We start from the raw sequence: 72,089 nt of genomic DNA, 5'->3' as shown, positions 1-72,089 counted from the left end.
TGAAACGAACTTGTGAACTGTTCAGTTTTGAGTAATTCTTGGATAGGAGAGAAAAAAAGCTACAAACACAACAGCAGTCCTCTAACTTTTCATGAATAGCTTTCCATCTCCATTGACCTCAGTGAGAGTGTGAAAAAGTTAGTGACCAAGTTGGTTCATTTTCTTTATTGTACTGATGAGGCAGTTGAGACTCTAGAGAATATTTGGGCTTCCAGCCTCCAGTCTGTACTAAAGAAGCTTGGAAGTTAGCACCCTGTTCTAACAAGTAAAAACCTGAGCAAACTGAAGAATCAACCACTCTTCTCAGATCCTTAAGAGAAGTGAGGTCACAGGGCAAACACTGTCCCCAAAATTGGAGTGAATGCAGAGAATCATAGCTTATGGGAGCAGAGACTCACAAACTGCCATCTTGGTGGGAACCACTGCTGGAGTGGGGAGACCTGAACCACAACTGAATGGAAGGAGTCTCAATGTGGACAAGTCCAAGAGCTAAAAATTCCTACATGACCCAGTTATAGTGTTTTACCTCCATGAGCTTAACAGAGTCTTTGTTTCTGGCAGGTGGAGGGGAAAAAGAACCATTTAGAAATAACACCATAGCACATTGTTCTAACAAAGGCTGCCATCAGGAGAAGCTAATTAACCACAACCTATCTGCTGGGGTTTTATCAGAACCTGACCCATGTAAAGAAAGGGAAATACCCAACTCTAGCTGGATCTAGCCATCTACAAGGCCATCTGATCCTACCTAAAGGAGTAGGGGGAGGAACAGAGAAGAACTGTGATGTTCACAATCCAAGGCACAGACTCACTAAAAGAACGACACCTACTCTTAGGACTACAGAATGTGTCCCTTCCCCATACCTCACTTCCGTGTTACCAAAGATCTATTTGTAGCAGTTCCTTTTACCAGTAATCATGTTCAGCTATAAAGAAAAAAATATTACAAGACATGCTAAAAGGCAAAAAACACAGTTGGAAGGGACACAGCAAGCATCAGGAGCAGACTCGGATATGGCAGGGATGTTGGACTTAACCACACCAGGAATTTAAAATAACTATGATTAACAAATATGTGAAGTGCTCTAATGGATAAACCACATTGCATAAAAGACAAGATGAGTAATGTGAGCAGAGAGATGAAAATTCTAAGAAAGAACCAAAAATAAATGGTAGAGGAAATAAAAAATACTGCAACAGAAGAGACTGTCTTTGATGGCTTATTAGTAGGTTGCACATGGCTAAGGAGGAATTCTCTGAGGGGCATCTGGGTGGCTCAGTAGGTTAGGCAACTGACTCTTGATTTCAGCTCAGGTCATGACCTCATAGTCATGAGACTGAGTCCCATGTTGGCTCCGTACTGCACATGGAGACTGCTTAAGACTTGCTGTCTCCCTCTCCCTCTCCCTGCACATGCACATTCTCTCTTTCTCTGTCTCTTGAAAGAAAGAAAGAAAGAAAGAAAGAAAGAAAGAAAGAACTCTCGGAGCTTGATGATAAATCAGTAGAAGCCTCCCAAAACTAAAAGTAGTCAGAAAAAATGACTGAAAAAAAAAAAAGTAGAAATCTAAGAACTGTGGCACTGCTACCCAAAGTGTAATATAAGAGTAATGGGAATACTAGGAAACTTAGGCCTCTTAACTCCAGTTCTGGTTTTTAATTCTGCGCCATGCTCCTGCAACACAGAGATCTACTTCCCAATTGCCTAGTTGGTTCAAATTGCTGGCTGCTCATAAACCGCTCTTGGATTGATTGTCTCCTTACAAATGCCTTTGTTCTCACTTCACTAATACACATCTATCCACAATCAAAAGAACATGACACTAATAAAACTTTGCAGAGTACCAAATAACTACATTAAAAGACAGTTAATAGGTTAGCAAACTCCACCCCTTCTCTCTGTGTATGTGGTAATTTTTTTCTAAAGACACAAGTAGAAACCAATCTGTGTGTTCTATTAGTTATATATTAAAAAAGGCAATCAAAACAAGGAGAAGATTTCGGTTAATGTACTCAGGATTTTCTTGCTAACATTCTACTAGAAATTAAAATAATGGCTTACTTTCTGTTAGTAGAGATTGGAAAATAAAATGTCTATTACTTATACTTCATGGAAAGCAATATTTGCACTACTGCAAAGTAATTCAGTCATTCCAAGAGATGAATTTTGATTGTGTCAACATTATAATGTCAGTGAAAATAAAACAAAACTTGCCAAATTTAAGTTATAGAATGGCTTCTGGTTCCTATCATATCCAGGAAGACAGAGTAAAATATTCACTGACATCATTTTTGGCTTCGGAATGAATGGATTACTCGAAAGGTATTTTACCTGAACTTTGGGAAACATATGTTAGAGAAACATATTATGAGGTTAGAGAAAAGGGATGGTAATGATTAATGTTTCTTCTTATTTCCAAAGTATTGTTTACTCTTGCGCTGGTGAAGGTAGTTTTAAGCATAGTTTTCTGAAAGGGACATGAATTTTGGAAGTTAGCTTCTAATACATATACTTTCTTAACTTATATTTCTCCTAAGTCATACCTGCCTAAACATTTGTAAAAATACTTCCATATCACTGCCTCCTCAAGTCTCAACAAAATGTTTTCTTAATTGGAAGGCCATGGATCTTGGCCAAAGTGGCAGTCTTGAAGTCAATGGGTATCTTGACTTCTGTCCATGAGCTTCCTATCCAATGCATGTGTTTTTAGTTCACGAGGAGAATTTTGAACTCCAAAGGAAAGGATATTTAATGTGCCCATCCCTGTTACTTTCCTATAATAATTAATACTCTTTCCTGATAGCCTTGCACTAGGTCTCTGACATATAATGTATTCAGGTCTTATAATAGCTCTGCTAGATATGTAACATTAAATCCACTTGTGTATATGGAAATTCAAACCTGAATATATTAACTAACTTGATCAATCACAAGCTCTGAGCATTTTATTAAGGTCGTTAGAACAGAATCAAGGAAGACCACTTCTAAATAGGAGCAGAATCAGCTCCTTATGGTGAACGAAAGGATAAATTATGATTTTTTCCCCATGGCACTTGATCTACTCTTTTAGGCTAAGGTGTTAGAAACCTTTTTTCAAGTAGTGCATAGGTAGGGAGAAGCCATTAACCCTTGGGTTTAAATATATATTTTTAGATATCCCAGGAGAAATGGGAGATAGATGGATCTTTTGTAGAACAAACAAAAAGAATCTTAACAGTTCTGGAGTGGCCTGTTCAGTCTATGGTGCCCTGGTGATGTCCCAGAGGTACCTGAAAGCAGGGAAGCAGAGAAATCAGTGGGACTATGAGCTGGCTGTTCCTCACAATAAATTCACAATTCATATTAAATATTTTGAAGAAATATTTATGCAGGAAAAAATACTTTGAAAACCATTAATTCAGAGAATGAGATGTGAACAGAATGTGAATCATCAGGCAATCAGTGGACTCAGGCAGGAACCAAGAGGGGCAGGGGAATAGTTTGCCTGACTCAAAATTTTCCTGGACCGAGGCTGATAGGAAACCCATTATCTTATTCAAAGGAGGGAACTAAAATAAAAAATAAGGCTTTACCAAAGCTGAGTGTAGAGTGACAACTCTGCCATCGCGACTCATTCTGTCACCACCTGTATCCATAGTTTGTACATTCCATCCACTAAATTGCTAGTTAGCACAGTGGTGAAACTCTTTTATGTCATTACCAAAATAAAACTGGGTTATAATCCCTGATCTAGGGCCACAAAGCTGTTGTACTTTGTATCTATTGTACTGATACCCTAACCAAGGGGACAGATAGGATTGAAATCCAGTTGTCACTCAACTCATCAGCCTTACTGTATGGCTTGGGAATGTATCTGGATGCCCTTTCCTCACTTACTCAAAGACACCACATGGGCTAGTGACAACCTGACTTGTGTAATGGTCCACTCTACACCCACCTCCACCGCATGTAACCTCCATTTACCTGTCTCATGGCATTTTTGTGTAACATTTTAATGTAACCCCCAGTAAATTTGGGCCATTATTCCTTGCCATGTAATAACATAAGCATGATTTGTTATTATATCTCCTACATCTTAGTACTGTCCCTGACACATAAGATATTTCATGCATGTTCCAATGAGGTAAAATTAATACATATAAGTCACATTAGAGAACTTCAAAAAAGTATGTACTTATATAACTTTTTTATGTTAATTACAATGAGATATTTGATGTACTATATGAATTAGATGAATCATAAAATATATTTAGTTCACTCAAATCCCAGGATAGAATTAGACTGTTTTCTATTATACAGTACTTGTCTTGCTTCTTTAGATACTCTCCATTGGCATAGACAGCAAAATTTAAAATCCATAGCAATATCACATGATTTAATCAATCATATGTCTGACTAAGAGGTCTTGGCCTGAAAGAGGTAAAAAGGAGTTTCTACTACATGATAGATTCTGTGTTCACTTGAAATCATTATTTTTTACTTTAAACATACAGCCACTCTTTGAATTAGACATTTTATTTTTAAAATGAGGTAACTGAATTTCAGAGAACATAAGTGGCTTAGTAAAAGTCACTTATCTTGTAAGTGCCAGAATTGGAAAGTCCAGTGTTGATATGAGAGACTAATTTGTCCAGTTGATATTTTACTTACACTGATGATGCCTTCACAATGATGGAGTATTTTGTTTACTTGAGAATTTTGGCTAATTATCTCAATACTTTTCTTACACAATGAAAAATGACCAATTTGAGTGATGTTATTTTTTCTCAGTAAGGTGACTTTTTTTCCATTTAACTGAATGTATTGATGTCATTATTGCATAGTCAGGGTCAACCTCTAACTTCCCACTGAATCCTGGTACATGAAGTGAAATACAAAGACACATTCAAACATAGGCCAAGGATATTTTCATTATCATTCTCCACCAACCATGTATATTCTTCCTTTAATGAAAATGATTACCTTTTTCCTAGCTTTGTTCATTGATGAAAAATGTTCCTTGTTTTTCATTGCTTAAAAATGTCTCCCTGCTTCAAATTCTTTTCACCTATTGCTGTTTCTCTTGGATGAGTGTTTTGTTGTTGTTGTTTTGTTTTGTTTTGTTTTAATTCTGGGTGATTTTCAGCAATCTTACACAATATGCACTTTCTCAAAAAATCAATTAATATAAAATCATGCCCAGGATATATATCTTTAAAAATCAAAGATATTTAAACATCCCAGATGATAAAATATAGCAATCAGTTATATATACAGATTTATCCATAGTTTGTAATCTACACAAAGAAAGATAATACAAAATTTAGATTGTCTCCAGAAATGTTTATGAAAAGTTTTATGTAAATATATTATATAAATGTATATAATGTAATATATACATTTATACATGTATGAAATGTATATATATTATATAAATGTAAATATAAATATAAATGTAAATATATAAAATAAGTATTAAATGTAAGTATATAGGATAAATACAGACTCACATACACACACACTCATATATATAGTAAATGCCTATAAGGGCAAATTCGCAAACTGTTGTCCTCCTGGGTGTTTGTTAGAAATCATTTAAAGTTGAGCCATTTCCCATAAACATCCAAATTTAGAAGACCAAGCCTTTAAAAGACTAAGGCTATGTGGGGGGACCTGTATGGCTATCCATTAGATAAGATTGTCATGGGGCATATCACCCTCATACACATGGGGTTGGCTTTACCTGAATTAGATACTTCTTTACCCATGTATCCTGGTTTAGGACTATTGAAAAGGAAAGAAGATTGACAATAAAGGCTTCTAAGGAAAGAAGTAGGAACCAACGTGATTTAGTCTTGGATTGGGCTGGCAAGAGAAATTTACCCACGAAATGAGACCAAAGAGCATTAAGGAAATGCAATAAAAGCAGGCACTTTAGGTGATTTCAAACCTGAACATTATTAAATGAACAAAATAGATGGAGTGCATAATCTGCCATATACTCTCTTCGATAACAACATGATTACTATTGTTCAGATATCTTGTATAAACTCAATTCAGTAAATATTTTTCAGCATCTACTTTATGTCTATCATCAGGCTGAGCTCTGAGGATGCCAAAATTGGGAAGGTAGCTCTGCCCTAAGGAATTCACAAACCAAAGGAAGAAACTATCATATTATAAGTGCATAAAAATAAATGAATTTGCAACTCATTAATAAAAAGACAAATAACCCAATTAAAAGATAGACAAAAACCTTACCTTATACCACATAAAAAATTAACTCAAGTGTATTGAATACATAAACATAAGAGCTAAAACTATAAAGGTCTAAAAAAAACATAAGAGAAAATTTTCAAGATTTTGGGTTTGGCAATGGTTTATTTGATATGATACCAGAAGCACAGCCAACAAAAGAAAGAATAGATAAAATAACCAATTCAAATTTAAATTTTTTTGTGCATCAAAGAACACTATCAACAGAGTAAAAGGAGGTAATCCACAGAATGGGAGAAAATATTTCAAATCACAAACCTGATAAAGGATTCATATGCAGAATATATAAAGAACTTCTACAACTCAACAACAATAACAACAAAAATAGCAAAATAAACAACCGAATTAGTAAATGCAGAAAGGATTTGGATTCATGTCCAGGAATACATGAAAAGATGTTCATCATTAGCTATCATGGAAGTTCAAATTAAAATCACCATGAGATACCACTTTACACCATTAGAATGGCTATAGTAAAAAGATAGTTAATAACAGGTGTTGGCAAAGATGTGGAGAAATTAGAACCTTCATAAACTGTTGGTGAGATTGTACAATGATACAGCTGCTGTGAATGACAGTCTGGCAGTTCCTCAAACAGCTGCACATAGAGTTACTGTAGACCCAGCGTTCCATTCGTAGGTGCGTACCCAAGAGAAATGAAAACGTATGTCTACAACAACTTGTACAAAAATACTCTAGCAGCCAAAAAGTAGAAACAACCCAAATGTCCATCAGTTGGTGAATGGATGAACAATATGTGGGATATCCTTAGAATATTATCCAGACATAAAAAGGAATGAAGTCTGGACACATGCTACAACATGAATAAACCCTGAAAACATTATTCTAGATAAAAGAATTCAGTCACAAAGACCACATATTATATGATTTCATTTATATGAAATGCCCAGAAGAGACAAATCTATGTCCAGAGAGTAAAGATTACAGGCTGCCTAGGGCTGGGGTGAGTGGGGGGTTTGAGGAGTGATGGCTAACAGATGTGGGGTTTCTCTTTGAGATAATAAAAACAAAAATCAGCCAATCAACCAGTTATGCCCAGTATATATATTTAAGAAAATCAAAACTAAGCATGCAAGATGATAAAGTGTAGCAATCAGTTACATATAGATATTTTTATATGTTTTATAATATATGCAAAGGAAGATAATAGAAAATTTAGATCGCTCCCCAGAAATATGTATGGAAGATTATGTATACGTGTGTGTGTGTGTGTGTGTGTGTGCGTGCGTGCATGTATATGTGTGTTTGGTCTTGTTTCAATAAAGTCAGAGTTAAATTGCAACTTTGCTTAGAAGTAAGAACTTTTTCTTCTTTAAAGACAAACAGAATGTTAGACATCTGAGCAACATTCACAAGTCAAAGGTGGCCTAAGAAGGTAGTTTAACAATGAGCAAATTCTGATTTCATGCAGAACTGGTAAAATATGTTTAACTAATATTTCAATTAAATATCAAACCTTTTCGATAATTTGTGTCATGTTTTTCAAACTTAAAAGTTAAATTAGTTCTGCAACTACATATGAGTGTAGGAAGTCATTCTTAGCCATGCACTTCAATGGATTTTAAAATGTTTGTGGAGGGGTGCCTGGGTGGCTCAGTTGGTTAAGCATCTGACTTCAGCTCAGGTTATGATCGAACGCGAGTTCAAACCATGCATCGGGCTCTGTGCTGACAGCTCAGATCCTGGAGCCTGCTTTAGATTCTGTGTCTCCCTCTCTCTCTGCTCCTCCCCCACTCATGCTCTGTCTCTCTCTCTCTCTCTCTCTCTCTCTCTCTCTCAAAAATTAATAAACATTAAAAAAATTAAAATGTTTGTGGAAAAGGGTGTACTATGTTCTATTATTTTTATGAGATGACTATTTGTACATATAGGCATACATATAGATAGATATAGATACAGCTACAGCTATGTGTAGCTGTAGATATAGATACGGATATAACTATGGCTATAGATAAAGGTAGATACAGACATAGGTATCACCCGTAAGTCCATGAGTATTTCAATTAACTGAAGTCTTTGGTTATGACTTTATGACCCAAAGATACTTTCATACATATTTTCCCCATTTTAAAGAGCAATAAAAAGGGTAAATGAGTCATATTCTCTGCAAATAAGGAGATAATCTATTGGAAGAAAACTATAAATATATAAAATAGTTCAAAGGAGACTAGAATAATCACAATAATAAAGGTAGGAAGTATACAGTGCAGCTAAATGAAACAAATCACCATACAATGTCATAAAATTTCTCCATATTTTGAGGTAGGCTATCTATTGTAGCCCCAGGTTTGCCTTCAAGTAAAAATGACTTTGTTAGATCATCGAGCAAGTGGATATTCAGTTTTCTTGTATCAAAAAATTAGTGAGTTGGTTCTAGGTTTTCCTCAGCTTTTACTTTTGATGACAAAATCACTATGGCAACTTTATAGTACTTTCATGAATACACTGTCCTTTGATTAGACAGGAAAAAAAAAAATCCCAAAGAAAGAAAAGCATGTAGCATATGCATGGAATTTCTACAGATAAAGATAGCTTGATAGGTGATTGATAGATAGATAGATAGATAGATAGATAGACAGATAAATAAAATAATAATGCAAATCAAACTAATACAACCAAACAGCATCAAGCAAATAATAAGTTCCACTCCCCCCCAAAAAAACCCCACAAAAGATGTTTTTTAAGAAAAGTATATTGTTCAGTTCAGGTGGAGCAGAGTTGTATGTTGTTTGGTGGTAAGCAATAGAACTAGAGTTGGAGATAGTTGTTGGAATCATGAATGCTAGAATTTTATTATGTTTACAGTTAATTTGATAGGTAGAGGGGTCAGGAGTGAATTTGATTATGAATGGGGCTGTTCTGGCAGATTTGAGAAAAGGATGATTTGAAGAGGAAGAACCTTTGAAAAATTTGAAACCAATGCCAGGAATTAGGATCAAGTTATTGTGTATCCAAACTGACGTGAGAAAAATGAGAAGAGAATGGAGAAGAAAACAAACAAGAAGAACAAAATGTATGAGTTTCTTTTGTGAAGGAATAAGGATAAAGCAAAAGATACACTTTGAAGGGCACCTGGATGACTCAGTCCCTTAAGGGTCCAACTCTTGATTTTGGCTCAGGTCATGATCTCACAGTTTGTGGGTTCCAGCCCCAAGTCCAGACTTCCATCAGCTCAGAGCCTACTTGGGATTCTCTCTCCCTCTTTCTCTGTCCCTTTCCCACACGTGTGTGTGTGAGCATGCTCACACACTTTCTGTCTCTCAAAATAAATAAACTTTAAAAAAAGAAAAGGAAAATTTCTTTTTTTCTTTTATTTGAAAATTTAAATGTGATCACCTGGATAAATGGTGGTGTCATTTCAAAGAAGAAACTCACAATGAGGAGCTTGTCTTTGGGGAGACCAGACACACAAAAAAACATTATATAGTTTAAGGGCTGGGAGAAAGATTAGAAATCAGGTAGGATAATTTGTCTATTTCACACATTAAGAAATCAAGATTCAGAGAAGTATGACGAATGGAGAATGAAATTTTGAAACATGCTCAGTTGAAAGGACCAAGGAGCAAGTGAAGATACCCAATAAGGCAGTAGAGTACAGCTGATGACAGCAATGAAAATACAGTTTATTGTCAGAGTAAAATGATCACCTCTCTATAATAATAACTTTGAAACATGCAGAAGAGCAACTTTCTACAAAAATTCCAGGTGTTGCAACAGTATTTATTATAATTTTAGGAAAACTAATTTTCTCATGGCATGTCCAGATTCTATATTGTAAGAAAAATTGGGAAAAGAAAACATTCTTAAACCTCAGAAATATTTCCTGCTGTTCTGTTACACTGAGATTAATTGCAAGTCACACAAGTTGAACAGTATAAAATGTTTTACAGAGCACATGGAGAGTTTCACATGCCCTAAAATAAAGGGCTATAAACGTGACATACTACACTCTACTGGAAGAATGTCTGAATATTTCTATTATAAAGTAGTTTTCTCCTACTGCAGCTTCCTGAAGAAAGTGACAAGATAAAATTGATTTCTTAAGCCATCATTTCAAAGGATGATACAATTATCTCATTTTAAAATTGAAAAAAAAAAAAAAATAGAGGCGCTTGGGTGGCTCCGTCGGTTAAGCATCGGCTTCGGCTCAGGTCATGATCTCACAGTTCCTGGGTTCAAGCCCAGCGTTGGGCTCTGTGCTGACAGCTCAGAGCCTTGAGCCTACCTCAGATTCGGGGTTGTTCTGTCTCTCTCTGTCCCTCCCCGGCTCACACTCTCAAGTGTATAATATATACATATTAAATATACATATATAATATGAATATATATAATATATATAAACATTAAAAATAATAAAAATAAAATTGAAAAAATATATAAACATTAAAGAATAATAATAAATAAAGTTGAAAAAAAATAAAGCAGTGATGCTGCCAGTAGCTTTCATGTTTCAGAGAAGTTTCACATATGCATACTACAATGAATTTAAAATTTACTAAAAAGGGTCAAGGAAATGAATTTATAAATAGTACAGTTGCCTCCATTTGCAGCTTTAATCTTCAGTTATATTTTTAATCTTCACAGTTATATATTTTTCAGTTATTTGTGTCATTTCTTATAAACATATAAATAATGGCTTTAATAATTACTACCATTATGTAAATAAGTAAATGTCACTTAATTTCCACCCATTTGTAACATACTTCATATAAGTTAATTCCCTAATATATATTAAAAATATTTATTTAACCAAAATTTTGACATACTTAGAATCTGCAGTATAGTATCTAAATTTTAAATAAATGGAATTTATGTCACTTATACTAATGGAAACAAAGAAGAAAAAACCCTAAATATTTTACTTCTAAAATATTTGGAAAAATGTGCGCTACACAGTTAATAACCTTTCATAAACTACAGCATCTCAAGCAAATGATCCTACGTGGAGGTATACAGATATATATATCTGTTGAATAGAAAGAGTAACTTGGGCATCTAGACATCTTTGAAAACTGATGAATCATCTGAAAAGAAGAAAAGAAAAGAGGAGGAGGTGGAGGAGAAGGAGAAATCAGAGAAGAAAGACAAAAGAAAGAGGAGAGAAAGAGAGGAGAAAAGAAAGAAGGAAGGTACTAAGTCACAAATCTGCTTACTTCATCTGCTGGTAGACAAAGTGAAGATAAAGGTCAGTCAGTACTCAACTTATACTCTCAAATATACTAAAAATGTCACTTTTGCCATATTCTGTGCCTAGAATTAGAAACATGACTTTTTTTTTATAATTTTTTTAATGTTTATTTATTTTTGACAGAGAGAGAGACAGAACATGAGTGGGGGAGGGGCAGAGAGAGAGGGAGACAGAATCTGAAACAGGCTCCAGGCTCCGAGCTGTCAGCAGTGGGCTGGAAGCAGGGCTCAAACTCACAGACCGCGAGATCATGACCTGAGCAGAAGTCAGACACTCAACCGACTGAGCCACCCAGGCGCCCCTAGAAACATAACTCTTAAACAGGTTTTCCCTACTATCCAATATAGTGTTTCCATAAAACCGTTGGTAAGCAGAAATGGTGTAAAGCAAAGACACAATTAACATTAACTGATATCGAAAAACTTTGAGCATTTTCAGACCCCCAAAATAACCTCTCTTAGGCTTTTCTGGTACCTTAGAACACATCTTGCCAACGGATGCACAAAATAAATCGAGATAACGCACAGATGCTCACAGACAGCTCCCAGATGGCAGCTTGATGCCAAGATGCTGAGAATAGTTGCCAGGGAAGGAGCTTGGCGGTGCCACTTTTGCTGCTTGGGGTGTGTGCTACCACTACAGTGTCTTGCTGCAAAACAAATGTTGAATGCTATTTTTGCTTTTCACCTTCTTCCATAAAAGCCAAAACCTCTTCAGATTTCTTTCAGTGAGTGGAAACAGGTACTAATGTAGGTTTTTCTTAAAAGCAAAGTGGTAAACCTGAACTTTTGAAAAGCAGGGGATCCCTGTAATGGGCATTGGAGGAGGAAAACCGGTTTGGGAAATGAATACATGCATTGTCTCTGTTGTAGATCCCTCTTCATTCTCCAGATTACTACTTCTTACTGTAGCCTTTGGATACTGCCTTCCTCTTCCATGTAGTCATCTATGTCTACCTTTCTTGGGCTTTGATCATGGCTAGCTGTCAAGAAAATCTGCTGTAAAATTACCTGTTGAATAGATCGTCTCCAGAATATTTACTTTTTATTAGACAAGCAAAAAAATTCTTATTTAAATAATAATATATATGGGATGATATATAATGGGATTCATTGAACTCATTTGCATATTATTAAATTGACACCCAACCTTTGTCCTCTGACAAGGTCAGTTAAGCTATCAAACAGTGTATTAGGTGGCTGTTTACTCAAAGAGTATGAAAATACTAATTCGAAGGGATGTATGCACCCGTATGATTATTGAAGCATTATTTTCATTAGCCGAATTATGGAAGCAGCTCAACTGTACATCAATAGATGAACGGATAAAGAAGATATGGCACACACACACACACACACACACACACACAATGAGATAATTATTCAGCCATAAAAAGGAATGACATCTTGCCATTTGCAACCACATGGTTGGATCTAGAGAGTACAGTGCTAAGCAAAGTAAGCCAGTCAGAGAAAGACAAATACCATTTAATTTCACTCATATGTGGAATTTAAGAAACAAAACAAATGAACAAAGAAAAAAGAGAGAATGAAAGAGAACGAGAGAGAGAGAAACCAAAAGCAGACTCTTAACTAACAGATGGTTACCAAGGGGTGTGGTTGGGGGGATGGGTTAAGTAGGTGAAGGGCTCATGATGAGCACTGAGTAATGTATAGAATTGTTGAATCACTATAGTGTACACCTGAAACTGATATAACACTGTATGTTAACTACACTGGAATTACAAAACAAGAGACCAAAATAAGCCCCACAAAAAACAAAAACTGTGTTAGATAATTGCTCCAAAGTACTCATAAAAAGAATAAAACATACATGCATAGAATCATAATATAAGGCAAATAAAAATAATTAATCGTATTGTACTGTGTTTAATAGTTTTTACTTAAAAAACATCATAGATAAGCACTTCAATTCTTCCTTTTAATTTTTCAGAATGGTTTACAGTTCTGTTAAGTTTTAGCTTGATGTTAATTTATTTACCTAAATTGTGAACTCATTTTCCCTAAAATTACTTCTCATTGTTAATTGTTGATAGCTCTTTTCTATTCTTCATAATTTATATTTAGCTAGATAAAATCATAAAACTGGCACAATTTTATGAATTTTTTAGTGCAAATATCAGAGACATCAAAGACTACTCTTGGGGAGTTTGCTGGCTCAGTCAGTTAAGTGTCCAACTCTTGATTTCAGCTCAGGTCATGATCTCATGGTTCATGAGATCGAGCTGACAGCACGGAGCCTGCTTGGGATTCTCTCTCTCTCCCTGTATCTGCCCATCCCCTGTTTGCTCTCTCTCACTCTTTCTCTCAAGGTAAATAAAATAAACATTAAAAAAAGATTGCTATCAAAATAGATTTTTCTGAAGGTAAGCCCTCTTAGGAAATATTTTAAATCAAAATCCTCTTGGAAAATTAAATATAATTTTTAAATTACAGTAAAATCATAATTAAAATATTATGACCAGTGATACTACTTTGTATCATACACAAGTAACCCTATTTAATTCTTTTTTTTTTTTTAGTTTATTTTTATTTATTCAAATCTGACACGGGGCTCAAACCCACTAACCATGAGATCATAACCTGAGTCTAAATCAAGATCCAGACGCTTAACCGACTGAGGCACCCAGGCACTCCAACCCTCATTAATTCTTATGAGAAGGTTTATATACTTCAAAATTTCACACTTCAAATATATGTCATACCATACAAGGTAAAATATAATACTCGATATCTGTGTTCTCATAGACAAATGATAGTATTCTTTTGTGCTGTCTGGTTGCCTTACTCAAAGTTTAAAAGTAATATTAATATTAATAATGGTAGATTCTTCCCCATTTCCTGGGGCTAAATATGATATTATGTTATAATCCTTGCTTTATTTTTAAATTTTTTGGTCTCTGGAACATAATATTAACCAAAGAATACTCAACCATTAAAAATAGTACTCATGGTCTAAAGAAAATAGGGATATTTTCTTCAATCCTTGCATGAGATTTGTTTGATACTATAGTAAGACTGCATTCTGTGAGCATTTTTTTAGTCATATGCCCAGATTTTACATTTAATCAAATCAAACCCTTTGGTTTTTGTACAAAAAGAAATTATATGTATTATGTAGATTGAGGTATTCATCTGCATTTAATGTCAACACCTCATTAAAATTTAAGATTCTCTCCAATATTACATTCATAAATACTATGTGCTATTGAAAATCTGTGACATAGATATGAGCTTCTCATTTAAAAGTTTTGCTACTTGCTAATACTACACCTTCTAGAGCCTGTATACTGTCATGGTGATCTGCAGAATCTACTTTGTAAAAAAATATTTACTTAGCAGTACATGTCATCTCTGAATACAGATGGCCCTTTGAAAAGACAGTCTCACAGTCCTTAGTTAAAATTATTTTTTATTATTTTTATTTATTTATCATTATATTCAACATGGATTGAATCATTGTAATATACCAAACATTCTTTTATTCTTATGAGATAAGAAATGATAAAAATGACCTTGTGCCATTTCTCACACTGCTCACTGCCTAGAAAAGGAAACAATATACTATGTATATAATAATGGCAATTTCATAATAACTGTATGTTATATAAACATAAGATTGCTGTGTAGTAATATAAGTGAATGTACATATAAAACTCATAGGTGAAATAGAGATTGATTAACTCTCTTTGAGAAAGGTCACAAAAGGTTTCAGAAAAGATAAAACTCAGCAGGGTGTTGTGGTGTGAATACAAACTATCTAGTCTCACAGATAACAGGATATCTTAAACAGAGAAAGAAGCATTTCAGCATTTCCAAAGTATCTCATCAATTGTGGATAGTAGTTAAGAAGGCTCTAGAATATGAACAGTGAAACAAAATAATGAAGCATCATTTATGTCATGCCAATTTGAGAACAGAAGAAGGGTTCTGAGCAAACAATTGGTGTAGACAGATTTCATTTCAGAAAGTTCTCTTACTTGAATGCAGAAGATGAATTGTAGGGAAGAGATATAGTTATACTTCTATTTGTAATAATGCATTAAATTCCATTTATCCTAATCCACTTCTAAATTTCCTTTCTCTTTAACAATTATCACTTTGTTACATACGTTGTAATTATTTGTTATTATTTCTGTTGATTCCAAGCTCTCAAATTTAAATTGCAAGGAGTCTGGAATCTTTGTATATTTTGTTTACTGATGTTTTGCAAGTACCTGGAATAGTACCTGGCCTAGTATGGACTATTGCTTAATATATTCTCTATAAATAAAATGTATGAGTTGTGCTAGTTTGGAAGGTAGGTTATTGATTTTTTTATATTTAGTTTGATTGCTGTCCTTGACAAATTCTCTTAATAATCATTGAATTTTTTTACTGCTTGCCAGGTTTTCTAGGAATGCAAGCATATGATCATCAAAAGGAGAAAAAAAATTTTTTGATATGCCAATATTTGTACAAATTATTTCTTGATTTGGCTGATTGGATTCACTAGAATATCTTAAACAGAGATAAACAAAAATAACAATAGTCAATATCCTGTAATTTTCTTGGCATTAAAGATAAAAGTAGTTAGCTTTCAGAAATTATAATTTATGATGAGGAATCTGGTGATCTTCAAAGAAAGGTAGGAAGTGAGTATGGGATAAAATATGAGTGTGGAGTAGTTATTTTTGAATGATCCATATTTGATTCTCATGTACTCTCCTGTATTTTCCATTTTTCTATTTGGTTTGGTTTGACTATCTTTCATTTACCTTATATTTTTATTTGCATCCCCTTATGTCTCTAATTTTGTCTCTTCATTTTACATGACATTCATAATATCTGATTGTTTCCCTGACTCCCAGAAACCACCCTATGCAATGGCTTTTTGCTCATACCAGAAGTTGGTAATTGCTTCCCTTAGAGAAGTGGATACAACTTACTGACATGAGTACTTCACTTCTATGGAATGTTAGACTATCTAGTGTTCCTTACTTCAAGATATTTTTGATGTTTCTAAGTGACTTTTTTTGTTGTTATTTTACCCATTTTTCTAGTTGAGGAAATAGTGCATTAGTCTGCTCTCAAATATTATAGCTAGTAGGAAGTGAGAATTCTGATACATCCGATTTATCTTATCAGTTTGTCTGCTTTATCATTAGCCAGCAAAAATAGAAGCAAGACACCGTGTTAAAAGGCCATTGCAATATCCCGAAACATTGATATCAACACATACTATTTGCAAAAATGGAGATATTGGAGAGTCATTTGATTTTGAAGAGAGGACCACCAAGATTTGCTGATAGATTTGATGAGGTGAAAAAAAAAAAAAAAGGAATGATGGATGATTCTGAAATTTTGGTGCAGTCAAAAGCCAACAAATAGATAGCAATGCCATTTGCTGGCCTTGGGAACATCGGTGAAGAAGAATGTTTGGAAAAAAATGTAAAGTAACGTATTAGAAATCCAAGAGGAGTTATTGGTTAGGCAGTTGTATGTACAAGTATGTACAAGTATGTACATCTCTCTTCAGAGAGATTTAGATCTGGAGTAGTCCTGTATGGACAATATTTAAAACTGTGAGACTGGATGAAATTATCCAAAGAATAAATATAGATAGAAAAGATAGCAGGACACCGAATTCCAAAGAAAAGCACTGCAAAGTAGTTAAACGAAGAATTAGACATAGAAGAATAAGTTGGAATATCCAGTGACGATAAGAAAAATCAGGAAAGAATGGAAATCCAAAACCCAAATGAAGAGTGTTTAACATTGAAGGAGTTATCCACCACATCAAATGCTGCTGAGAATTTAACTAAAATGAAGACTGAAATTTGGTTGTCAGATTAAGCAATGCTGAGATCCTAGGTGACCCACTAGCCTAAAGGTTGACGCTGGAGCTTGACCAGGTTGGTTCAAGAGTCAAGTGAGGAAGTGCAGACCAATTTAGGGGAGTTTTTCTCTAAAGGAGAAGGGAGAAATTTAACTAAAAGCAATTGGGGTAAAGAGAAGATTTATTTTGTTAGCAGAAAAATGAAAACACTATGCTTCCTTGCCATTGGCACTGATCCTATAGAGAAATAAAGTGTAATGATATAGGATAATAAGATTATCATGGAAAGAACCAAGTCCTCAAGGTAGGTAAAGTTGCTGCCCTTAGGTAGGAATATGATCAGTTCATATACTGTAATGACAAAAGAGTGTAGCCCATATCGTACAGTTGCACATAGTTGAGGGATGGCTGGCAAAGGATGAGAAAGTTTCCTTCTCCTGTATTTTCTCCATGAGATAAAGACTCAGTTTATTGATATTTGAAATGAAAGAAGAGTGTTGGAGGTTTTTGAAGGTAGTACAAACTACAAAATATTTATCTAAGATAGCAGAGAGTAGATGGTTTAGTAAAAAAAGATTGCTTTTGGCACTAAGGACCCATATGAGATGCTTGGTGATGAAATCAACATGGCTTAAGTGTTCCCTAGTCTCTTTGAGGGTGCAATGAATTATTTTAATGTATTTTAAAACTCCTTCGCATTTTTAGAATAAAGTTTACTCACTTTTCACGACAAAATGAGTTTCACGGTATTTAGTATCTACTTCGTTTTTTTGGTAATAGAATCCATAGTTGAAGTGGCACAATTAGCTATTGGTCAAACACTACAGTTTTTTTATGCCTCCCTCAACTAATTGTGTTTTTATGGCAGAATTCAGGGTAATGAACTATGAAAAAATGACGTGTTTAGCTTTTAGGTGATTTTATTAAAAAAAACCAAGATTCTTGTCCTTGAAGTTCTCTTTGTTCCACTGCCTGCAAATAGCAATCGATGGTAAATCCTGAAATGCATGTATTATGGAGGGCATAACTGTCCTGTTAGCCTGTGTCACTAGAGGACCCATTTGTACTGCACCATTTAGTACAAGAGAAATAAACATTTATTTGGGGTTTTGTCTTAGAAACTTATCCTAATAAAATAATAGAATATTGTTTTGTAAATTATTTGCTAATGTTTAATGAAAATATTTACATTCATAGTCATAAACAAAATATAATCATTTTTCCTTGTTTAGTAGTATTAGGTGTGCCATTAAAGTTTTGTATTGGTTTTCTAATATTGAATGGAGAGCTTTGCCTATGTTTCTGTTCTGGATCTTTGAAATAATGTTGAATTATCTATTCTCTACCAGAGAGTTGGAAGTCAGTTTTAGAAATATCTGTTCCAAATGCTTATTATGAAAGATTAGTCTTGAATGTTTTTATTTTCAGATATATTAGCCAATTTGAGTGTACTAGTATGTCTTGTGTCATATTTCTTTGTGTATATTTTGCTAAGATATCAACAGTGTCCTTTAGGTTTTCTAATTTGTTTAGCATAATATTTGATCTCTTTCTTATAGCTTACCCAATTCATATTTCTAATATACATGTATATACATTTTATATATGTATATTGCTCCTTTTTGCTCTTTAAGTTCATTGATTTATTCAAAGAATCAGATTTTAAATTTAAGGTTTTTATTTCCCATTTTATTAATGTCAGATATTTGCTTCATGTTTCCTTAAAAATGTATTACACATTTTTTCTAAAAGTAAATAATTTTAATCTCATATTTTTCTAAATTTTAAGCAAAATAACTTGTTTGGGAATTTACCATGTGACCCGTAAAATACTACCTCTTTTTCATGTTGTCTCTCCCTAAGAACTTTTAAGTATTCTGTTTTTAATATTACATATGTTAGTAATAACCAACAATGATCATTTAGCTATTTAGCTCCTCCACTCGACTGTCAGTAAAAACAACCAATATTTGATGGAACTCATCTCTACACGTTAATCTCATTTTTCTGTATGTCCAGAATGTTTACAAGTTTAGTTTACTCCACATTCCACAACATTTGTTCTGATCTCCAACTGATTAGTTTTCTTCCAATTTTTTATTTAAATTCCAGTTAATTAACATTCAATGTTATATTATTTTCAGATGTAAAATTTAGTAATTAGTTTCTTATCATTTGTTTTTTTATATATTTTTATTTTATTTTTGAGAGAGAGAGAGACAGAGTGTGAGTGGGGAGGGGCAGAGAGCGGGAGACACAGAATCCGAAGCAGGCTTCAGGCTCTGAACTCTCAGCACAGAGCCCGATGTGGGACTCGAACTCAAGAACTGTGAGATCATGACCTGTGCTGAAGTCGGCACTCAACCAACTGAGCCACCCAGGCACCCAGGTTTCTTATCATTTGTAAGAGAGAATACATTCCTGGACTAAATTTCATTGTTGAGATGCAGCAGCACCACTGACACTGTAGCAGCTTTTGACTTTACAGAGGTTGAATAGTTGGATTAGGCTTTGGGGGCAAAAAAAAAAAAAAAAAAAAAAAAAAAAAAAGCAAGAATGCATGGGTACATGGATAAATGGACTGGTGAGCAGCCCCCAAAACTAACCTACTATCTGTCACTAGGTGTGTTACTATCCCAAATCACCAAAGTGGTTATAGCATACAACATAAAGACCTGATAAAGATGTTCAGATCTCCTCTGTGAATTACTGCTTTTTAAAAATATATTTTAAATCAATTTAAAGGCCAGATTTAATCTAGTTGTAAGGCCATAACAGCTAATGCTTTTGAAATTGGCAATCTAGATCTATTTTTTGTAAGTGGATTTGGATAACACTAGATAGATCATATTCAAATATTTCTATTATTCAATCAGACAGTGTTTCCATTAAGAAGCAAGAAAAATAAAATTCAAATTATGTATTGATGATACATGTAAATTTATGGATAAGAAGCATGTAAATATTACATCAGAAAGCTAAAGGCTTAGAACAGAGTAGCATAAAATTCATTCAAATAATTGTAAAAATATGTCTGAAAACGTATTTTAAACATTTAAATTTAAATTAAAATGTAAATACTACTAAAACTTTTATGTAAGTAAAAGATAATTTTAAAAGCCTTTTCCCCTCAAAAAAAAAAGCCTATTCTCTCCCTAAAGTGAACTACTAAAGTGATTTTTTTCTAACTTCAAAATATATATTTAATCATATACAACATTGTCTTAAAAATCTTCAGCAAGCATACAACAGCACTGATAGTTATAAACTCAAGGGCTTCTAGCAAAATCTTGAAGGCTTTCTTCTAATTTGCAGTCTTTCCATGTTTTGAGTATTTTATGTATGCAGAGAAGCACATTTATAGACATGTTTATTTTTTAAAAAACACATTTTCTATAGATCTATTGTATTCATAAAGCTATAGATAGATGTATTGATAAATGTATTCGTTGCCTAAATAAGGGCTTTTAATTTTTTCTTACAAGATTGGCAAAAAAAATTTTAAGTAAATTAAAAAAGATATTTTATGATCACTGGTTTTCCAGGAGTTAATATTACTAATCTATCTGTACTAATATTAGGATACAATGTTTCTTTTCCTATTTTGTTCATTGAAGAGTAAATCCAAAATATTTCCTTTGGGGTTCTCTTTAGAGGTTTGTCTTCAAGATTATTTAGTAAAATCATTCATCTGGGAGCATAATATATTCTACAAATGCTTAATAAGATTTTACAATAAGTCTTTCCTAAAGTGTTAAAAACAAAAATTATAATACTCCTTGGATGTGATAAGAAACTGAGAATTTTTTTTTTTTGGATTGATGTGGGAATAACACAGCCATATTACGCATTTAGGAGATAATGTCTCGAATATTTTTTATCACTGTTGCTGCTTAGGAAATAAAGCTTAAATATACATATGTGTCTGTAAATTATTTTAAACTGGCATATTCCACCTAATTTCCTGAAACCTGACTAAGTTTAATTTCCTGAAACCTGACTAAGTTTAAAGTAACAAAACAGACTGTACTAATTTAACATTTTTTTCTCCATTTTCAATGTTCAAATTCCAAATTGTATTTTAAAGTAGATAGCATACGGGAATAGGGTCACTAGTGAAGTATAACTTTTCTGATCAAGCACACACATTTATAAACACACTTGTAATAATGTAAAAATGTATTCGTGGAGGACTGAAAAAATTCATAGATCTCTAAAAACCATAGTCAAGTCTTGTAGATAGATACAGAAGAAGATGATTTGGGAAAGGTCATGATAAAATATATTTGAAATAACCTCAAAAAATCAATTAATGATAAAAGTTAAACTATTAATTAGATCTATATATGCATGTAATGAAACTAGGTCTTCTAATCAGTATGAAAATTGACTTCTATGAAGTATGCCAGAATATTCTTCTCTTGATTTATTTGTAGGTCAATATCATTTCTATAGATTTTTGTTTAACAGCTGACTTCTTCCCTCATTTCCAATAGATCCTGTGTCCCATGAATGTCTAGAAACTGGGTACTAAATTTAATTATCATAGGTCCTTGTGGAAATCATCTTTGAGGTGACCCCAATGATTCTTGCTTCCTAGTGTTTGTGCCCTTGTATAATACTGTCTTCTTGTGTGTGGGCCAGACCTAGTGACCTGCTTTTAAAAATAAAATATGCCAAATGTGTCACTTGTGAGATACTTCTGAGATACAACTATAAAACATTGTGACACTATTTTACAATTGCCTACATTTCAGTACTGTTGATAGATTCAGTGTTATGTTATGAATCTCTTCCCTTTTTAAGGTCCTGTTTTTCCCCTCTGGGAGCTTGTAGTATATCTCCTTTGTTCCTGGAGTTTAGCAACTTCACCAGAGTTTGACGCATGGTATCTTTTTCATATCTATTTCATACTCAAGAGAATTCGCTTCCTCCTCCAAGGACCACTTTCAGTAATTGTTTCCTTGGAGCTTCTTTTGAAGGCATCCAGTGATATCTACCTGCTCCCTGCTTCAAGGAGAGAAAGCCAAACCATATATTTTGAGTGGCCACTTATTCTAGCTGCTGCCAAAGGCCACAAAGCAAACCCTCCTCTCAAAAGGGTACCTCAGAAAAATCACTGTTTTAGTCATGTAATTGTGGTTTCAATATGCTGACATTTATTTTCTCCAAAGAGGAAATTGGAGAGATAACATTACATGCTAAATTCACAAGTTTTGCTTTGAGTTTTTTGCTCATTCATAGAATTTCATTCATTGATGACTTTATTTGATATAGCGTTATCAAAAGTCCACTGGCAGTTCGTGGGTTCAAGCCCCGCGTATGACTCTGTGCTGGTAGCTGGGAGTCTGGAGCCTGCTTTGGATTCTATGTCTCTCTCTCTCTCTCTCTCTCTCTGTGTGTGTGTGTGTGTGTGTGTGTCTCTCTCTGTCCCTCCCCTACTCACACTCTGTCTCTTTCTCTCTCTCAAAAATAAATAAACTTTAAAGAAAATTAAAAAGGAAGCACTCACATTAAAAAAAAAAAAAAAAAAAAAAAACACAGGGGCACCCGGGTGGCTCAGTCAGTTGAGCATCCGACTTCGGCTCAGGTCATGATCTCACAGCTCATGAGTTTGAGCCCCGCGTCAGGCTCTGTGCTGACAGCTCAGAGCCTGGAGCTTGCTTCTGCTTCTGTGTCTCCCTTTCTCTCTGCCCTCAACCCACTCACATTCTGTCTCTGTCTCTCTCAAAAATAAATAAAAACATTAAAACAATTTTTAAAAAACCCAAATAATTTGAGACACTAGAGTTGAAAGGCAATAACATACTGTGTGGAATAAGGAATACATTTGAAATGTTATCTTTTGAGCTCAGAAATATATTCTAATTTCTGCTTTTGCTCTTCTTGACATTTGTTAATTATTGTGTGTGTGTGTGTGTGTGTGTGTGTACATGCACACATTTTTCAAGAAGCTTTCATCAGAAGACGTTAAATTCTGACCTATATTACTGATTTATTGTTTCTTAGAGCCTACCCCCAAGTAGTTGATTCTCTACTAAATTATTTATTTCCCACACATTTATGGTATTTTATAATATGCATGCATATAACCTACCAAGAATCCAAGATTAAAATCCAATGTTTTAAAATACTGTTGTTCAAAATATATAGATACATGCATTGTGTTCCTGGAGAAGGCTTGCTAGTTTCTCTGCCTGTAGGACAATTATATTTCCTGTTGCTCTTGAAGCTAGGAGTATGCCCAGGTAACTTTTTTTTTTTTTTTTTTTTTTTTGCCATTTCAGAGCTGATGCTTTAAGAAGCAGTGATTGGTTTGCCATGTGTCTTTTCCACAAGTCCTACAATGTTGCAGATAGGGGGTGCTTTGCTCATAGCAAATATGGAATGAAAGTGCTGTAAAATAGAGCAAAAGCTGACCCACAATTGACATTTAATATAAATGATGAACATTATTGTTTTAAAACTGATGAGAATTGGAAGCAGTTTATTGCTATAGCAAAATGTAGCTTGTTTTGATCAACACACCACTTGAAAAAAATAATTTTCTCAGACTTCGTGTTTAAAATGCCAAATAAAAATTAGCAAGGAAATATTCTATTATATTCTCTTGCAAAACTAATATAAAAGAAAGTAGATACAGTAAAGAAAACAATCTACCTGTCTTATGTATATTTAAATATTCCACCAATGTGTTACTCATGTTTTTTGTTTGTTTGTTTTTGTTTTTTTCAGTTCTCATGAACTGCATTCTCAGGAAAATCACAGAACATCCACTAAGGATTTTATTTGTGTCTGCCTATTTCGTAGACCTGTCATTGCTCAGCTTTAATGAGACCTAGTCAGGTACATAGCCCTCCTAATTTTTGTAGGTATAAGGAAATCCAAAACCCAAGATGCGGGACTTAATTACAAATTATGAAATCCAGACAATAAAGGCATAATGAGAATTGGTTGAGGAATGAGCAAAACAGAAAGAAAAGAAAGGGGAGGGGAGGGGAGGGGAGGGGAGGGGAGGGAAGGGAAGGGAAGGGAAGGGAAGGGAAGGGAAGGGAAGGGAAGGGAAGGGAAGGAAAAGAAAAAGAGAGGGAAAGAGAGAAATATTAATCAATCTGGGAGCTGCCAAGTAAATTATTTGCCCAAGAATTGCTCTAGATCAGCGATCTGCAAAGAGCCAGATAGAAAATATTTTAAGCTTTGAGAGCCGTATGATATCTGCTACTGTAGTGTGAAATAAGCTCTAGACAATACAGTTGATTGTAAATAAATGAGTGAGACTGTGTTCCAATAAAACTTTACTTACGCAAATAAGCCACTGGTCAGGTTTTTTTTTTTTCCCATGGGTTTTACTCTGCTGAACTCTGCACTGGATAGGGATCCCCTGTAATTGGCTCAAAAGCATTGGATATTTAAGGAACTTTATTTCTACATTAATCTGTGTATCACAGATTGCACTTCTCATTCTACGTAGTTACTATAGTGTTTTTCTTGAATTTAATAGTATCATTCTATTTCTTGAGGTGCAACCTAATCTATTTTATATCACTTCAATACCTATATGTTGGTTGATGTGAACAAGGCTTATATATATATATATAATGTGATCCATTTAGTTTGAAGAATTTCCTTGACGATTATTCACAAAAAATGTGAGCATATATAAATTGTTTTGTTTATTCAAAATTGCATTAGCAATTTTCTGATAGGCAATTTGAGTTGAAAGATAAAATTTAAACCAAAGTCAGAAAATAACTATCACTGCTAAAGAGACACTATTTATCGGTGCAGTTGCTCTTGTTTTAATATTATAAATAGGTGTAGAGCTTTTGGAAATCTAAATAGTACCTAAAATGTTTCTCATCATGGAATATGTTATCAGCTATTAGCACTAATGGCATTTGTTGCATATAATAGCATTATCTTCATTACAACCATAATCAAATTAAAGTTGTAATAAAGGTATAGCGGCATAAAATAAACACAGTGTTAAGCATTAATTTTATTTAAGTGATTAATCACTTCAGTTGCATATTTTATGCTTATTACTATAAATTATATTATAGGTAATTTATTTATATTGAGCATACAAGTGATTACTTTCAGTATCTACAGAAAATCTTTATATTAGGTTCTTATTTGTTTTGTCTCCAAATGTTTTATTAGCAATTGAATAAAAAAACAATAGTAATTCAGAAATAGTAATAGTTGTAAGAAATTTTCTGTTAAACTTGGAATTAATATTAAGTTTTTAAGCTAATTTTCTTTTAAATGCTTAAAGTTACATTTACCTATCATACATTCAAAGTGGTTAGCATATAATAATCTTATCATTTTTGGCAACTGGTCTAGCATTTTCCCTAAATACTCTATTGACATATATAATATAACATTCCTGTTTAATCAGATAGAGAAGGTTAATTAGCTATGTATTTCCATGTCATTCTCTTCTCATAGAATTAGTTTGGAAGTTTTCCTTCCATTTCTATGTTTTGGAACAGTTTGAGAAGAATAGGTATTAACTCTTCTTTAAATGATTGGTAGATTTCCCCTGGGAAGGCATCTGGCCCTAGACTTGTTTCTTGGGAGAATTTTGATTACTGATTCAATTCCTTTGCTGGTTTACTGGTAATGGGTCTGTTAAAATTTTCTCTTTCTTCCCATTTCAGCTTTGGTAGTTTATATGTTTTTAGGAGTTGATCCATTTCTTCCAGATTGCTCTATTTGTTGGGATATATCTTTTCATAATATTCTCTTATAATTGTATTTCTGTGGTATTGGTTGTGATCTCTCCTCTCAGAGATTTGTGATTTTATTTTTTGAGTTTTTCTCTCTTCTTTTTGGTAAGCCGGCCTAGAGGTTTATCAATTTTGTTAATTCTTTCAAAGAACCAGCTCCTGGTTTCATTGATCTGTTCTACTGGGTTTTGTTTGTTTTTTTGTTTCTATATCATTTATTTCTGCTCTAATCTTTAGCATTTCCTTTCTTCTGTTGGCTAGGCTTCATTTGCTGTTCTTTTTCTAGCTCCTTTAGGTATAAGGTTAGGTTGTATATTGAGATTTTTCTGCTTCTTTAGGTAGACCTGTATTGCTATATACTTCCTCTTATGACCACTTTTGCTGCATCCCAAAGGTTTTTGACCATCATGTTTTCATTCTCACTTGTTTCCAAATCCATGTATTTATTTTTTTTTCATTTCTTTAATTTCCTGGTTAACCCATTAATTTTTAAGTAGGATGTTCTTTAACCTCCATGTATTTGTGGTCTTTCAAAATTTTGTCTTGTGATTGACTTCAAATTTCATAGTGTTCTGATCTGAAAATATGCATGATATAAAGTCAGTTTTGTTTTGTTTTTCATTTGTTGTGGACTAATTTGTGAGTCAGTATGTGATCTATTCTGGATAATGTCCCATGTGCACTCAAAAAGAATGTGTAATATGCTGCTTTAGGAAGAAATGTTCTGTATATAGGGGTTAAATCCATCTGGTCCAGGGTGTCATTCAAAGCCATTGTTTCCTTGTTGATTTTCTGCTTAGGTGATCCGCCCATTACTATAAATGGGGTGTTACAGTACCCTACTATTATTGTTTTATTATCAATGAGTTTCTTCGTGTTTGTTGCTAATTGGTTTATATATTTGAGGGCTTCCAAACTGGGAGCATAAATATTTGCAATTGTTTGATCTTGTTGGATAGACCCCTTTATTATGATATAGTGTTCATCTTCATCTCTTCTTACAGTCTTTGGTTTAAAATCTAGTTTGCCTGATATAAGTATGGCTACTCTAGCTTTCTTTTGATGTCCATTAACATGATAAATATTTCTCCATGCCCTCACTTTCAATCTGCAGTTGTTTTCAGATCTTAAATGAGTCTCTTGTAGGCAGTGGAAGGGTCTTGTTTTTGTTTTTAATCTATTCTGATGCCCCATTCTTTTGATTGGAGCATATAGTCCATTTATATTCAGCGTGATTTTTGATAGATATGAATTTAGTGCCATTCTGTTAAGTTGTTTCTGCAGGTTTTCTCTGAGGAACAACTAACTTAAAATTTTTTTTAATGTTTTGTTTTGTTTTTGTTTTTGTTTTATGTTTTTTGAGAGAGAGAGAGAGACAGTGAGAACAGAGGAGGGGCACAGAATCCAAAGCAGACTCCTGGCTCTGGGCTGGCAGCACAGAGCCCGACTTGGGGCTCAAACCCATTAACTCTGAGATCATGACCTGAGCTGAAGTTGGACTCTTAACCCATTGAGCCACCCAGGCTCTGGGGAACAACTAACTTTAAATCAGTGCAGAAAACAACAAGATTGAAAAAAAAAATAAAAGGAAAAAAATCAATGGCTCTTTGTGAAAATCAACAAAATTCAAAGTTGATTACATTCTAAAGAGACCGATAATGAAAATAAAGAAAAAACACAAATTCACCAATATCAGGAATGGGATAGGTGACACCATTACAATTGCTACACATACACTAAGAATAATAAGGAAGTACTGAACAATGTTTGCTAATACATAAGACAATTTAGATGAAATAGAAAAAAAGTCCTTGAAAGGCACAAACTACCGAAGCTCATTCAAGAAGAAATAGATAATATGAATGGTTTTATATCTATAAAAAACATTGAATTTATAGTTAAAAGTTATATGACACAAATAACGTCAAACCAAAAAATTTTTATTGGTGAATTTTGCTGAACATTTAAAGAAGAAATAATACCAATTCTACACAAACTCTTCAGAAAATTGAAGTAAATTGTACTTTCTAATGTATTTCATGAGATCAACATTACACCTATAACATTACACTGATACCATTGCTAAAGATACTATAAATAAAACTTCATGCCAATATCTTACCTGAACATGGATGCAAAATTTGCAATATAAAATTAGCAAATTGAATCCAACAATACTTAAAAGAATAGTGTATCATGACCATAGGGGGTTAATACCAAGAATGCCAGGTCAGTTTACCATTACCAAATCCATCAATGTATTTTGTCATATGTATAAATCTTTGACTTATCCAGAGAGAGAGAGCCGCACAGTGGTTTGAACGGAATCATATAAAGAATGATAAACTACAATAGGAGTTGGATTGATATGTGATAAATTGGCTAGTAAGAAGTAAACATAACTCAGGTGCGCCTGGGAGGCTCACTTGGTTAAGTGACCGACTTCCTCTCAGGTCATGATCTCGCAGTTTGTGAGTTTGAGCCCCCCATAGGGCTCTGTGCTGACAGCTTGGAGCCTGGAGCCTGCTTCCGATTCTGTGTCTCCCCCTCTCTCTACCCCTCCCCTGCTCACGCTCTGTGTCTCTCTGTCTCTCAATAATAAATAAACTTTTTAAAAATTAAAAAAAAGAAGTAAACATAACTCTGAAGAATTTTCTAACAGATATAGAAGCAGTCATTTCCAATAGGGTTGAAATAGGGAACTGCATACATTTCAAAGAGCCAGAATGTGTTGGGAGTTTGCAAAACTGTGCCTTGCAGAATGGCAGCGTTGTCACTGTTTGGCTGTATGACTGGAATTCCCTGGAAACCCATCCTTTGGAGCTTGCCAGAAACCTGCCCTTTAACATATTGGAGAAAGCTCTTCATAGGGAGGTTTCTAATGGAGAACTGAAGAAAGCAAACACAATGGCTAATATATACAAATAAATACATGTAGGAAATTTGAAAATATGCAAAGCTCGTATAGTTTTCATTTCTGTAATTACTCATGAGGTCCTAATTGACAACTATGTCTCTTTTCTTCAACTACTCGTTCAGTATTTCCTCTGTCTTCTGGAAGAATATTTGCTGTTTGGCGTTCTATATCTGTGAAAGGCCCAAGCCCTCAATGTTCTGATTTTTTTTGATTGCTATAGTTTTCCATAAACCTTTACCATTGGACGTGGACGTATTGGGAAGTACCATAGAGAATCCCCTGGAATACAGATGCAGGCTGCCTTGTGTTTATTGTGTAGAACATATTTTCACTTAGCAGACAGGGTCAATTGTGCAGGCCAGCAAATTAATACCCCCTTTTCTTGTTAGCTTAGTTGCAGAAAGATCCTTACATGTCCAGGAGGTGATCTCATCTTTCAGTTTAGTGGAACCATTGTTGTGTGCCTTTTGTTGGAATCATCCCATCTTGATAATTAATGTCTCCAAAGAAACAGCTCAAAGTTACCAGGTAAGAAAAAAATATTCCGTAAGTGAGTTCTAGGTATAATATGACAGACTCCACTCACACTTCCACATCTTACAGAATTCTGATTAAAAGCATATGCTGAGTCCTGTAAATAGAATTTTGTTCTTTTAAGTGGTTGTCTCCCAACTGGTAACAAAATGAGTCTTCAATATATCATTGTGCCTTTCAATTAGGCTAGCTTCTTCAATTGATTGGGTATATGGTAAAATCAATTAAATGCACAAATATGAGCCCATTGCTGTACTTCCTTTGATCTGAAATGAGTTGCTTGGTCATACTCAATGCTGTGTGAAATGACATGAGTCTTAGATGTCTTGGTCACTTGAGGTTCCACGGTTAGGCTTTCAATCTCTAACAAGACTAGTAGAAAGTCTGTATCTATTTCTCAAAAGGAAACTAGTTATCTTTCAATGAAAAGAATAGGTTTTCTTCCAAAATCCTAAAGGTCTTCCCTGCAATTTTCCTACTTTTGGTTTGCTGGAGGCCCATACAACATACTTATATGCAAGTATTATTAAATCTATTACATTATGAAGCCCAAGAGGTAGAATGGCTTATACTGATGCCTGAATGTGATAAGGAGTCTTCTCTTGTTCTGGTACCTACTTATAACTGGAAACCTTATGGGTAACTCTAGATGAGTCAGATTAACACAGTATATGTTACACAAAAATCCAAAATGGCCTGCCAAGTATTGTGCCTCTTTTCTCTTGGTACACAGTGAAAGTTGCAGCAACTTGTTCTCTTTGGAGGGGATTTCTTGACATGCTCTAGACTGTTGATACAAGAAACTACCCTACAGAGACAGGTTCATGAAATCTGTGAGTCTATCTTCTATCCTCTTCTTTGCATAATGCACCTGCTACTTCCTGGTCATCAGATCCAATCAGCATAATGTCATTAGGATAGTGGACCACTTAGGTGTTTGTGGATTGTCAAGATGATCAAAATCTATAGACTGCATTATGGCAAGTAGAATTAACACAATCCTGAATCAATCTTCTAGAACTATACCAGTGGCCCTGCAGGTAAATGCAAACTGCTCCTGGCAATCCCTGCAACTTGGTAAAGAGAAAAAAGGGATTAGCTGGGTCAATAGTTGCATACCAAGTGTCAGAAATTGTGGTAAAGTAAATAATAGTACCTCAGGGATGCCCAAATCTTAATCCTGAAGCTTATGAAAATGTTACTTTACAAAAGGGGCATAGTAAATGTGATTAAGTTAGGTATCTTGAGATGAGAAAATTATCCTCAATTATTCACATGGGCTTAATGTAGTCACAGGGTTTTTATAAGAGGGTGAAAGAAGGATCAGAATCAGAGAGAGATGTGATACCAGAAGCCAAAGTCAGTTAGGAAGCCAAATCAGTCAGCTTTGATGATAGAGGAAGTGGCCACAAGCCAAGGAATACAGATGGCCTCTAGAAGCTGGAAAAGAAAAGGAAAAGACTGTTGCCTGGAGCCTCTAGAAAGAATGTAGACTTGCAGACACTTGATTTTAGCCCATTGAGACTGATTTTGGATGTCTGATCCCAGGAACTGTAAGATGATACATTTTTGTTGTTTTTATTCGTTAAGTTTTTGGTAATTTGTTAAAGCAGAATGAAGAAACTAAAACAATGGCTGAGTTGATTTGCTCCAAAAACTACATCACATCCATAATTGAATATTAGATGTTAAATTCAGTTCAGCTTTCCTACATCCCTAAGTCTTTGCACTTCATTCTCCACAGTATGCTAGGACTGCTCTGACAATTCAGTCTCATTAACTACTCCTGAGTCCAAATTTCAATCAGCCAACCAAGTTAGCTGAAAGAGTGACATCTAGCTACACAAGCAAACATATTTACTCCAGAAACTCTAGTAAGTTCACTGACTATAGGAATAACAAATAATAGAACAGGTATCCTGCCTCGGGCTGAGACAGAGCACTCAAGAAATAGCACTCTCCTCTCAAAACACACACATGGGTCTTATATCAAGACCTGTGGAGAGGCAGAATTGTGGCTCACTAAAAGAGAAGTCACTGCAGTAAACTTGCCAGAAATTTGCTCTCTAGAGTGCTAATGAAAGCTTTTCTTGGGGGAGTGTCTCACAAGGGGCACTTTGCTACAGAAATGTTTGGAAAAGGTGTCAAAGAAACTGCTGGTCTCTAGAAGCTGTTGCCCTCCACACATAGCCGAAGCCAGGCAGTGGAGAATCCGTGAGCACTACAGGAGCCTGGTGTTCGCGAAAGCCGAGCACACTGCAGGAGCGTGCCAGAGGAGCACAACAGTAACAAGAAACAGACTCCACTCTGTAGTTTCTCTCCACTTTCTTCTACTGATAAAGCTTCAGTGTCAGGTGCTAACAGGAAAATATTTAGGGGCATCAGATTCATTTTCACGGAGCAGGCAAAAAGGATGAATTTATAGCTGAGGGACAATAAATCAATGACTGTCACACTGTATTAAAAAATTAAAAATAAAAATCTGTCGGATCATCTCAATGTATGCAATTTATTCAGCCTCAGTTTCCAATATTTTTCAATATAAACTCTTGTGTGCTCAGTTGAACAACGTTTGGAATGACATATTCCAGATATATTTCAGTTTTTACTTAATAAACACATTCTGTCCACTCTTAGTGTGATATTAAAATACAATATCGCCAAAGTATTGCCATTCATTTTCTAACCATGCTATTGAATTCACAGCATTTACAAATTCATAATGATATTTTTTACATTTGTTCTGCTACTTCTAGCTGTAAGCTCAATTTCAAATTGGAAAAAATATGCTTATAAGTGTTACAAAATTGCTCTTGCAGATCTTCTGGCACATCTTTCATAAATAAAAATAAGCATTTTCAGGCAGAATTCCAAAACATAGAAAAATGATTGAATTTGATCATGGGGGAAGTCTCCTTTGGCTAGAAAGGAACTAATCACACATTCAGAGAAGAAATTTACATATTTTAGATATTTATAAAAAACATGGTACATCCTAAAATAATACAGAAGACAACAGCTATAGAAGACATGATTTATTCAGCATATACACTGGCCTACAAAATGTACATAATTTCTGGCAATAAGTTTTTATTTGGGAAACCACTGAAGGTGGAACAGTGCAGAGACAAATTTTTCCTAGTGATAGATTTTTACAACAAATAATCTGATGACTATCATTTGATTACTTTTAATTTGAACTCAAAAATCTTGCTGAGATATATATATTCATGCCCCATCGTATACACAGTTGTTAGTATATGAGTAATGAACAGGCTAAAATAAAGGACTTTAAGATGGCTAGTTGGGAAGATGGTAGGCTGTTTAAACAGACACTATTTTATTATATTGTTGTGTGTATAACACTGGGTCAATAAATAAGTAATCTTCATTCTTTTCAAAACCAGTGACTCAGATTATTAACATTATTGACTCAAAATTATAATCTGTTAATAATTTAGACAAATGATTTTTTGGCAAGTGCAATGATTTTTAAATAAAACCTGGAGAATATTATTGCACAGAGTAGATTCATATATATTGTTTGTTATACATGTTCTAAGCATCAAAAATTAGAGTTTGCAAGTTTTTTTCTTAAATGTCTTTCAGGTTGGAAAAGAAATAAAAACTGTAAATACATTATTTGGAGAGAAATATTATCTGTTTAATCTGCAAAAGAAAGTAACAGGAAGTGAGATAACAAGTGGATAAACTGTTTACATCAAAAAAGTTGTTTTTTATGTAGTTAATGGGACTTTCAACTCTACAGTCTTATTTGCAAAGCACTATAAAGGAACAGGATAAGGACATCCTTTTCTATTTTAATTTCATTAGCTGCCATTATGTATTTTTCCTAAATCAGCCTCTTTATGAATACACCTGTCTACATTTCTATTATTTTCTTTGTAAATAGTATGGAGGCCTGATTTTTCATACTAATAAGGAACCAAGCAAATACTATGAATGCTGATGGAATTAGAGATAACAGGAACTGTGAGTACAACTGCCTTTATTTTACTCTTACAAAAAGATGTTGTGAGACAGAGCACTAGATAGCCCACAGTGTGATGAAAAAAGTACCCAAGCTGAATGCCTCCTTCGTATTACTAGTCAAGGCTGAGTCACACCACCACCCGGCTACACTAAGTTTTACTTGGTATTTGCTGTTCCATAATTAGAACAATAGAAAGAAGACGTGGGCATCCATGAAAACTACAGAGCCTCTATTCGCTTTTTATTTGAATCTGTTAGTTTCTAATTGCTGCCTCAGAGGTAAACTGTAATTCAGCATCTACATCATCTTTATTTAGATGGTAGCAATAGTATCATAATTCCGCCTAGTTTCTCAATTTGGAAATAAATTTAACCCCATGAGAAGAAGTGTCATTATCTTCCCAATAGTCACTGCCTAAGATAGATAAGTTTGTAACTATGAGGAAACCAATTTTAAGTTTCTGCTAAAAGAAAAAAACTTGATTAAATATGATTTTATATTCCCCCTCTTTTTTAAAAAGGGAATACAAGCCTTTCATAGAAGAGTTTCTGAAAGTTTTCATTTCCAAAGCAGTTTGAAATGACATGTTTTAAATCTTAGACAAATATTAAGTCTTAGATAAGACACTTTTAAGTGTTACATATTTTGTGATAAAATGTGTAGAGTCAAAGTTCACAGTAATTGGGAGTACAAATATTTTTAAAAAGTCTGGAAAGTTAAGTCAAAATATTTACTGGTTTAAATAAAGTTATGCATAATTATTATTGTATTTTTTCATGTATATTTCCTCTTGTTTATTTTCTTCTACATTTAGAGTCAAAACAAACTATAGACTCTTGAATAAGAAATGTGAGTGAATAAAGCATGTTGTCTCTGTAATAGCCTCATACTACTTTAAGAAGTTATGTGAAACATTTGGCCAAAGAAAAAGAATGGACATAATTTGGGGCGCCTGGGTGGCTCAGTTGGTTAAGCCTCCAACTTTTGGTTTTAGCTCAGGTTATGATCTCACAGTTTCATGGGCTCAAGCCCTGCATAGGTCTCTGCACTGACAGCACGGAGCCTGCTTGGGATTCTCCCTCTCTTGTCTCTCTGACCCTCCCCTGCTTGTGCTGTCTCTGTCTCTCTCAAAATAAATAAACTTAAAAAAAATGGACATAATTTAAGCCAACAGCTCTATCTCTGCCTCAGTTCCAATGTAAATTTTAGCTACTGAAAAAACCTAGTGCTTCAGAAAACTAAAAATGTCTGAGTTTTCGACTCAAAACTAGGGATGAATTATTAAAGGACAATTAATAAGAATATAATTTAAATACATCCGTTAAATTCTTTCCAAGATGTCAGTATTATAATCCACAGACTCTTTCACTTATCCTAATTATTTTTAAATTTGCTATATGAGAAAAACGTGCTTTATATTTATATTTAATTAAAATGATTTTATAAAACTCTTTTCTAACTTAGTTAAATCTTAAAAAAAAAATTTATGTTTATTATATTCGAGAGAGAGACAGACAGACAGAGCTTGAGTTGGGGAGGGGCAGAGAGACAGAGACAGAATCTGAAGCAGGCTCTCGGCTGCCAGCTGAGAGCTGTCAGCACAGAGCCCGACACGGGGCTTGAACTCAGGAGCAGTGAGAGCATGACCTGAGCTGAAATCAGACGCTTAACCGACACAGCCACCCAGGGGTCTCTAACTTAATTAAATCTTAATAAAAGTTAGAGAATTATTGTTCAGATCAATTGGCCACATCACACTTACTAACTATATATGTTATATAATAATTATTATATATTAACATACATAATTTATGTAAATGCACACATATAGAATTATAACATATGCAGCTATATATTATATACATTGATTATGCATGGGTATCTGAGAGGACAGTATTCCAGCAAATGTTTGAATGAGTTTAGTGAGCCTCCGAATAATTGGGAAAAGAGAATTCCATATAGAGCAATTAGCAAGGACCCAGAGTCAGAAGTCAGTCTGCTAGTGGTCAAGGAAAAGGAAGAAGGCCAGTGTGACTAAAGCTAAATTCATGAAACTAAAGAATTAGGACATCAGGACATAAAGATAGTCGTATTTTAGATGTTTAGAGCCTTATAGGCCATAATAAGGACTTTGGATTTTATATTACATGTGATGGAAGTCTTTATAGGATTTTAAGAATAGAAATGATGAAATGACATTGGACTCATATATTTAAAAGATCACAGTGATTATAAAATATTCTACAAGTATTTAATACTGTAAGCAGGGAGAATATTAAGAAAGCTATGTCAGTGGTAACTTTGGCTAGAATGGTAATAGTAGAAAACTTAGTAAGTGGTCAGAGTCAGCATTTTTTCTTTTGGGTACTTCATTCAGACAGTATAATCAACATAATTTAATGTGATAGAGGTTGAAGAGTCAAAGATAACACCAAGTTCATTTTTTGTTGTTGTTTATTGTTTATTTGTTTTGTTTTACTGACTTAGAAGGAGAACTCGAGGAGGAACAGATTTTAGTTTTGGATCTACTAAGCTTAAAAAACCAGTTAGATATCTGAATAAAGATATTAGTGAAAACGACATCATGAAAAAGACTCCTTGACCAAACTTCAGTCAGGCTCCTCTGAACTCCATTCTGAGCTAGATCTTGTCCTTGCCAGACCTGCGTAGCCCAGTTTCAGGCAAAACCTTGTTAAGGGAGAACCCTCATTCTGGGTATTGGAGAACCCTTGATATCTGATGTATGTCTTCACCCACCATGTGGTATCAGATCATCCTGGTCTGCTTTCAGCAAGAATCTTGTCAAGTTAGTTTAGCCAGAATCCCTCCTTACCCCTGAGGTTTCCTCTTGGTAATTTTCCATTCACTGACCCTCACTGAGTTCTTGGCTATAAATCCTCACTTGTCCAAGCTGTATTTGGAACTGAGCCCAGTTTTATATAAAGGTCTCCTTTCCCTACTGTAATAGGTCATGAATGAAACCTGTTTGTACTACTTTAACTACTGTCTAGCTCTGGTTTTTCTTTATCATCACATGTATTATTAGCCTCTCAACATTGGCTTCTACCCTTTTCACCTTGATCTGTGCCCTGAGCTCCCTTTCTCTCTATTTGTCTTTGGTTTAGCCAGTGGGGAGACTCAGCATGAGAAGAGAGGGAGAAAGTAGAGCAATTATGGGTATTTATTATTTCTGCTCCTACTCATTGAGATGATATCAGGCTTTCACTGCTTTTAGTGCTTCTTGTATGAATGTCACTGCTTTTATCAGGATGTTCCTCTACATCACTTCCTTCTTTCTGCATTTAGATACTCTCCCTAGTCCTAAATTCTTTGGGTATAGGGATTTTTTGCAGCTGTACAGGTTCTAGCCTTCATGTGCTATATTTTTCTCTGTGATTTCCCTATTTACTGTTCATATTTTAGCAAATCCTAGAATCTTTTAAATTTCAGGGAGCACTATCTGACTTATGATTCGACTCATTTGATATAGTTACTGATACTGAATGTGGGCCCAGGAAGGAAACCCTCCAAATAGAATTTTTGGATTAGGATGGTCGTATATTAAAGGAGTTCAGAGATAACTACCTGGCTGAGGAAATGTAACATATTGGTTAGAGTGGTAATAGTAGACATAGACTGTCTATGATTTGCAATATAATCATGATCAATCAAATGATCAACACCGGTAGCAATGTAGCAAGTTGAGGTCAAGGTATTATTATGAGAGCAAGTAACTATGGTACTTAGTTTTTATGTTAAAAATATTGTTTATTAAGTTTATAGTGTCACCTAGCTACTTAGGAAGGTACTAAAGTGTATCCCAAGGGAAAAATGAAATTAAAAGTTATGGATATACAATTAGGAGCCTCCATGAAATTTTTAAAGGAGTTCTTGGTCTCCTATAATAGCTGGGAATGTCAGGATTAATCTGAGAGTAAGAGATAGAGTTGATTGCCAATTAAATGCCCCACACTCCCCACTCCAATCTCCTATGCTAAAGTAAGGACACTGTAGCAAAGGGATAGCACCCTAGAACATGGGATGAGGAAATTTGGGTAGATATAGATAAAGCTAAGAATATTGAACTTACAAATTTCCCTAAACCTCTTACCAATGGAGGCAAACATCCATCCACTTCTGCTTTAAAAGCCTTTCTGTAACTTCATCTGGAGAAATTACTCTAAAAGTCCAAGTTTATTTTCCTCTGAATCTACCAACACCGTTCTTATTGCCTGTAAGCCTGTGATATTCATCCTGGCACAACCAGTATGAGAGGTAAAAACCTATAGGTGAAGACAGCCCCTTTGCCCCACAAATCTATTGCTGCAGCAGTCTGAGGTACTTAAGTGGAGTGTATAATAAGGGTAATAGAGCAAGCTGGGCAAAACACAGGACTCAATGGGCCATATTTCTTGCCATGGACCTATCTTATCCAGGATTTTGAATTTAATGGGTTGTCTTAAACACCTGGGATAGAAGGAATTAGTCTACTTTGTTAGTTAATTAAGGTCTGGCTGGACTGGATATGACTTGTAGTTAAGGTAACAATTTGGAAATTTCCTGGCACACTGTAGTAGAGAGCCCTAAGGCTCAGGATATAGGCTCTACCACGACCCCTTAGCCATTATCCTGCCCCCAAATCTCAGGTTAGGGAGGGACTATTTACAAAACTATTCTTAAGGTGGAGGAAAACTAGGAAATACTGCAATACCCTGATGGTGGTGACAAAGGAACCGCTACCACCTCTAGGGCCACAGGGAAATATGTTGACATGAAATGAGAATTAAATAAGGAGATAGAAAGCACCAAATGAAGACTTTTTATTTTGTTGAGTGAGCTGGCTTACAGCAAGCTAGATAAGCTAGTAATGAGATATTTCGATAGGAGTTATTTGACTGTGGAAATTATAATTATATTAGAATGTATCACCTCTGCATTGAGTACTTGCCTTCTAAAAGCACGGTTTCTCTTTCATTCCTAGACTTCTGCCCAACCTCATCTTACAGAATACACTTGGTTGATAAACTTTGTTAATTTTCCCTTTTGAGTTTTATTTTTAAATCTATATCTAAAATGGGGATAATAGTCCCTACTGTATAAAGTGCTTGTAAGGGTTAAAAGACATAATAATTGCAGAACACTTAGAACAGTGTGCTCAATACATCTTTTTTTTTTATTTTTTTTAACGTTTATTTATTTTTGAGACAGAGAGAGACAGAGCATGAACGGGGGAGGGTCAGAGAGAGAGGGAGACACAGAATCTGAAACAGGCTCCAGGCTATGAGCTGTCAGCACAGAGCCTGACGCGGGGCTCGAACTCACAGAGTGCAAGATCATAACCTGAGCTGAAGTCGGCTGCTCAACCGACTGAGCCACCCAGGCGCCCCTCAATACATCTTAACTCTTACTAGTACTCACAGGATTTTGTCTATTACAAAAGCTACAGAATCAGCTAGATTACTCCTTTAACTTCCACCTGAATATATCATTTCATTTTTATCTCCACATTTATATTTATATTGCAATCTATGCCTTAAAATAAAATCATATTTAGCTTTCTAGATCTAAATAAATTAGCTTGAATTCAACTAATTAACACTTATATTACTCTTGGCATTTTAATTATATATGTATTTTCTTATTGCTAAGGTGATATATGTATCACCTGGTTAAACAAGTCTAAAAGAATTCTTGCTAACATCAAGCCAGAATGATCAGTTATCACCTAGGAGATGAGGAGTTGGGTGGAAGATTCTGGTTAAACTGAATTAGCAGAATTCATGCTAAATTTAGGTGATACAGGCCCCACAAGAACAGATGCCGAGGTCAAGGCTTAGAGGCCTGACTGAAGTTAGGTCAGGGAGAGTGTCTTGTCAGTCCCTCCTCTAGTTAAGTAAAGGAGAGGCATTCTTTTCTTTGGCTATAAGTCCATTTCTCATTCAGTCATCGTTTCATTAAAGATCAGCTGAATCATCTATTGGAACTTTGCATTAGAAGTTATTTGCTAAATGGTGTAGAGTCAGGCATTTAATGAGAGAAGTTTCTATGAAAGTGAAAGAAATACAGTGACTAGTGTCTCAGTCTATAGGGCTGTCAGTTGGGAAGATTTCTGGACGTTCAGCTGGAAGTATCTTTAGATACTTGAGTGAGGACAGCAGTGGTAATCCCATGTATTTCCTGGTTTGCAGCATAAATACATTTGATTATGCCTTTGGGTTTCACAGTGAACTTTCTGACTGTCCCACATGGCAGCAGGCATAATGGTTGCCCACACATATTATGTTGTGTTGATATTTTGAAGTTATATCAAGTAATCCAGCTTCGGCTCTCAGAATTTAAAGAAAAAGGGCAATTTTAGTTCTTAAGAATGCCAAGTCATGAGGATGGGCAAAAAATTGGAAATGTTAATTGCTAACAAATGCATTAAAAAAGCAGGATCCAGACCAGTTTACAGGTAGATAAAAAAGTAGAAAGTAAAAGGAGTTTACCTAGAGATGGAAAATAGCTCAAAGACAGATAACAAGATTATAATCTAATAACCTGCAAGGATGTATAAAGTTCTTCATTGAAATATAACTTTTTTCTCTGAAGTCACCCCACTTTTGATTTTCCATCACAAAATAAGTAAAAAAAAAAATAAGTGTGGTCTTACTAGATTTGGTCTTATTATTTACATAAGCATAACAAGAATAGTAATTGATCACATAGAGCTTTAGTTGTTTGCTTTGCTGGAACTTTTTTCAAATTAGACTTTTTAAAGCTTCTTGAGCCTTGGGACACCAAGCCAAAGGCTTGCCATCAGACGTTTCCTTCATCACTTACAGATTTGGAGGAATTTCTCTTCTTGAGGTCTATCTTGAAGGTGCTAGGCCATCCAGGAAGTAACCTTCCTTACTCATTCATGAGGCTTGGAAACATATAAGCCAAATACCAGGCCAGTTGTTCCAAGAGAGCTGTGTAAGCTTTGGCTCCCTGAAGTCAACCTTAGTTCCTTGAAACCATCTGGTCATACTTGATTCTATGCATCATTTTCAAATATGACATTCCAGTCAGAGCCTGGTGTACATAACTGATGTTTCCAATTATGTTCTGTTACAAGAATAGATTATTATATAACCTCTGTAAATAATTATATTGCCATGAAAATAAGGATGCTCCACAATAGTTCCCCAATTCTGGAGGGATCAGGTAGGAAGAAAGATAAATGCTTCATTTTTGTTTACAAAAGTATATCTACTGACACATCTGAGTTATAGACAGCTTGAGAGAAAGGGGAAAAGAGTTCCTGATATAAAGAATTTAGAACATTAAAGAGCTAGTCATGTTACAAGCAAAAATTGTAATTATTATTTACCAGTCCATTCAGTCCAATGTAATTTACTTGTGTTCTGCTTGATCATGGGTTAGCAGTTTTATGAATTCATTAGCTTCTCCACTAGACTTCTGGAAATCTTTACTCAGTAGGGTGGTAGCTCTTAAAGTTATTTAAGCAATGCTATCAGAAGCCTATACCCCCAAACCCTTGTCATAATCCTTTCCATATTCTCTAAGACAGTCATTTTTTTGTTGAAGATGAAGCATTCTGGCCTATAACTGATGACAAATGCAGTCAAGGAAGAATTAGAGTAAAAGAAAAACTATCTGTGGTGACAAGAGCATGGTAAAAGATCTGAGAGTTCATTTGACAAAGAACTCTGGTTGTGTATTTACTTATGTATTTATTTATTTTTAGAGACAGTGTGTGCAAGCAGGGGAGAGGGGCCGAGGGAGAGAGAGAATCTCAAGCAGGCTCCACACTCAGGGTAGAGCCTGACACAGGGCTTGAGCCCACAACCCTGGGATCATGACCTGAACCTAAATCAAGAGTGAGGTGCTCAACCAACTGAGCCACATGGGCGCTCCTCTATGGCACAAACATATAAAACTGATAACTAGAATTGTGACTTACAATATTATACAAGACCTATCGTGGACAATGAGGGTATTGACAAATTTCTATGAAGTTGATCTGATTTCTAAAATACTTACATTAATACTCTTTACCCATATAAATATAACCTGGTGAAGGTTAAGACAGTTCTTATTTGACAATGTATTTTTATGTAATTCAATATATCAGATAAGTGAATTAGTTTAGCATCTCCTTTTTACAATGTGAGAGAACAAATCCTTTTGAGATTTTCCAAGAATCCTCTGGGAAATTTCAAGGTCAGTTTGAGAACAAGAAGACTTAATTTAGAATTTGATTTGGGGAAGTTGTCAAACATGTCAAAAGGTTTGAACACTTGATTAAATAGGATCATAGATTACTATGAATCAATCCTTAGTTTCTCTTAAATATTTGAGGGCATATAAAGATTAACGTATAGTACAGGAAATGATTTGGATAAGACACAAAATCTTGGATTCTAGGCAGTTTACTTAAAAGGTGAAGAAAAACCTTTTTTAATCTATTAAGAACAGGCCAAGAGTACAAGAAACCTTTGTTGTTTTAACTGAGAGAAAAAGAACTCTAGTTTTATATCACCATGTTATTGAACTCATCTTTAAGCCTTATACATAAATCCACCCATTCTTAGCCAGCTACATGACTGTGACTACATGAGGGAAGATTACTTTTCTAAGATACTTTTCCCAAAAACCTTATCCTATATTTTCCTCTTTCTCATTCTGGAACAAACCATTAGTAACTTTTTTTTTCTTTACAGTGAACTTTAGGAAGTATATAATTGTGCAATGTCTGTCACACACTGGGATTCCATAGCAAACTAGTAATTTTATGAATATAGCCATCTCACAATTTTTATAGGTATTTGCTTCCCCATGGTACAGTTTTTCACAGTGGCAAAGGATCATATTTATTAACCCAACCAAATACATTCAGCTACTCTATATCATATAAAAATAGGGTCTCCTGGGTGACTGAGTTCATTGAGCATCAGGCTCTTGATTTTGGCTCAGGTTATGATCCTAGGGTCACTGGATCCCAGCCCTGCACTGGGCTCTGCACTGAGCATGGAGCCTGCTTAAGATTCTCCCTTTCCCTCTGCCCTTCCCCTGCTTGTGTGTACACATGCACTCTCTCTCTCTCTTTAAAGAAAATAAAGACAAAATTTTAAAAATACAAAAATAAGAAGCATTAAACTTACACGTCTACTTAGCAGTGTTTCAGCAATTTGTTGCTTAGAAATTATCTAAATATTTAGTGAATATTTGTTGTTGAACTTAAGTTATTAGATGTTTCAAGTTACCAAAAAAAAAAAAAAAAAAGACTTCGGAAACTATTTTCATGCACATGTAATATATATATATTTTAAGTTTATTTATTTATTTTGAGAGAGAGAAAGTGCTAGCGGGGGAGGGACCAAGAGAGAGAGAGAGAGAGAGAGAGACTGGGAGAGAGAGAAAGGGAGAGAATCCCAAGCAGATTCTCGCTGTCAGTACAGAGCCAGACACAGGGCTTGAACCCATGAACCATGAGTTGGGACCTGAGCAGAAGTTGGACACTTAACCCAGTGAGTCACCCAGGTGGCCCCCACACACATACTATTAAACAAAGGTAGTTATCAGTTCAAGTTATTTCCTTGTTAACTATTTTTTGTGGAACATGCACTTTAGGTAAGTATCACAAAAGCAAAGAACGTAAAAAACCTAGTTACAAAATTCACATTTATATGATACTTAATACTAGGAGATAACTCAGAAGACATAGCTGTTTTAATTAAACCAACAATACTAAACTAATCCTATTTGCCAAAGATTTTTTCAAGTTACATGAACTTTAAAAGTATTTGAGTTATATTCTATGTTTCTGAGAGTTTTAGCAATATTTCATTAATATCAGAGCTCATTTATCTCTAAGCTAATTTGAACAGAACTCTATTCCTTTAAAGGATTTTATAACTTAATTTGGTAATACCATTCAGAAGTAGAAAAAGTTTACATATATATATATATGTATATATATATGATATATATATCATACATGCATAAGCATGCATACAGACAGGCATAAAGATCATACTTCTTTTTTCTACAATTTTAACTGTAAGTCAGACAAACACAGTAATATACTCCCATTTTTGCTTTTCTTTATATGTGTATCTGAATTGTGTTTATAGCAAATGGAAGAAGTTAAGATTACCTGTTCAATATGAATGCTAAAGCTTTTTATCAATATTTATGGAAGAGACTTTTAAGATTTTATTTTGCCTAATATTTAAAATAATGGAAGGTGTGGATTGTGTTTTAGGTGAGAGACTGAGGGGACATCTCACAGCTGTCTGGGTATTTCCAAAGACCATATGAATGGATAAAATATTCAGTATGTTTCTAATTATTTCCATATGTTTGTTTTTTTTATTTTTTTAATGTTTATTTTTGAGAGAGAGAGAGAGAGAGAGAGAGAGAGAGAGAGAGAGAGAACAAGCAGGGAAGGGGCAGAAAGAGGGAGACACAGAATCTGAAGCAGGCTCCAGGCTCTGAGCTGTCAGCACAGAGCCCTACAGGGGCTCAAACTCAAGAACTGTGAGATCATGACCTGAGCTAAAGTTGGAAGTTTAAGTGACTAAGCCACCCAGGTGCCCCTGTTTGTTTGTTTGTTTCAATTCAGCCTCAGGTGTAATAAGGAAAAAAAAAAACTTAGCATATCTGATACCATGTCACTTCTATTGCCCTTGCTACTGTGACCTATAGCTCAGAAATTTCTGCTTAGCCCTGCAGGTAGGCATGTTAATCATTGAAGTAATTTTGCTTACAGCTAAGATTTGCAAGAACCATTTTTTTTAACCCCAAACCTACCTCACGTGAAGAGATGAGGAAGTACCTACCGAAATGATTATGCTATGTTTAAGATTTTTAGGAAAGACATGACCAGATGCCTGCATGTAAAGATCAATTAACGAAGGACAACATAGTTACATGGCCTTCCTCTGATGTCTGCCAATGTCAATCACCTTTTGACTCCAACTCCCTCCCACTTCTCCCTTTGCTAACATAAAAGAAGTTCGAATTTCATGCCAAGGGGAGATGGTTCCGTAGGACAATAGTCTACAATCTCTTCAGTTTGCTGGCTTTCCAAATAAAGTTGCTTTCTATGCCCTGACATCTTGCCTCTTACCTTATTGCCTTGCCCTTTGGTGAGCAGAATGAGCTTGGACTCGGTTGCACAGGCAGTTGCTTTTAGGGGTTCCTGAGTTCCTTAAGAGACTGATGGAGTGAAAGGGGAAAGTCTGGCAAGGGTGAACAAGAGGGATGGAGGAAGACATATGAATAGCATTCAAGGGAACTGAATGGAAGATCAAAGGTGGAGAAAGGAGGAAGGAAGAATAGAAGCAATGGGAAGGGAAAGAGGTCTCACAGGGGACTTGTGGGGGAGATCTTGGGTTTCCCAAAGAAGCCAGTGAATTTCCATATTATTATTCATAAAGTCAAGCCATCAAGAAAGGAAGAAGAGAGGGGTGCCTGGATGGCTCAGTCAGTTAAGTGTCCAACTGTTGATTCTGGCTCAGGTCATGATCTCAGGGTTGATGGGATCAAGCCTTGCGTTGTGCTCTGCCCTGACAGCATGGAGCCTGCTTGGGATTTGCTCTCTCCCTCTCTCTCTGCCCCTCTCCCATGCATGCACACTCACTTGTTCTCTCTCTCTCTGTATCTCAAAATAAATAAACATTAGGAAAAAAAGGGGGGGAAGGAAGAAGACAGAGTTGATGGAGGATATAATCAGCATGGTTTCAAGAATGAGGTTTCACTTAGTTGAGAAATTCCCATGAGGAAACAGGATCAAATATAGAGAACAGAGAGGACTCACAGGGAGTGAGGAAGATTTTTCTAGACCAAGAGTTGGAGAATGAATTCCCACATGAAGCAATGAATCAAGAAGGATTTTCTAGCCTAGGGAGTCAATTCTAACTTGAAACAATGATCTGTGGGGCGTGGTGGGAGTTTCCAGCGAGTTTTACATGAATCAGGGTGTAAAATCCCCACAGGACATACACAGCCAGGAAGAAAAGCTTCTAGCCCGCCCAGTAGGTACCTTTCAAACAAAGAAGTCCAGTCCTCTAATTCATCTTCAGAGAGTATACTCAGAATCTTAAGAATCAAAATCTGCCCTTACTGTGCTTCAATGGGCTGTCATCCAGAGCAGTGGCTTAGGAGTCAGACTCACCAGTAGATCTCTGATCAGTCAGCCAATAATGAAGAAAAGGCTTCACAGGTGTGCACTTGAGGTCCTGGGTGAGAAGTCCAGGGATCCAGTGACAAATCTGATCCCGTCTGAGTCATAGCACTCTAACTGTTCAAGAAACCAGAGCTGGGCGGTAAGATGGTAGAGACAGAATCTATTCAGAATCTATTATAATAGAGCAAAAGAGAGCTAGTACAGAACTTGGCTCCATTTTTAATGAAACATGGACAAGAAGAGATTCATTGACAGAACAAGGTGGGAGTTAGTGGATAGAAAATTACTAAGAGAAAACATCAGGAGTGGGGTGCAGATCCTATTTAAATAGACCTAATAGGATTCTTGCTAAAGGTAAGGCCAGGATTGTCAGCTAATCAATTAATTATCACCAGAGGAACTGGACAGGACAGATGAGGAACATGATTAGATAAGATATCACAGTTAAGTGATTCTGCCTAAACTGTCTTAGCAGGATTCTTGCTAAAATAGGACAATACAGATCTCACAAGGACCTGTGACCAGGTCAAGGTCTAGATATCTTAAGGGGAACCTGACTAAAGTCACAGAGGGGTCATGTTACATCTCTAACTAGCTGAAAAACCATTTTTGAAAAATGACCTGTTCTCAATAAATAATAAATCAAATAATAGTGTATCCCATGCATAGAAGGGATTAGCAAATATCTATCAACAACCCTCAACATTCACCATGTACTTATTCCTATTGCCATCATAATGATTTTCCATAGCCCCTACCCACTGAGGAAAGGAACATACACAGAAGAGGAAAACATGGTGACTGAAATAACACAGAATATGCATGAGGTGGAATCATTATAACCTGGAATTATCAAGCTTGAGAAAGAAGAACTAACTTGGGGGACTTACAGTGCCAGATGTCAAGACTCATTATAAAACTGCAGTATTTTAGAACTTGTGGTATTGGTACAAGCTTCAATGAATAAATGAAAGAAACAGGACAACAAAAACCACAATGGATATATACCCAGTCCAGAAACAGATCCAGCTATATGTGGTCAACTGATTAATGACACAATTACCACTGCAATGTGAGAAAAGATGGTCTTTTCAATATGTGGTCATGAGTCATTCAGATGCCTATATGGGGAAAAAAAATCCTGTTCAGTTTCCAGTGATTTATAGGCCTAAATGTAAAATGTAAAACAATAAAGTTTCTAGAAGAATATTCTGAATTTAGGATGAGTAAAGAAAGATTTTTGAAATAGGGTACTGATAGAGTTCCATATTTTAACTGTGTTGGTTACATCGGTATAATAACACTAATGTGCAACGTGTACAGCGTTGCAGATACTTCATACGTTGAAATAAGTTCACAAAAAATTAACAGGAGTGGAACTTCTCAGTGAAGGACTTCTAGTATTGAAATCTCACTTAACTCATTTGCTTATAATTAGAACCCTAGGGCAATAATTATTGTCATAATAATTACATATTAACATGGTACTTAGGAGAGGTAATTATTTTTGTTTTCAGTCTGTTGTTACAATAGCCATATCATTGTAAGTTAAACATCTAGATAATTTGTCTCTCACTCACTCTTGTTTCTTCTTCAAACCAACTTAGTTGTATCTATCTCTTGTGCCTACTTCTAAGGTCCTCTGATATTTCCGAGAGTGTTACTTTGAATGATTCAAGTACATGTGGATACTGTCAGGGCAAATACAAATTAAAAATAAGATGCATAATTCTCCCTGCTGAAAATAAGAGAAGAGACTTCCCTTCTGCCCTTTCCCTAGATCATTTACTTTGAAAAACGTATAATTGTGTTTTCTTTGTCTTTTGAAAATGAATGTAAATCCCCTTAAAAGCTAAACAAGACTTTTGCCAGCATTATGACCCAGCAATGTCTTTCTCAAATGTCTCAGAACCATGTATTTAGAGGTAATCAAAGAAGATACTGCCCCATCTCTGTGTTTCCATGAGAGCATAGGAGGTAAAATTTATGGGCGCCTTACTCTAAAACTAGTTTCTGTCATAAAGATATGCATTTATTTTTCCTTTGGGTAAAATCAGTTAGCTAACACAGACTGTCACCCAATTACCTGGTGAATTTCGGATGAACTATGTGTGACGAGTGATGCTGGCAAGTCCTCTTGCTAAGGACTAGTTATAATTTATCTTGAAAACATGTATGTGATGGGCTACATATGCTTACTATTTAAAGGTGAGATTTATTTGTCTTTGCAATCTCTAGCAGATTGCCTGTGTTGTAGATTACATTCTACTTTAATGTTTATTCAATGATACAACTGTTTCTTCCTCTTCTGCTTCTGCAGAGGTTATCAGGGGCAGGAGAAAATTTAGTTTTTAATTGATTTACCAAACAACACATTCCAATCAAATCATTCATTTGATAACTATTTGTCCTTTATTTTAAACGATCAACCAATGTGAAGTAAGTATTTGGGGGGGGTGTAGAAGGCAAATATCAGTCTAATATCCATGGTCAAATACTATACATACATTGAGAGTTATAACACATTACTTTTTCAAGTACATCACTTTGAAGGATGCAAGCAATGTTATATTCATAACTGTTATATTCATTATATTCTATGAGATTTCAAATTTTATTTCTTTATGAACTGTTGAATTATGAAACACTGAAGTATTGGTATCAAGAACATCATTAACAATGATATTCAGTTAGAAAAAGGCAAAGTTTGCCTTCAGGTAGAAGAGTTATGTTATTTTGAAAAAAAATATGGTTTTCAGGATTATGTTATGACTAACTTTTTCAAATAAACTTCGTTTTAGAATAGTTTGGCTTACTAGTGGCTTGGAATAATTTTGAAAATAATACAAAGTGTGTCCACATTCCACATACCCAGTCTCCTCAATTGTTGTACTATTATATGATGTGTTTGTTGTAATTAATGTACCCACAATGATACATTATGTTTTTAGTTTTATTTATTTATTTTGAGATATTGTGAGAGTGGGGAAAGAGTAGAGAGAGAGGGAGAGAGAGAATCCCAGTGCAAAGACTGACGTGGGCCTTGAACCCACGAACAGCAAGATCATGACCTGAGCTTAAATCAAGAGTTGGACACTTGACCAACTGAACCACCCAGGTGCTTCAATATTTTTAAGTACATCCATACTTTATTCAGGAATTCTTAGATTTTACCTAAAGTCTTTTTTTCTGATCCAGGATACCACATAAACTTTTATTGCCATGTCTCCTTGGGCAACTGTTAGCTATGACAATGAGTTACTTTTTTATTGCTTTTTGTGTGTTTTTAAAAGAAATAAAATTGTAGAATCACTTTTATTTTGTCCCTATAAAAATAAAGGAAAGTCAAATTCTGTATTGAGGCATCATTCCTATGGACCAAATGTTTCTGTCCCCGCAGATTCATCTGTTGGAGCCTAATCTGCATTGTGATGCTATTTGGAGCTGGGGCCTTTGGATGGGGTCATGGGTGGGGTGGAGTCCCCATAATGGGATTGGGATTATAATAGGATTATAATGAAGGTCCCAGAATTCTCTCCCTCCACGATGTGAGGACACAGCAGGAAGATTACCATCTATGAACCAGGAAGAAGGCTTTCACCAGATAGTAAATCTTCTGGCACCTTGATCTTGGACTTCACGGCCCCCTGCACGGGGGAGGCAAATGTTTCTTGTTCAAGCTACCTACTCTATGGTATTTTTGTTATAGCAGCCCCAAATGATGAAGACGTTACTCATTCATTTTTTACATGGTGTGTAAATTGTCTTTACTCCAGGAACAAATTGTTAATTTTGAAAAATGGAATCTGCTACAGTGTAGCTATTCAATATATATTAAGCAGCCACAAAAATATGAAAATTGAGATAAACTTTTATTTTAGTAGAAATATCATTTAGTAAGGCATGGCTATTTTGTACCCTTTCATTTAGTAATAATTAAATTCATAGAATTATTAGTTTAGATGTACACAGCCCAAACCAAATTGACTTATAATGACTGTTGTGTAATTATAAGTGCTGTTTTTATTGCAACTTTCCAATTACTTGTAACTGGGAGTCTGGCTACTAAAGTATATATATTTAATTCATGATCTACATAATTACATTATTAACCCTGATAGTAAAATACTTGTTGAGCTAAGCATAATCTTCAGCTAGAAAAGCACTGAGGTGGATTTTTACTTGCAATATTTCTCTAGTAAATGATTTAAAATATATTTTGAGATTTGACATGAAGGCTTTATGCTTAGTGAAATACAATTAGAGTCTATGTTTGTTTCACAGTGTTTCCTCTGAGAATACAACACTCTGAAATGTTAGAAATGTTGGAGACAGACTCACCATCACATGCAAGGGGGAGTAAAGACAAGATTCTGGAATGTGCCACTTTGGCATGTGGATTGTTTCCAGCTGAAGACGAAAGCCAACAGACTCAAGAAGAGCTTTTTATCTCCCCTTTAACTGCCTAAAAACTTTTAGATAGTCTATAGCAAAAGAGAGCTAATGCCAAAGAAAATTTTTGGTTATTTGTAGGGCCTGGCAAATATTTGTTTACCAAATGTCTGCTTGTCTCATCTTCCTGAGATTTGTCTTCCTCCCTTTTGACACTCCACACTTGTATCCCCTTCTCCTTAGATCAGAATGTTATATAAGCATCGATTACCTGACTGCCAGGGAGCCTCTCATGTCTTTGTGAGGCTTCTGAATATACAAAATTAAAATTGTTTTTCCCCTGGTAATCTGTGTTATGTCAATACAACTATTAGACCAGCCAGAGAACCTAGAAGGGAAGAAGGGAAAAGTTTTCTCCCATACATATGTTTGATGTGATTGCTTATATGTCACTTGTGGGTAGGTTGGAGCCATATCACTAATTTTGGCCAAGGGACTGTGAGTGGAAGGATGGAAATATATAGTGCTATTGATTAATTAATTAGTGTGCTTTGTATGTGGCTCTATTAGACAGGCATTACATAGTAGAAAATTACATAATTTGAAAAAGTATAATCTGTTGATGCTATTATGTGGCTCTACTAGATAGATAGACATAACAGATTTTGGAAAATAATTGCATATTTTCCCAAACTGTAATTTACCAGTGTTATTAGACTAGACTGGACTTATGCTGTGGTTTTGTGGTAATAAATTAACCAAGAGATCACAGTCACACAACAAAGTGAAGGTTTGTTTGTTGCCAGTGTAAAGTCAGATGTGGTTTTGCAGCTTCCCTCCTCAAAGCTACTCCCTCCAAAAAACATCGCCTTAAAAGCGCTCTGTAGGAAAATAAGGGTAACTAGTAACTGCCTCAGTGTGGAAGATATGCATCTTCCACCCCCAGATATGTTTGAAATTTAAGAGCCTTTCATTAGAACACTAGTGCCAGTCATAAGAGCATATCATGTTAGGAAATCTTGATAGTGAGTATGTACACTGAAGAGAATCTAAAGTGGGGTCATCTACACCACTGGCTCAACAGTTAGACTGAATGCATTAAATACCATCAACTCTGCTCATTTGTCTGTGATCTCTTGGACAACCTTACCTGTCTTAGACTGAGTTTTTTCATCTGCAATAATATTCAATTAATATTATTGTTCTAAAAATTAGTCATTCATGAGTATGGCACTGTACATGGAAATAACAACTATTTAATAATTATTAGATATAAAATTGTAATTTCTATAGTACTATTAAACATTGAGCATGTTAACTCATAACAATGGTTTAAAATCAAGTAAATATGTTGAAATTAAGTTTATGAACTGTGAGGTGTGAAAATTTATAAAAGCTTTAAAAAGTTACTTTATATGTCCACTCAGTCAGTCAGCGGCTACTTACCAAGATCCTACTCTTCTACATACTCTCATAGCCACATGAGACTTTGTGGAATAAGGTCTGTGCCCTCAATAAGTTAAAAACACTACAGTAGGGGAGACAAACTAGAATTAGGGAAACAAGCATTGGGGTGAGAAATAGTCCATTTGTTTTTTAAGGACATTAATTTATGTAGGAGAATGAAATAAAAAAGGATCTAACAGTTGGAGAAGTGTACTTGGATTATATAAACAAAGGATTTTTCTGCAGATTAGACCTTTTATTGAGATCTCCTGTTGTTGTTTTTAAGTGGTGTCTGCATTTTTAAACTCAAATTTTCCCACTGCCCTCAAACTATGGCAAATTAAATAATCCAAACAAGCTGGCATGCAGGAGGTCAAAAGATACTGATGTGAGGCACATCCCCAACAAAATCAGCTCTCAAGCAGCACTCACACCACAGAAGAAACAGGTTAAGATCTCTGTTAAAACGTGATGAGTGCAGGTGCGCCTGGTTGGCCCAATGGGTAAGCGACCAGGTGGAGATTTCTGCTCGGGTCATGATCTCAGGGTTCCTGAGTTGAAGCCCCAGGCCGCCTGGCGGACAGCATGAAGCCTGCTTGGAATTATAGCGCTCTCTCTGCCCCTCCCCCTACTGCGCTGTCTCTCAAAATAAAAATAAATTGGGGAAACACACACACACTCACACAAACAGAAAGGCGTCAGGAAAGAGATTCTGGCACTGGGCTTTTCTCCTTCAATCGGGGTGAATGGTCAGCTCGGTAGCCAGCATCCGTGGACAGGCCCAGAGCCAGCTCCTGTCCCCAAGGAGGTGGCTCACAGCAGCTGCCGGAAGGAGGCGCGCGTGCGCGGACCTCCGCGTGTCAGGTGGAAGGCACACTCCCACTGGTGCAAGAGGCTTGGGGAACGCCCAGGCAAAGAGCGGCAGGGTAAGGGGGCCGACCTTCCACCCAGGCCTGGGGGACACCAGACGCAGCTAGGCGGAGCAGCAGGTTGTGGGTGTCTCTGCGGACATGGGCAGCCCCATCTGGGCAGGAAGTTGAGACTCAGCAGCAGCTCCCCACGCAAGACAGACGTCGTTCATGTCGGGGGCATGGGTCGAACGCCGCTTAGGGCAGTAGTCCGGGTTCCACTGCTCCACAGGGCAGGAAGTCCTCCAGGAGCCCTGCCACCCCGCGCGGTTGAAGCTGAGGAGGCCCCTGAAGCGGTCTTTAGCTTGTTTCCGAAAATTAACTTTGGGCAAGTAGTCCTGCTTCCTCCATCCAGACTTCAGAGCTTCCAGGGCTCGTGGCCCATCAGGTCCATCAGCTGCGCCATCTCGGATTCTTTCTCCTGGGTCATGAAGGCCTCTATCAGCATCACACCTGGGAACAGGAAGGCCCAGCAGCCGTCAAAGTCAGACTGCGGGTGCCAGGACACTTCACCTCTGCGCTGGCGCTCGCAGATCAAGCCGGTCAATCCCAAATCCTTGCAGCCGCATCCCCAAAGGACCTTTGGGACTGCTGCCGTAGCCGGGACAGCAAGGTAAGAACGACATTACAGGAAGAGGAAATAGTAAATGCGGAAACCCCCAGGTACAGAAAGAAAGCCAGTGTGAAATGTACAGACTATCAGGCAGGGACCAGATTGCGTAATATTTTATAGGCCATACTAAGGAATTTGGGTTTTATTTTAGTTGGTTTGGGAAGTTGCTGGAGAGTTTAAAGTGGGGGAGGCATATACCCTGAGTGGCTTGCTTTGCCGTGTGGAGAATGTGCTGTAGGGGGGCAAGTGTAGAAAATACTCATCAGTAAAATGGGGTCAGGATAGTATCTATCTCAGAAAATTGTTACAACTATTTAATGAGTGGAGGCATGAAAAACTCTTAGAATAGTACCTGGCATGTAATAAGCACTACAAAAGCGTGTTAAATAAGAAAAATTGGCTTACTCAAAGTTGTTTTCAGAATTACAAATGCAATGGTGCTTGTGATTGTTAAAAAAAAAAAAAAAAAAAAACACTTTCAAACAAAGTATAGGTAGGGTAGGTTATCTTTAGGGTAGGGAATGACTGAGCACATCCTATCCAATTATTGAACTCATTCTTTCTTCAGTCCCAGTTCCATGATTCTCTGTTCTAGAAAAATTTCTAAGTCGATACTTTGAATATAACAGTTAATATACCCAGATTTGAACTAAAAGGACTTATTGCAGCGGTATTTGAGTGGCTCAGTCAGTTAAGCCTCCAACTATTGATCTCAGCTCAGGTCTTGATCTCAGCGCCGTGTGTTCAAGTCCAGTGTTGGGCTCTGTGCTCGTAGTAAAGCCTACTTAAAAAAATAAGCATAATAATAATAATAATAAAACAATTGATTGCAAGTTCTGTTAGGATAAGTATTCTCTATCTTTTTTTTAAGTCTCTTGCAGTATCTACTAAGTTTCCTTGTATCTAGATGGCCATCCAAATCGGCTGGCATTAGAAGGAGGGCATTGAAGTTGAACAGTATTAAAGAGTGTGAATACTTGAGGCTATGACCACTAAGTGGGAGATTAGTGGGGAAAAAAATCACAAGAATGGAGGTAAGTCATTTATATAAAAGCAAGACATTAAGCAATTAGTTGTACAGATACTGTATCTGAAGATACTCTTTTACATTGAAATAATAAGAGTTTTCTAATCAGGTCAATTTTAAGCACTGTTATAAACCAATTAAACAATAAAGTCAATAGACATATAGAAAAACTGAGCTATACACATATTCTGATAAATCTTCTAAAAGCTCTTGAAAATGATCTTTTCACAAAGCCCACGTATGACTTCCATTAATTCATATGGAAATTTTGCATATATTGTACATCAAGTGGAGATAAAGTTCTTTATGTTCAACTCTATAAAGTCTGTACTGTACATTAATTGTTTTGATGTATGATACAAAGTATGGATTATGCATAATGCACAAAGCTTTAAAAGATGAAAAGAGAATAGCTGAAGCTTAACACTGACGCTCCCTTAAACAAAAAGGTGAATACAACAGGGAGAAAGAAATATGCATGTTTTACACACAGTTAAGGAGAACATGTGTAAAGTTTTATATAGTTAAAAAGGACAATGATGAAAGGGGCAGCCTGGAGCTTTCTTCCAGGGAAAATTTTTTTCGGCTGTTTAATACTCACTGAAAGCTTTCTGAGGTATTATTCACTGTTCTCCATACATATAGTAATAAGGAGGGTTTTTCGTTTTGTTGGTTTTTGTTTTTCCATTTCTCCACTCTGACAAATTGATGATGGTTTGAGTCTAGTTTACAGCTTAAAACTTCTGACTGGTCTCTTGTGTCCTTATTGACAGCTAGAGTGATCCAGAGAAGCGAAAATAAGGGCATGACACTCCTCGGCTCAGAATACTCAAATCCCTTCTATCAGATTCAGGATAAAGGCCAAAGGCCTCACATTGGCCTGCAGAGTACTAAATTATTCATCTCCTGTTTCCTTTCTAACCAAAGCACCGTCTTCTCTATCCCCATCTCGCTGTGCTCTTTCAAATGAGGTAGGCACATAACTGCTTCAGAGTCTCTATTGCCTGGCCTGCTTTTCCCACAGAGTGTGGTTCATTGATTCCTTCCTTCAGGTCTTTAAACAAATGTCACCTCAAAGAAGACTTTATCTAACCATTCTGTTTAACTGTTTAAAATTACAGCTGCCCGTTCTCCTCACTGTTTGGCCATTCTCTTCTGTCTTCCCTGACTTATTTTCCTCCACAGACTCAGCACCATTAGAGTATATATTTTATTGATTTGGCTGAGTGTGCATGCATCTATATATATGTTGTGTATGAGTCTATATTATCCAGTTACAAATTAAGATTCATGAAAATAAGATCTTTATTTTGTTGTCTGAACCATACAACCCCTATAACAATAGTTCCTGGCACATTTTTAGTGCTCGATATTTATGTGCTGAATGAATATTTGATGAATAAAACAAACACATGATCCTAGACAGCAATTTGAATTATTAGGTAGTAAAGTTTTACTTTAAACAAATTTCATCTTAGGATCTATATTTATAGAGTTTTTTTACTATAATTTCTATTTCCTTTTCTGTGTCTTAAATTATCATGAAGTATATATAGTAGTCATATAATGAAAAATCTGAAAATGGAATGACTTCATAGGTTTATAATATTCATACTTTTCTTTATATCTTTGTAAAATATCCTCATGTAAAAATACAAGAATTGCAGAAACTTTTTTCTCTTTCTTTTTGTGATTTGGCATGTGATTTCTTTCCTGTAATTTTGTTAAATTGATATGGTTGATGAATCATATGAAGAGTGTAGAATGTGACATAAAAAAAAAATAGAGCAATATATTCAACTTGACTGGTAGAGCAGTGTTTTCAGAGTAGTTTTGAAGGGAGCAGATAATAGCTGATTATAGAAATGCTATTTTCCATGATGGGAAAATAAATAAATAAGCAATTTAATTAATAGTGTTTTGTCTAAAATTTTTATATTTTCTTTAGCATCATATAAATCCATAATTGTCTCAAGATTTAAAAAATTCAAAATAAATTTTATTTAATTTACTTTTAATCACTAATTTAGTAAATATTTTATTAGCACCTGTTGTGTTTCACACATATGTCCCGAGTGTTTAGGGTGAATATGGCATTTGAGCCCTGGTGTTAAAATTGTGAAAAGAGAAACATAGCCTCTGTTTCAAATTATCTTACACATTAGGAGACACAAAATAAATAAATGAAGAGATTATTACAACAATTCTAGAATAAAATGGAATAAAGGATCAGGCATTGGTAGGTAGGGCACTTTTGATAATATGAAGATAGGTATTTCTCAGAAGAAGATATTTTATGAGAGTGAGTGAGCATATTAGATATCTGAGGGAGAATATTTCAGGGACAGAAATCAACAACTTCAAGTCTAGAAAACTCCAGATAGTCTCTGGATAGGGGCTAGATAGACACAGCTTCTGTCAGCAAAATATATGAATTCTTCCTACTCTTCCATTGCATGTGTGTCCTTAGGACCTTTGACTAATAGAACAATCTATACTACAAGGATGCATAGAAGATAAAAATTCACCATTTTATAATAGGGAGCTCATTATGTACAATCACAGGCTGATGAGAATTAGAGAGGTTCTACAGAGCAACAGTTGGGAGACTTGGCATTTCTGCATTATCATAGATTCCTCACAATCGCCTTTCTTCTTTTTTATAACATGACATTAGCTTTTTGTCTGCACAATTGTTAGAAATATATGTGTAATGACTATTTATGGCATAATTATTTCAGGCCAAATCCAAACAAACCTCACTATCCACCCAATTCTCTTCCTTCAGTGCTTAGTCCATGTTTTCCTTCTGTTTCACTTCTGTATTCTGTTATTTCATTTCTCTGTTGTCTTCACATTTGTATGTTCACATGTGCACACATACACTTTTATAAATACTATTAATTATATTTTATTCTGCATTGCAACTTGGTTTGAGCATGTCAAAAGCAAGAATCACATATTTTCATCTGTGTATGCTTAATAAAATAAAGTGTAATAAATATTTGTTACTTGAAATAATGATGCTAGGTTAAGCATAATAAGGGCATTGAGACAGGCATGTACAAAATAACTCACAGAAACTGAGTTGTTCCATTTGAGCTACAGGTTAAAATGTGAATAGCAATCATCATCATCGTCATCATCATCGTCTGTCATACTTTGTTTTGCTTTTGTGTCAACTATCGATAACAAAGCCCATTTTCTTGTTTAGTCCCCATATTAACCTTAGGATGTTGGCACTTTAAAAAAATTTTTTTTAATGTTTATTCTTTTTTTTTTTTTTTTGAGACAGAGAAACAGACAGACCATGGGCACATCAGTGGGGGAGGGGCAGAGAGAGAGGGAGACACAGAATATGAAGCACAGAGCCCGATGTGGGGCTCAAACCCACAAACTGCGAGATCATGACCTGAGCCAAAGTTGGCTGAGCCACCGACTGAGCCACCCAAGTGCCTCAAGATGTTGGCACTTTTATCCTCCCTGTTTTACAGATAAGGACACTTTGGCATAGAAAGGTTAAGCAACTTACTTAACTTCATTCATTTAATAACAAGAGAAGTTAAATACTACATCTAATTTCATAACCTGAATTTATATATCTATGCTACAAATAGGGTAGAAGATTTTGCTTACAAGCAACAAAATCCTTATCCCAGCCTACTTAGGAATATCTAGAAAACAAAATTGGTTTCAGGTAGAACTGGATTCAGTCAGAAAATACTTTGGGACCACAGTAATCTATGTTGATGCTGATTTCTTCTGTGCTTTATTCTTAGGCAGATTCTTTTCTTTATATTGTATATTTAGCTTCCAGCAGCTTCAGCCTACAGTCTAACTCCTAGCAGCAGTACTTATGAAAGGGAAATGATCTTTTCCAAGGATTACCATGCTTCTCCAGAAGTCCCTTTAGCTCCGGGTGGTATGATTAGGGCCAGTTGTTTCTGTCTGTCTTATGGTCTCTGATATAAAAGGCTCCAATGGTTCAGCTTTCAGGCACAAGCCCACTCTGAACTACACGTGGGGTCACTTCCTCCCTCCCCTCACCAGGTAAACACCTGGATTGAGGGCTGAGGAGAGATTTTAAGTAAAACATGTGCTGTTTCCAGAAGAAGAGTCAAACTGCTGTGAGCAAACAAGAGGTATATGTACCTACTAGAGGTAAAGAAGCATTCATTCAAGTTGTGGAAATAATTAAACGCCCAGTATAGGAGTTGGAATAATAATATTCTAGATGTTAGGAAACCATCAATCATGGATATAAAGATCTGTTCTCAAAGATTTCTATAGTCTCTTAAAGGAAAAACAGTGAATCTATATTTGTTACTATTATATCCTGAAAACCTGGAAAACCAGATAGCTGGCACAGAGTAGCTGCATAATATACTTGCTGACTTGGAATTAATTTAACTGACTTCAACAATAATCAGGATAACGAGGGAGATTAATGATCAGTTCTGGTGAGATACCACACCAGAACTTTTCAATCTAATCTTTCATCTTTCTTATCTACTCTCAGAATCTTAAACTAACTTCTATTACCTTATATATGCTGATAAATAATATACCTAAATTTCCAACCTTAACTACTTCTCTGAACTTCACAACCATATATGAAATTTCCTTTTAGACTAAGTATCCCACAGGCACTTTAAATGAAGTATATTTAATACTGAACACATTATCAGTTATCCAAAGCTTGTCCCTTTTTGTAAATATCCATTTAGTAAATTGCACCACCTTGTGTCTCTGGGCTTAGTCACAAAAGCTTGAAATATAAAATCATTTCCGATCTTTGCTTTATACACTTGACCAAGCGTGAACTTGTGAAAAAGCTCTCAACTCTGCTGCCTTATCAATTCTCATATCCTTATGGATTATAAAAATTTAATGGGCGCCTTAATGTCTGTTAAGCTAGATTATCAAAATAATTTACTTTCTTTTCAGCTTTATTGAGATGTAATTGACAAAATTGTAAGACATTTAAAGTGTACAGTATGCATGTATGTACATATGTATGATTTGATGTGTGCACACGTTGTGTGCTGATTTCTTCTGTGCTTTATTCTTAGGCAGATTCTTTTCTTTATATTGTATATTCCCCCATCCAGTTAACATATCCTTCACCTCATATAATTACCCTTTTAACTTGTTGATGAGAACATTTAAGTTTTAACTCTCAGTAAATTTCGGGTACACAAAGCAATGTTATAAACTGCAGTAACAATATTATAATAAGATCTTCAGATCTTATTTATTTTATAGCTGAAAGTTTGTACCTTTTTACTCACCTCTGTTTTCCTTACCCCCACTCCCCAGCACTTGGCAACTACTTTTCTACTCTTCGTTTCTATGAGTCTGACTTTTTTTTTCTTTTAGAGTCCGCATGTAAGTGGTACCATACATTATTTGTCTCTTTCTGTCTTGCTTATTTCAGTTAGCATAATGCTAAATATGTTTTGTAGGGTTTTTGTGAATCTTCTAGGTTTATCCATGTTGTCACAATTGATAGTATTTCCTTCCTAAGGTTGGATTTACACACACACACACACACACACACACACAAATGCAATACATATATATATATACACACACATGTATACACACACATATACATACATACCCCACATTTTCTTAATCCTTTCATCTGTTAGCAAACATTTAGGCTGTTTGCATATTCTGGCTTTTGTGAATGATGCTTCAATGAAGTTCAGCTATTTATTTGAGGTTATAATTTTGTTTTCTTTGATACATACCCAGAAACGTGACTGCTGGCTATATGGTAGTTCTGTTGATAATTTTTGAGAAACCTCAATACTATTTCCATAGTGGCTGTACCATTTGCATACAATGTACATGGGTTCCTTTTTTTCATTTTTCCATATTCTCATCAGCATTTTTTATCTCTTGTCTTTCTGTTAAAATCATCCTAAGAGGTGTGACATGATATTTCATGGTGGTTTCGATTTGCATTTCCATGATGACTAATGATATTGGGTACCTTTTCATGTACCTATGGGCCACTTGTATGTCTTCTTTGGAAAAACATCCATTCATGTCCTTTGCCCATTTTCAATTGGGTCCCTTTTTGCTATTGAGTTATATGAGTTCTTTGTATATTTTGGATATTAACCCCTTATCAGATATGTGGTTTGCAAATATTTTCTCCCACTCAGTAGGTTGCCTTTTAATTTTCTGAATGGTTTCCTTTGCTGTATAGAAACTTTTTAGTTTGATGTAGTCCCACTTGTTTGTTTTTGTTTTTAGTATCTTTGCCTTTGATGTCAAATCCAAAAAATCACTGCCAAGATCAATGTCAAAGAGCTTATCCCCTATGTTTTCTTCTAGGATTTTTAAGGTTTTGGGTCTTACATTAAAGTCTTTAATCCATTTTGAGTTGATCTTTGTGTATAGCGTAAGAAAGGGTTTCAGTTTTATTCTTTTGTATATGGCAGTCCAGTTTTCCCAACACCGCTTATTGAAAAGATCATCCTTTCCCCATTGTATATTTTTGGTTCCTTTGTCAAAAATAAATAAAATAGCCCCTTTCTCAATCTTGACAGAGTGATCTTCTGTAATAAATGAACCTCATCAATCAACTTTGTCTGAGCCTGGGGTTATCTCTCAATTTTTGTAGTGTCCAAACCATATTCTTTGTTCTTATTGACTCACAGTAGCTGAGGATATGCTAAGATCTTGAGTGTCCCAAAGGGGAAGATTGCATTCAGCTCAATGCAGACTAATTAGAAGTCAGAGCCTTAGGCAGCAGCTGAGAAAATAAGTCCATTCCATGGAGAAACTGGGAGATGGGCACTGTTGCCACTTCTGCCCTGGGCCAGGCTGTATAGCTGTACAGCTGGGGAAGGGGTGAGGTTCACCTGTGCCAGTTAGGAACTGCTTCTTTGTTTCTACAATCCTGGGGAACTTGTGAATGAAGCCCCCATTGCCTTTCAGAGAGTCAGCTGATCTGGAAACCCATCTCTTGGTAGCAACTGCAAAAGTTGTGGCACAGAGGTGTTACAAGCTCCTTTCAGGGAGATACTGGTGCCTTGTAGTGTGATACAGGGAGATGGTTGGGGAGATGACCCTTGGTTTCTTTATTGCCTGAGAGATCAGAGCTGGACCATAGATTCAGCTAAATTAGAAGCCTGACCCTTAGACAATAACATTTAAAGTATGCAGATGGTCCTCTTTCAGGATGAGGCTGGGAGATAGACATTATTGTCTGTTCCCTCTTAGCTGAGCCCTGAAGAGATAACCAGTTAAGAAATCCTGAGTTTGCCACAGTCATTTGGAACTCATGAATGAAAGCCCTCTTAACTGTCAGAACCAGGCAGTCTGGAGACCCACCCCTTGGGTGGCAGCCATAAAACCAGGGGCCAGGGTTGGAGTTTACAGTGAGAATGTATCTCAGCCTCTCCTACCCATATTGATGCTCACTGTGGAGAAGTCATTCATTAAGTTTCTGGATTTCTTTAAGAGGTAATTGCCTGGTGTGTAGCTGCATGTTTGATGTGTCCATAGAAGGAAGGGAGTTCTAGAGCTTCCTATGTCGCTGTCTTGGTTTATATCTCTCCCAGAAATCCTCAAAATTATTTTCTTAATGTTACTTCTTCAACTGGAATTTCATACTCTCGAATCCTCCCATTTTTTTTCATCCATTATTTTTATTCAGTATAGATTCAGTGACCATCCATTTAAATGATGTTTTAACTTATATCTGGGTTCTTTTCTATCTTTACCTATTTTCCAGATTCCAGCTTAGGTTAGCTGATACCACCTGCTTTTTCCTTCTCTGGATTTTTTGTTAGGCTAGAAAATTGTTGTTGTTCTTTCCTGAATATTTTGTATTTAGACATGTAGATCACAAGATGAGATTTAGGGAAAATCATTTAAGGAAAATCATCTGGCAATGTTGAGCAATGGGTAAAATGGTTATACTCATTAGTCATAGTGGCTGGTTCCCTGTTCTATGGCTCTTTGTGTTGTGGCAATATTACCTAATCCTTGCGGAGAGTAGAAGGGTGAAGGTAAACACATTCTGGAGAAACCGAGTGAGATAGAATTTGGTTAATATATAGAAATTACAGTTGATACTATAAATCAAAGATTTCTCTAAATCTTTTAGACTGAAGTTAGAGTATCTGGTATCCAGGAAGCAAATCCTGGCTTAGTAAAGGGGGGATGTTCAAAAGCATTATTTATTTGAGGAGGAAGGGACTGATGAAATGGGTGGGTGGGGGAGAACCATTGCATTAGGGAGAACTGAAATAAGCTCTGCAAGTATCTGAAGGCTTGGGAAGAAAACAGGTTTTCCTTTTTCAGTAATGATTTTGATTTGATTTGATCTTTTTAATTGAAGTATAGTTGACACACAATGTTACATTAGTTTCAGGTATACAGCATAGTGATTCAGCATCTCTAAATGTTATGGTATGCTTACTACAAGTGTAGCTACCATCTGTCACCATCCATTGTTATTACAATGCCATTGACTGTATTCCCTTTGTTGTACAGTTCATCCCTGTGACTTATTCCATAACTGGAAGCCTATACCTCCCACTCCCTATCACCCATTTTGCCCATCCCTCCAACCCCCTTCCCTCTGGCAACCAACAGTTTGTTCTATTTGTGGGTCTTTTTCTAAAACAGGTTTTCTTTTATAGAGGTGACTGAACAAGGTTGGATGAACTGAGTGTGGGAAAATGGGATGAAAAAATGGCATGATTGGATAGTAGGTCAGAGAATATTTTACCCTGCACAGAGTCTATTCTTGGAAGAGGCCTTTAAGAAGTGATTGTATATTGGCTCAGGATGAAGATGTACCAAAACCAGGGACTTGGGAAAGAATCTTAATATTTTATTAATAAGCACTTTGTTCTGATTAATCATTGGGAATCAAGTGGTTAAACTAATCATTTATGAGGAAATAAATGGAGATTTGGAGGGTCTGTGTCTGGCTTTATCATAGATAAACAATGGGGGCCTCTTTGAGTTTCATCTAAGTCATATGCGGAGAGGTAGTCTGTGCAGTAAGCAATTTCCTAGAGCATAAAATGTGGGATAATTTCTTAATATCTCCTATTTTCTAGCATTACAGGGCTTGAATAAAGTTCAACAGGGCCATTAGACAAACAGAAGAAAGGGTCCAAATTAGGACAAAGTCCAGCTTGGTACATTTTTAGTAAATTATCTTAATGAATACATTCTATAGATGGTTGGTGAAATAAAGCTCAGTTGGGAGGAGAGGGCTAAAAATATCTGAAACCATTATTGAGGGAGTAAATAATTTGCACATTTTTTCTTGAATGAGTGAATGAATAAATGAATAAAAATGAGTAATATCATTACTACTGAGAAAAATAGATCTAATAATGATCTTACTGACTCTATAAAGAAAAGAAAATCTCCATTTGCTACTTTTTACTTAGACACTGAATAGACATCTCAAAAGGAATTCTCAGTTCTAGTTATTCTGTGCACCACTGCCTTCCACTAAAACAAACCAAAACAAGTGAAACTGGTTCTCCCCAGTATTCTCAGATTAGTAAACGGGACCACTAGTCACCAATTTCTCATGCCCAAAGCTAAGCATTATCCTTGCTTCCTTTCTTTTCTATCCTATATTTAATCTATCAACAAATACTTCAGAAACTGTCTTCAAATATATCCTGAATTTAATTATTTCCATTCACTTTTTTTTTTTTTTTTTTTGGTTACTGCCTTATTTCATACCATCATCTATTGCCAGCACTACCATAATAACTAACTGGTTGTTCTGCTTCCAAGTTGGTTTCCTTAGACTCTATTTTCCACACAGCAGCCAGAATGATCTTTTAAAAAGTTTAATCACATCATCCCCTGTTTTAAACCGATTTATAACTTCCCATTGCTCTCAGAATAAAATTAAACCTCTTATTATGGCCTAAGAAGCTTTACATAATCTCTCACTACATAACTGTGGGGCCTATTCTCTTGCATTGTTGTTCTTGCTCACTGGAATTTATCCAGTTTGACCTCCTAACTATTCTTCAAAACACCAAACTAATTGCAGGTGTATAGACTTTAGTCTTGCTCATCTTTCTGTCCAATACATATCCCTTCAGATTTTCTCTCATCCTTTTGTGTTTTTGTTTTCTCTTTTACACAATTATGCATCAATGATTATTCAGCACTCACTGAGAATCCCCTATCCTAATTATTTTTTATAGATTTTATCACTGCCTCCCATCTATAAAATGGAACACAGGGTGTCTACATTAAAACAATAACTAAATGTAATAATAACAAAAAAAGTACTTAGGATCTTTCTTAATATGTGACAATATTCATTATCATTGTCATCTTTGACATTATACCTACAAAAATATTATACTAATTTATATGTATTATTGAATACTGTCTCTCTTAAAGTAGAATGAAGTCCTATGATAGGAAAGACTTTGTCTTGTTTACCCTTTATCCCAAGAACTAAGGATACTATCAGCCATGCAATGAGGAGTCAGTAAATATTCACTGGATGATATGTATAAGAACTGTAGTCTCAATAATATCTCTTCTTTATATCAGCGCTTTTAGTTTTCAAGAGGTGTAGGTATTCTCGTGTTTCTCATGTCACTGAGGTGGTGGTGTTTATGTTAAGAGAACACAGAGAAGTCAGGAAGAGAGAATGCCAACACTGTATCAAAAGGGCAGGATATCAAAGATCCCTAGAAAATCATTTATCACCATTCGGAACATAAAAGTATCTCCAGTGACCCGTAAGCAACTCTAATGACCCAGACAGTAGATATAGTAAGCCAGTAATTTTGTTGTTGCCTTTGAATCAGACAACTGTTGCTTTTTGGTCTAGTAAGCTTCCACACTCATGACTCTTTCCTCCCTTGCCTGTTATGATTTCTACTTTCAGCACTTCTTAACTATGTTTTTCCTTTCACTGTGTTATCTATTTAGCCTTGTGTTTAAACTCTCTATTAAAGATTTGATTGCATAATGACCATCTGTGGCAGATGATGACATTTTTGGTTGTCTGCTTAATAGCCATCTCCTATTTCTTACTAACAGAAGCTCTATTTTGTTTAGACACCAGTGGTCAGTTCTGGTGATTATTCATGATTGCTTTAGTTCAGTTACGCTTGTCTGAATGCCAGTGAAACAGAATGAGTGAGAAATTAGGGGTTGCCTATTAGAGAGCTCCTGGGAAAGGTTTTGTTTCCTAATAATGGAGTGTCATGAGAAAACACTTTTGCTCCTATTCCCTTCCATTTCATACCCCAAGCTGTCTTGGGATCACATAATGCCTGAAACTGTGACAGCCATCTTAGAGGTGGGAAGTTTGAAGGTGTCATGTAGTGATATAGTTATATCTTCAGTGCTGTTCTTGAGTGGCTGTGCTACTTGGGCAGCTACTTAAGTAATGGTTCATTTCCTTGTGGTTCAAGCCACTTTTAGCCAATTTTTATTACTTTCAGCTGAACAAATCCTGGTACACTACCCAATGGATAATGGTATTAATGCACTGATTTCTCTACAAAGGACACCAAAGTATCATGGAATGCCTTTAATTTCTAGGAGAAATACTTGGTCTAGTGTGTTGTGACCACAGCACTAGAGTCACAAGATTCAAAGCATGGCCAATAGTGTATAGAGGGTTAGCTATAACCTCTATTCTGAGAAGATAGTGTGGGAAGATAGAGGTACTCGATGTACTCATTCCCAAGCTGTTTTAACGCTTTATTTTTAAAAAGTTGAAGAATCAACTTTTTATATAAGACCCATAACTGATCACAAACCATTATGCACATGGTACATACATCTGACTAAATCTTTGTCACGTGTTTCCTTGTCTTTATGCTCCCTTTCCTGACTTTTATGTAAGCATCTGGTGGGAAAAGATGAGTCAGAACGTTTGCCACATAAAAGAAAAGTGGAATGTTAAAAAGGTGGTGGGTAATTAAGGAGATACAGATTATTGGGTGCAAAATAAAGCTGTGCTCTCACCTCAAAGACTAGAATGCAAATATTAGAACCTAACACAGGGCAATTAATGGACAGTGTTCTATACATTTATAAATGTATATTTTTTAAACCTAAATCAATACACAAGTAGTTTGTTAAAGAGCTTCAGAATAAATGCATGAAAAAAGGCCAATAACTAGTCTACTTTACTTTTGAATATTTTTAAATTGACTTACTCTTTGTGTTCCCTAATGTACTCAGAGTTAATTAAATGTTACCTGTCTTCTTCATAAGTAATAACAAAGAAGTCATTTAAAGCAAATCTGATTCTTCTTCCAAGATAACCCCTTTATAATGTATTGTGTGTGTGTGTGTGTGTGTGTGTGTGTGTGTGTGTGAATCAAGTGTTTGTAGTACTTCTTTGAAAAGAAGGAAACGCTCTCAACTGAATTATTAGCATTTCCAACAATTGTATTTTTAAAGTATGTCAGAAAGTGACATAAAAGTACTAGTTACAGTCAATCATGAAGCCATGTTATAAAGTGGCCTATCACATTTCAAACCTTGCGTTTTGTCATTCTTAGAAGTAGTCTTCTTCCCCCACAAGAGGAGGTGGGGGGATCTATCACTAAAAGTGACGTGAATATCAGAGAGTGTTGACAGATGGAACCTGTCACTTCATTCCCTGTAATGCTGTAGGCTGCTGAAGGTTTGTTGAAAGATTCACAGTGACAGTGGAAAATTTTATATACCTAGGGTGTTTTTTTTGTATATTTTAAATAAATAACTCAAAGTGATGTGCTCTAAACTAGCATTTCTTAATCTATGCTGAATACTTAGAAGAAGTATCATATAAATGTATACTACATATGACAACTTATTATGACCTATCTATAAAGCTTTAGGAAATGGCTAATTCCAAGTCATTTCAAATCAAAAATAATTTTCAAAGCCAAGCAGATAAAGTAAATTCATCTTCCTTTAATCAATAATTTTCTCCTTTTTTCTTCCACATCATTGCACTTGTATCAGTTTAACAAATTATTATGTCATTGTGTTTTATACAATCACACACATTTTACCCATTGGATTTTAAACCTATAAATTAGTTGACCTCAGCACAATTACAACAAGATACTGAAGAAATCTGTTGATTGAATCAATTTTACTTACTATACTTGTATTAGAAATAAATTATCCTTAAAATGTTTTAGCGTTCTATGGAATTGTATTGTACATATAGACAAATGAACTTATAAGTGTTCAACTTGATGTATTGCTACAAAGTAAACACACCCATACCACACAGAGTGCAAAAATCTTAAATGTACACCTCAATTTTTATGGATGGTTATTCATATACAATAACCACCAAGATTAAAATACAGAACATTTCCCACAACACATGAGGCCCTTCCTTTAGATCCTCAGTCAATGAATGTCTCGAGAGCTAATCAGTTATTCTGACTTCTGTAATCATAGATTAGGTATTTTTGCTCTGTTCTTTTTTTCTAGCATTTTTTTTCTCACAGTGTTCTCTCTATATATGTTTGTATTCCATTGCCTTATGTTTACTAATTCTGTAGTCTGCTGTTAAACTCATTGAGTACCTTGCATTTTATAGTTTTTAAAATGCCCATTTAAAAAATCTATTTTAATTCTCTGTTGAAATTTTCAATTTTAATCAGTTTTTCTTTCCATCTTTTCCTACATATATATTTTTCAAAATATTAATCATAAATTAAAAGAAAATCTTGTCTCCTGACACCAGAGACTAGATTATCTGTGCATTTACTTTTCTTTTTACCTCTCCTTTGATTTTTGGTCATATTTGCTTAGCACTTCATGTATGTTATTATTATTATATAGTTAGACAAAACAAACAAACAAACATAGAAACTGCAAATGACATCCTCTACCAGAGAACATTTTCCTTTGAAGCTGAGAGTCTACTCACTCCAACCAGAGTTAGGTTGCTAGTTTAGTAAGACCCAGACCTTGTTCTTCAGGGTGACCCCCCTGGTCTTTTTAAGACCCTTAGTGTGTCGCTGACACATCAGAACTGTGAGACTACAACAGTTTCAGTTCTTCCCTTAAAGATTTTGTGCTTAGCTTTTTATCCTTCTGTCCTACATGCCTTCAAAAGTCATAAAGGGAAATGTTTTATTTTATTCATTTTATTTATTTTATTTTATTTTATTTTATTTTATTTTATTTTATTTTATAGTCGGTTCCTTTCTTCTACTAGAACTTTGTCTCCTAGCTATCTAGGACTAGTCTCCCTAGCTGTCCCCAGAAGTTATGGTTAGGCCCAGCTGTGAATTTGAGGCTCTTCTGGTTGCACTCCATCATAGCAGCCCCAACCAACTGACAGAACATCATTGCTTTCTTTCCAACAATAATGTCTCTCTGCCTGGCCAGCCTGCATTTTCAGCCTATGCTCAGAAATGGCAGATGTGTCCAAATTTAAGTTTAGCTGCTCTTCTTCATTGATTCCACAACCCTTCAGTGTTCTTTAAATAAAGTTTTAAAGCTTACTTATCTTTTGTAGCAGTTGCATTAAGAGTATTGGACAATAGGGGCGCCTGGGTGGCTTGGTCGGTTAAGCGTCCGACTTCGGCTCAGGTCATGATCTCATGAGTTCGAGCCCCGCGTTGGGCTCTGTGCTGACAGCTCAGAGCCTGGAGCCTGTTTCAGATTCTGTGTCTCCCTTTCTCTGTTCCTCCCCTGTTCATGCTCTGTCTGTCTCTCTCTCTGTCTCAAAAATAAATAAACGTTAAAAAAAATTTTTTTTTAAGTATTGGACAACATCTTCAACATCTTTTGCCATAATGATACTGTCCATATAAAAATTTTTAATATAACAAATTTCTTTTTCCCTTCCAACTCCTTCCACTTAAGCCCTTATCTGATCAGAGTACTGTTTAAGAAATCTAATTTTTACAAAGATTACAAAAGTAGTGACTTTTTAATGCACATGTATATGTATGCATTTATGTATGTATATGAAAATGATTGGAAAAGGATTATTCAACAGATTACCAGATATAATCATTTGAAGATGTTCAAAATCATGCCAGATTCAATGTATCAAAATTCAAGTCTTTTCCATCCCTAACATCCACCCCTCCCCATAACTTTTGTTCTTCTTCCATCTGTATGGCATGCACAGTGCCCGTTGTGGCTACATAGAGCTAGAGAGTTGGGGGATTATCTGTTTTACTTCTGATGTGAAATTTATGAATGAGTCCTGAGATTCTCTTTGATACAATTGTCTCCTCTTTCCTCCATTAGGGCTTAGTCCGAGTTCATTTTTCCAAGTACCTTCATTACAATAACCTTCCAGTGAGTTTCCCTCTTCTAGTTTGATGCCCTTTTAATCATTCTTTCACATAACTGCTAGTTATATTTCTAAGACAAAAAAAAAATTAACTTTTTGATTTAGACCTTTCTGAATAAATTTGTTAGTAAGTACAAATACATTGGCTTAGCACATAAGACATTTCATAATCTGATTTCTGTCTACCCTCCTGTGTCTTACTCTTGTTTTATATGATCTTCACTCCAGAATATAATGGCCCCTGCAGTGTCCCAAATGTGTAATGATACTACCACCTCAACATTTTTTATGATGCTCTCCTCCCTACCTGGAATACATTTGTAATTTTCTTATCTGAATAACACCTACCATTCCTTCAAAAGTACCCCCACGAGTTTGTCTTGATCTCTCATGAGTGACAACAGAGTCTCTTGTTGACTTCAAAATAGCCCCCTGCATGCCTCTGTCATGCATCGGACTTCAGCTCAGTTCATGATCTCATGGTTCTTGGGTTCAAGCACCACGTTGGGCTCTGTGCTAACAGTTCAGATCCTGGAACCTGCTTCAGATTCTGTGTCTTCCTCTCTGTCTGCCTCTTCCCTGCTCACACTGTGTCTCTCTGTGTCTCTCTCAAAAACAAATAAACATTAAAAAAATCTTTGAATTGTTTCTCCTGCTAGAGGATAAATACCTTGAGAACAAGGACCTTATTTATTTGACTTTATATTCTCAAAACCTATCACTGTATCTGTTACAGAGTAATAAAAGTTTGTTGAGAAGAGTGAGATATTGATGAATAATCTACAAATTGGTTTATTGTGCCTTTATCCTTCCTCTATATTGCATTTTTAAATCAGTGGTTTAGGAACATTAGTCTCTAGAGGACACTTTATTATGGAATAACCTATTGTTTGTGTTTATCTTTGAGTTGTTCATTTTGCTTTTAATTATTTTTCTTTTCTCAAGATAGTTTTAGATGTTTTGTTATACTCTTTTTTTAATCTTTTCAAGTTCAATATTCCTTTAGTAAAACAATTATTAAATAACCCTGTTGCTTAAGAACCAAATGTTTTTATTATTTAATTTTATATCAGTCTATTTATTGATAAATTCTGGTCAGGTACAATCTACAAATTTAGCAAAAATATTTCTGCATATTTTCGATCAGATTAGTACATGCTTTCCAGGAAATTAGCTGGAATTGGAATTAACAGGATTTTTTTTATTATAGCCACAAAATTTTGTAACAGTCAATATGAAATCTAAATAATTTTTTAAAAAAGTTAGGGGGCACCTGGATGGCTCAGTTGGACGCTTAACTGGCTGAGCTACTCAGGCGCCCCTAATCAATTTTTGAATCGGAATTTTTATACAAATTAATCTAACAATTGATTTGGTTGGTTTAATTCTCTATCTAGCTAAATATAATTATTTTCCTTTCATTTTTTATGCTTTTCTGTTCCTCAGATAATTTTTTTGTCTGTTTGGGGGCTTAATGTAAGTGACCGACTTTGGCTCAGGTCGTGATCTCATGGTTCGTGAATTCGAGCCCCGCATCTGGCTGTGTGCTGACAGCTCAGAGCCTGGAGCCTGTTTCGGATTCTGTCTGTCTGTCTGTCTGTCTCTCTCTCTCTCTGCCCCTCCCTGGCTCTCAACTGTCTCTCAAAAAGAAATAAACATTAAAAAAATTTAAATGTTACATTTTCTCATGACTACAATTTTAATCCTTTATAAAAGTTGATGTAAATTATACTTAGCTTTTTTTTTTTTTAGCAAAAGATAACATTCATCTTATTGCATACATATTTCCTGACTTTTCGCTGAATTAAATATTAGAAGTCGGTAACACCCTAATCTGATGCCATCTGCTGCAATGACAGAATTTCAACATTGTGACAACAATGTCATATCAAATATAAAGACTGATAGATTTGGGGGAAATTAAATAGTGTTAAAAGAAATGTTGAAACAATTAGTAAATGTGTCAGCGCACATTTTTTAAAATGTGAAAGGTAAATGAATCTTGGCTTTAACTATGATACAGTTTCGACTTCTTGATTTTTCTCTTCAGTAGAAACACAAATGTGTTCACTGTGTTTTACTGCAGTAGTGTTTTATTCAAAATAAAATGTTTTTCTATGTAGGTATGTTCTCTCTATATAGCCTTATATGTGATATGATTTCAGGCCCTACATCTAGATGATAACTGAGTTACACAAGGAAACGGCCCTGGATTATAGGAAACTTCTTTGCATAAACTTGGTTGTACTAGAGAAAAAAAAGTTGTACCAGTTAAAGGTGATTACTACAAATATTATAATGTGCAGTAAAGAACTGTAGCATGTACTAAGATTTGCTAGGCAAGTATGGTCACTCATAGTTCTTTGGTTCTTAAGTTAGAGGCACGCTTATACTTGACATTTAACCTGAACAAGAGGCTGAGAGTGTTTACAATAGCAAAATACATCTAAAATCGCATAGAGAAGAAAATCAACTTTAAAATAGACAACTGATAGTGTATCGAAAAATGAAATATAGAGTGTATTCTTCATGTCATGATATTGGATATCTGGATAAAATTCAATGAATCTAAAAAATCCATGTTCATTTTAAATGTGTATAGATCACTTTTTATGAGATAATTTTAATTATTCATTTTAATACTTTAATAAATGTTATAAACTTACATGAAAATAATTTATATGTAGCACTGAATATTTTACTGTACAAAATCTAAACTATTATATTTCTGGTAGAGTTTTTCT

General features: G+C 35.4%; 1 long non-coding RNA gene across 1 annotated transcript; it reads left to right on the top strand.

The window, feature by feature from the left end:
* The first annotated feature begins 24,044 nt into the window (after window positions 1-24,044).
* LOC125913457 (uncharacterized) lies at window positions 24,045-50,506 on the top strand. Its single transcript, XR_007455034.1, has 4 exons — window positions 24,045-24,149; window positions 29,345-29,483; window positions 33,403-33,482; window positions 49,946-50,506. It is a non-coding gene; the product is annotated as an uncharacterized LOC125913457 (long non-coding RNA).
* Window positions 50,507-72,089: the final 21,583 nt, after the last annotated feature.

The sequence above is a fragment of the Panthera uncia genome (genome assembly GCF_023721935.1).
Source record: "Panthera uncia isolate 11264 chromosome C1 unlocalized genomic scaffold, Puncia_PCG_1.0 HiC_scaffold_4, whole genome shotgun sequence".
Taxonomy (NCBI): Eukaryota; Metazoa; Chordata; class Mammalia; order Carnivora; family Felidae; genus Panthera; species Panthera uncia.
Note: the sequence above shows the minus strand (reverse complement) of the source record. Positions and strands in the feature narration are given on the sequence as shown.